The sequence below is a fragment of the Citrus clementina genome, unplaced genomic scaffold (genome assembly GCF_000493195.1).
Source record: "Citrus clementina cultivar Clemenules unplaced genomic scaffold, Citrus_clementina_v1.0 scaffold_5, whole genome shotgun sequence".
Lineage (NCBI taxonomy): Eukaryota > Viridiplantae > Streptophyta > Magnoliopsida > Sapindales > Rutaceae > Citrus > Citrus x clementina.
In genome coordinates, this window is record NW_006262201.1 from 16,405,231 (window position 1) to 16,477,319 (window position 72,089).

At 32.4% G+C, this 72,089-nt stretch overlaps 5 protein-coding genes across 7 annotated transcripts; all 5 read left to right on the forward strand.

Moving 5' to 3' along the window:
* The first annotated feature begins 20,607 nt into the window (after positions 1-20,607).
* LOC18042439 (tRNA uridine 5-carboxymethylaminomethyl modification enzyme MnmG) lies at positions 20,608-34,906 on the forward strand. 2 transcript variants are annotated; one of them, XR_002905483.1, is made up of 14 exons: positions 20,608-21,004; positions 21,104-21,240; positions 21,350-21,441; positions 22,137-22,250; positions 22,872-23,202; positions 23,767-23,946; positions 25,076-25,156; positions 26,632-26,850; positions 27,028-27,170; positions 32,224-32,390; positions 32,989-33,206; positions 33,390-33,482; positions 34,317-34,568; positions 34,653-34,906. XR_002905483.1 is itself a non-coding variant. In XM_006432074.2 (13 exons), the coding sequence occupies exons 1-13, from the start codon at positions 20,788-20,790 to the stop codon at positions 34,509-34,511; spliced, it is 2,187 nt and encodes a 728-aa protein (XP_006432137.2). In that variant the 5' UTR covers positions 20,608-20,787; the 3' UTR covers positions 34,512-34,906. The 2 variants fall into 2 exon arrangements, 1 of the variants encoding a protein (XP_006432137.2); XM_006432074.2 differs by having other exon boundaries at positions 34,317-34,906.
* Positions 34,907-36,312: 1,406 nt separating this feature from the next.
* Positions 36,313-36,777, forward strand: LOC18042693. Its single transcript, XM_006432076.1, has one exon. The coding sequence runs from the start codon at positions 36,313-36,315 to the stop codon at positions 36,775-36,777; it is 465 nt and encodes a 154-aa protein (XP_006432139.1).
* A 3,261-nt stretch (positions 36,778-40,038) lies between these two features.
* LOC18041256 (putative methyltransferase DDB_G0268948) lies at positions 40,039-49,711 on the forward strand. Its single transcript, XM_006432077.2, has 3 exons — positions 40,039-40,188; positions 42,845-43,185; positions 49,420-49,711. Exons 1-3 carry the CDS (start codon positions 40,039-40,041, stop codon positions 49,709-49,711), a joined length of 783 nt encoding a protein of 260 aa, XP_006432140.2.
* Positions 43,904-45,018, forward strand: LOC112098401. Of its 2 annotated transcripts, none has more exons than XM_024184663.1 (2): positions 43,904-44,512; positions 44,824-45,018. In XM_024184663.1, the coding sequence occupies exons 1-2, from the start codon at positions 43,957-43,959 to the stop codon at positions 44,859-44,861; spliced, it is 594 nt and encodes a 197-aa protein (XP_024040431.1). In that variant the 5' UTR covers positions 43,904-43,956; the 3' UTR covers positions 44,862-45,018. The 2 variants fall into 2 exon arrangements, with proteins under 2 accessions (XP_024040431.1, XP_024040432.1); XM_024184664.1 differs by having other exon boundaries at positions 43,904-44,503.
* Positions 49,712-68,801: 19,090 nt separating the features above from the next.
* LOC18041257 (GATA transcription factor 7) lies at positions 68,802-69,332 on the forward strand. The gene has a single exon (XM_006432078.1). It carries the CDS (start codon positions 68,802-68,804, stop codon positions 69,330-69,332), a length of 531 nt encoding a protein of 176 aa, XP_006432141.1.
* Positions 69,333-72,089: the final 2,757 nt, after the last annotated feature.

Consider the following 72,089-nt stretch of genomic DNA (forward strand, 5'->3'; position numbering starts at 1 on the left):
AAGCCCGGACACATACGACCGGAATGTTCAAATTGTTCTAATGCTTATGAAATTTGGAGAAAACTTGAAATTGTGTATGAGGAGACTACGAGCGAGGAGGAATTTCATGAAGTGCCGAATTTGGCACTTATGGCAATTGGAGATGACTCGGATGATGAACTTGAAGAGGTAAATGATCTTCCTACATATGATGAATTACATGATGCTTTTAAGGATTTGCATGATGAGTTAATGAAGATTGGTAAAAAGAATATATGTCTTAAAAAGAAGATGATGGAGCTTAAGAATGAAAATGAATCATTTAGTGCAAAGATCACATGCCTAGAATTAGAAAATAAAACATTGCATGATAGAGTTGCATTATCAAATGAGAAATCTAGCACTTCATACAAGCATCTAGAATCACATGTAAATGATTTGAAAACTGAAAAAGATGCCTTGCAAAAATCCAATGTTTCATTAAATGAAAAGATCAAAAAATTGGAATTAGATAATGAAATGTTACATGATAGAATTGCATCATTCACATGTAAACAAAGTACTTCATATGAGCATGAGAAATCATATGGTGATGAATTAATAAAAGAAAATGAAGTGCTTAGAAAGAAGAGTGATGAGTTAAATCAAATTGTATTAAAATTTACAAATGGGCAAAAGATGTTGGACAATTTGCTAAATTCACAAAAATGCGTATTTGACAAAAGTGGCATTGGTTACAAACCAAATTTGAAACAAAAATTTTACAAGAGTTATTTTGTGAAGAATACATCCATTAACAATCAAATTGTATGTCATTATTGTAATCAAGATGGTCACATGAAGAATAGATGTCCAATTAAAAGAAATGTGTATTATGGCGTCAAATGTATTTGGATTCCAAAAGGAACTAAATCTAACATTCAAGGACCCAAGAGTATTTGGGTACCAAAGGGTACAACTTGAATTTGTTTTGTAGGTACCACAATCAAGGAATGGTGGAGAAGTTCCTTGATGAAAGCTTGTGAGGATAATTATTTGAGCATGATCTAGGAGAAAAAGATGAGGCAAGATAATTTAATTGGTTTGGTAACAATTCTTGCCATATTAATTTTGTTGAATGAATCATGATAAATGAAATTGCGAAAGTATGCTTGTATGTTTACATGATGGAATTATCATTGTGTGTAATATTGAGTGATTTATCATGATGGATTTGTTTGATGTTAATGTTTATGAAGTGTTTAAGCATGATAGTTAAGTGGTGTGTTTAATTTATTCACTTTTGAATGTTTATATGTTTAATTATTGTGAAAATCTCTAGTCTGCACAAGTTGTAATAAATTGGTCACAACTCCTTCTAGAGAACTCCAAATCCATCTCTGTAAAATTTATTGGAAAGCTAACTTAATTATCTTTCCAACGGTATATAGCTTGTACATTACTTCTGGCTCAATCAATACAGTTTTTATTCCGAATTTGACCTTTCTGCATTTTATTTTTGAATGATTATAAGCACTCCAAATCAAGTCTGCACATGTTGTAATGAATTGGTCATAACTTCTTCTAGAGAACTCTAAATCAAGCTCTGTAAAATTTATTGGAAAGCTAACTTAATTATCTTTCCAACGGTATATAGCTTGCACGTTACTTTCTGCCTCAAATCGGACTACCAGTTAGCAAAACCGGAAAGCCGGATTAGCAAGGAACGCTTGCTGGACCAAACCGGATTTCCGGTTCTGTCAATTCGGAATTCCGAATTCGAGCTGCATTTTGGCAAACCGGCAAGCCGATTCTCTCTTGCTATCTTCTGGATCCAACCGGCAAGCCGGTTCGTGTTATCCGGAAAACCGGATTTGCGTGAAACATTTGCTGGAACCAACCGGATTTCCGGTTAATCTCATTCGGCAATCCGGTTTCGGATGCTATTTCAACTATTCATCTTCTCCCTCTCTTTTGGCTTTCCGTTTCTCTCTCTCTCACTAGAAGCCGATTACTCCTCACTTGATTTCATTCCAAAATCCATCATTCTTATTCGTTTTCAATCCAAATTGATTCATATAAATTATTCCCCATCCATTCTTGTGTCTAAAATCATTCTTGTGTCTAAAATCATTTTAATTGATTCAAACTTACTCATTTTACTCAATAGCTTGAAAAATTCGAATTTGTGCATTTTGAGTATTTCAAATTACCACTTCCATAGTGTGCTCTCCTTACGGATTTTACCATAGTTTTCTATTATATTATGCACCTACATTTTTATATGCATTGTTGCTTTCATTGTGGATTGATGATGATTATTATTTGATATTTGGATGCAAATGTTTTATTTTGAGCACAAAAGATAATCTTGGTAAATTTGATCCAAAATTTGATGTTGGTATTTCTCTTGGGTATTCAAACACAAGCAAAACTTATGGAGTGTATATCAAAAGAACTTTGATTGTGGAAGAATTTATACATGTTATATTTGATGAGTCTAATTCTTCCTCTATGGAGAAAGTTGTTGTTGATGATAATGTAGATGAAAAGCTACAAGAAGATTATCAAATGATAGCCAAAAGAATGCACCACTTGAAAATCAAAAGGAGCAACATGAAGAAACAAATGCGGAGTAAGATGAAGGTACTTCTCAAACACTCCCTAAAGAATGGAGGTATATTTCTTCTCACCTTAAGAATTTAATTTTGAAGATCCATCACAAGGTGTAGCTACTAGATCATCACTTAAAAATATATGTGAGCATTTGTAATAATGGATTTGATCACTTGTTCTTTAGCTCATAATGATGGTTTTTTTGGCTATGTTGATTTTGATGATCTATAATGACATATGTTGATTTTGATTATCTATATATTGCTATTATATACTTATGCTTTGATGACAAAGAATGTGCTTTGATGACAAAGAATGTGCTTTGATGATTCCATTGTATTTGATGAAATTTGATCTTATGGGATCTATGATTGATGAATGGATGCATTTTTTGTTACTTATTGATGTATTGTCGAATATGCATTACTTGCTTTAAATGATATCAAAAGGGGGAGAAATACATGATCATTGAGATCTTGGCGCATATGAGAGTGTAAGTTATATTAAAATGTCACATTAGATCTTTGATAAGTTTAATTGTCTTGATTTCTAAAATGTGATTAGTAATTATATGACTTTTGAATTGTTGACATTATGCTCTTATGACTTTTGCATTCCCTTGCTTAGCTTATTACTTGTTCTATTTTGGATAATATGCTTTTTGAACATTTTTATTGTTCAAAGGGGGAGACAAAGTAATAAATCATTTTAATGATGTAAATTGAGGGAAATAATATGCATTTTGAGCATTCTTTTAATGGTTGATATATGATTATAGAATCCTCGGATTTAATTGTTACAAATGTTTGAGGAATTCATATTGATTTTGATGATTAATGATTATATGTGCATTGCTTAATGAATTGATGGAGTTATTGGTTTGTTATAATTGTTGAAGGTTATATCTTTTTAATCATGTTATGTATTTGAGGATTTGTTCATTTTTAAGGGGAGATAAATATGATTTGTTTTTGGATAAAATCATTTTGGTTAAATTTTTAAAATTGGCCATATATTTAGGGGGAGCATATAATATGTTTTTGAATAATATGCATTTTGAGTAATTGTTTTGATAATTGATATTTGATTATGATGATGATTTTGATAATTTTGAGATATGACGATTTGATTACATGGGTGTTTTATATGATAATTTCATATTTTGAGTTGTTGATTTGGTAATTAATGGAATAATGGTTCATGATATTTTAGTGTGATAATTTGTGTATGGAGTTGACTTTTATCATGATCTATAATAATTTGGATGTGATATTACTAAACTTGTATTTGAGGTGATGCTTGTTGTTAGGGGGAGAATGTGTTGAAATTTCTATTCGGACAACATGGGTCACAAATTTACTACTTTTATTCTTTTCCTTTATGTTTTCTTTTTTATGATGAAGGGGGAGAAGAATACATGTTTTCAAATTTATAAAAATTTGCTACTTTTTTTTTTTTTTTTTGCCAATTGAGTTTTTCTTTTTGATGATGAGGGGGAGAAAAATCTATGTATTTAAATCATTAATTTAGCTAATTGGCAAATTGTAAAAGAAGACTATATTTGTGGAATCATTCTTTAAATACATGAAATGTTTGTCATCATCAAAAAGGGGGAGATTGTTAACATATATGTTTCCATAATATTGATTTTGATGATAACAAACAAGATTAAAAATGATTAATTTTTTAAGCTCAAATTATTTAATATTCTTTTTAAATAAATCATTATTTTCATATTATAAATGTTTCATATTTAATGGAAAAATGATTTTATGAAATTGGTTGTTTTTCAAAGTTTATGGTTTAATTGAAAGAATTTTGAAAACTTTGAAATAAACAAGTAGTTTTCTAAATTTCGGACTTGGACCTATTTGAAACTATTTAAATATTTTTGGGCCATTCTATAATTTCACAAAGTTTGGGCAAAGTCATAATTTCAGAAAGTTGTGGGATTGACACAGCATTATTCTAAAGTTCTGAAATTGGACCTTTTTGTAAACTTTCATAACGTTTTGGGCCACATTATAGTTTTATAAAGTTTTGGGATCAAACTGTAAATTTGAGAAAATATTCACTGTAGCAGTTACTGTAGCAAGCGGAAATCCGGTTTCTGATAAACGGAAGTCCGGATTCGAGGCAGAATCTATCCGAATTAAAAGCGGAATTCCGGATCTTGACAAACGAAAATCCGGTTGTTGAGCAGTATGCTACTGAGCGTAAGCGGAAATCCGGATGTGACAAAGCGAAAATCCGGATGTTCAGAAATTCAAATTTGTGGCTGTAACGGTAACATTAAGCGGAATTCCGGATGTCCATAACCGGTAATTCGGTTACGACCAAAATGTGAGTAACGGCTAGTTTTCGAGCTCAAACTATAAAAACTCAAATCCAACTCATTTTGAAGCTCTCCAACAATCTCCAACAAGCAAGAACAAGTGCACACAACATATATTGAGCTTCAACTTCGTGAATCATCATTCTTTAAATCATCTTTGTTCTTCAATTTGTATATCCACTCTTAAAGAGAGATTCATTGTTGTATTTATCATTTCTCATCAAATTGTGAGAGTACAAGTGTGGGAAACACTTGGGGTAAAGAGATTGGAGATATAATCTCTTGTTGAAAAGGTTTATTGACACCTCGAAGTCAATTGTAATCGTTGAAGCCTTGGAAAGGCTTGGATAGTGAAATCCTCAAGCCCGGTGTGCTTGGAGGCGTGGACGTAGGCGGGGATTGCCGAACCACGTAAAAATCCTTGAGTTTGCTTTCTCTTCCCTTGCTCATTTATTATTGTGCTTTCATTGAATTTATTGTTTTCGAATTGATTAAGGCATTAGATTACTTGTTGTGTGGATTTGCTAGGATAATTTTTAAATTTCCAATTCACCCCCCCTCTTGGGTTGCACACTTATATTTCAAATTCTAGGGAAGAATCTCTTCTCTTCTTCTTTGTTTTCAATTTTCTCATATTGTGTTTCATAAATTTGTCAAAAAAATAAGTGTTTTGCTTGTTAATATGTGTGGTTAATTTTATGAGGTTAGGTGGAGGGTGAAAGTCAAAGATTCAAATCATGGATTTAATTACTCTCTCAAGTGAATTTTAAGTTTATTATTTGTAGTTACATGTTTATCATTTGTATTTTCAACCAATTATTTTCATTCTATGTTTAATTTTAGACTAGATCTGTTTTGGATCTATGTGGGCATTAAGATATAATGTTGACACATCAATATGGTAGTTATAACATTCTAATATGGTTGTAACACATTATATACTTAATGAAATACTAACTAGGCAACCCAAGAAGGGGTGTGAATTGAGTTTCTAAAAATTTAAGCAAATAAAACTTAATGCAATTTAAACAAAGCTATGGGGTGGGCAAATCGGATTTCGGTTCGGGTTGTTTGGGTTTCGGTTTAGGATTCAACCCATTCAGTTTGAAAGATTCAACCCAATCGGGTTCAAACTACAAATCTGAACCAAACCAAACCAAATTTAATTCGGTTTGATTCGGTTAGAGTTATAAATTCGGGTTCGTTTATATGATGAAACATTAATTTTATTTCATCCAAAAACAGAAAAAATTAACTAAACATCACACAAATTTCCTATAATCTTAATTTTAAATTAACTGATTAACATATAGAATTCTATATTTAACAATTTAACAAAAAATTAATAATACTTAACAAAAAAAACTAAGAAATTAACTAATAATTAAAAAATAAATTATTAAACGATTAATTAATAGAGACTAGAAGAAGCAAAAGAAATATTTGGTAACCGAGGAAGAAAATAAGAAGAAGAAGAAAAAGAAGAGAAGAAGAAAAGAAGAAGAAGATGTTTGGCTGCGGTGTAAGAAGATGAAGAAGATGTCTGGCAACGGTGTAAGAAAAGAAGAAGAAGAAAAAACCGAAGAAGAAATGAAGAAGAAGAAAAAAAAAGAAGAGGAACAAGAAGTGGAGAAGTCAAGTGGCGGCTAAGAAAGTGAGAAGTGTATGTATCTATCTTTAAATTTCTTCAAAGTTTTAACTATATTTTTGTAAAGTTCTAAATGATTATCTCGTTCATAGAGATCTATATTTAAATTAATTCCTGTATTTATAATCATTTGTCTCTTTTGAGACATAGACCAAATTTTTTCTTCAAACATTCTTATGTATATTCCTAAACTATCTTCCCAACATAGTTACATCCTATCTAGGCTTTCACATATAAATTGTAATTTGAGATTCGTATCTTGAATCAACATCTCTATATTATTATTATTATTATCCATTGTTTTATGCTCGATTTTGTGTTTTTATTTTTGGCCTTGCACATGTCTTGGATAATTTGGAGGGTAGATAGAATTGATTAATGTTATCCTGTTTTCTTCTTCAAATGAATCGAATATTTCTGAATCATTAATTCTTTTCATTTCTTCGTACAAGCATTTGCTTGTAGTTAATCTTATTTTAATTATGGAAATTGTATAAGCAACTTAATATTCTCGACTAAAGTCTAGATGATCAATTGCGTCTAGAAATTTATTAACAGATCTTTCCATTTTTTTTTAATGAAATTTGAGTTATTTTTATCACTTCCTATCTCATAACACCTCAGAAAACAAACAAGACCCAACATACTTCCACTTGTAACTAAAATAAAAGAAGAGAGTTCAAGATTACTTACCAGTGTACTATCTCTCAGAATTTTGAGATAAATTCACTAATTGCCTATAACCATAGAGAGTTTATGGTCAGCACCGCCATAACTCCACACATTAAACATACAGCAAACTGCTCTAATGTTCTACATGGCCCAGCACAACATACAGCAAACTGCTCTAATATGATATGTCTAAGTGATTTTTTTGTAGTTGTCTCTGGAAGAGTACTTAGTAATAGAAAATCTTCTTCATTTAGCACAAGTATTGGCATGTAAGCTTCTTGGTTATTTTCTGAGGATATATAAGATATCTGGAAGATGATAATTTCACTAAAAAAAGTTTTATTTATTTCATCATTGAAATTGTTTACAGAGGATGGTTACAAAGAATATAGATGTAGGTGAAGGTTAGACATGGGATGTCCTTCCCTTCTTATATGCTTCTATTTATAAGATTAAAGAGATAAGGTTATCTCTTTTACATGACATTTGTTCAATTCTCTTGGTGGATTGTGGATTTTCCTGATAAGGTGACCCCTCTTTTTTTTTATCATTGAAGACAATGGTTGTCTTCTTTCCCGATGGCAGACAACCTTTATCTGGTTATGGTGAGCTTTATCTTTTCTAATCTTTCTTTTTGAATTATTGGTGCTTTTAGGATAACATCTTTTATCTTTTCTAATAGTTTCTGTTACATGCCAATTATCAAATCTTCATCTATCGACATGTCTTCTCCACTAGAATCCCCTTTTAATCCTTCGTAGCAGTAGTCACATGATGACTGATGCTTTAGCACCTTACATACCTCGTGGCATGTCAGTAAGCTGGATTCCATGAGATTTTCATATATTGCCTTTTTCTTTTTTTAATATGGCTTGTCTGACTAAAATGCTTTCTTTTCTACTTATAGAAAATATTATATGCTCCTTTTGTGGATTCGTGGAGCCATATTTTTTCTTTACTTATCCTCTTAAGAGATTTATAGAGGACTTTCATTACTATGACTCTTTTGCCGGTGAAAGCTTTGGGCCTGAATAATTCAAGATCATAATCATTGTAGACTTGTCTAAATCAACAGCTGGACTAACTTTTTTATTGCTAATTCCAACTTGAATCATATATTGCGTTGGATACCATTTGTTCTCATAGTATTCAGGGCAAGTAGTGAGAATCTTGATAAAAATCATTTCTTTTGTTTGGATATCCTTTTAAGGTCATTGACAACCTCTGTAATTTTTTCTAGGAGCTCTTTTATTTCCCTGCAATCATCACTGGCATAAATAAGGTTAAGAAAATCGTATTCAAACATGTCTTTTATCAATTTTGGATAAGCTTCTGGTACAAAGTTTATCCTTGGGTATAACTTTGAATGATTTGGTATAATAGTTTGGCTAGGACGAATCCCATAGGCTATTTTACGAATTCTTTTATAATCATAAGTGTAGTCGCTTCCTAATGGAATTTTAACCATAGGGACGGACTGTCCGCTTTTATCATATTGGGGCCTTAAGCTTACTGAAGACCCTTGAGATTCTTCTTTCTTCATGTATTATTCTTTAAGATCATTGATTGTGAGGAATTTCTATGGATGCGTGACCTTTGAGTTTTGTGAAGAACTCTGGGTGATCCAACCCTTAGTTTGATCCTTAAAATGGACATTTTTTAGTATATTGCTAATATATTATTATGAAGTTTGGACTTCTAGATGATTTTGCAAACTTTTATCTAGGCAAAGTTTGCTTAATTCTTCATAGGCATCATTTATCATGGCAAGCCCATCATAAATCATACCATTGCCTTTGAGAAGCAATTCTTGACCTTCAGAGCACATCATTATGCCCTTAATTATTTTGAAAAAACTCTTCTTCATTGTATTCTCGACTAAGAAAATCTACAATTTAATATATTCAATTTCAAAATCATATTCAGTAGAAAATTGTTGCTATCTAATTAATCTTTTATATTGAGGGAGATTCGGTAATTTATTAAATATAAATCCTTTGACTTGGGTGTTATCAGATCTTACCTTGAATTTCTTTGGTAACAAAAAGAAACCAAATTTAGCTATTCCGTTTTTAATAGCTAACAATTCATTTTCATTATTATGATAATTCTTCTTTGCGGGTTTGAATGTTCCGCTAGCATGTGTACAAATCTTTTCTTGATATGTTTTTAAGGCTGCACCCTAGTGATTATCTAAAGCATCTGTCTTAAGAATTAAATTATCACTAGAGGTAGGGAATCCTAACCTTGGAAGATTTTTACATTTTTCTTTTAATCTTTTTACTACTTTGGTATGGAGATCTTCCCATGATTTTGTATTATTCTTTCTTAATAATCCTTGTAAAGGTTGTCTTTCTTTAGCTAAGTTTTCTATGAAACCGTCAACATAATTAAGACATCCTAAGAATCTTTGAATATGTTCTTTAGATTCTAATTTATCTGGAAAATATTTTTTTTCAAAAATATAAGGTTGCATCTGTTATCAACCCCATAAATTCTATTATGGTTTTCATTATTTCAGCTTTCTTTTTAGAGAGTAATATTCCATGTTTTTTGCATTTTTCTACAAAAGAAATTAGATGGTTAATATGATCTATCTCATTATCTAAAAATAATAGAATATCATCTATACAAACAATGCAGAATTCATGAAATTCTTTGAAAATTTTTTTCCATATTTCTTTGAAATATTTGTCATGCATTTTTTAATCCAAAAGGCATTACAATCCATTCATACTATCCTTGAGGTGTACTAAAGGCAATAAGTGGTATACTTTCTTCTTCAAGTTTGATTTGCCAAAATTCAGATTTGCAATCAAACTTGCTAAATATCTTTTTATTAATCACAAATGTAATTAATGTATCTTTATGAGGTAAAAAGTATCCATCGAATTTGGTGTAATTATTCAATTCTTTGTAGTTAATAACCATACGAGCTTTTCCTCATTTAATTTCTGATGATTTCTAACCATAAAGGCTGGACTACTATAAGGACTTTTAGACTCTCGAATAATCTTAATTTCTAATAACTCTTTAATTTGTTTATCAAATTCTTGTCTATCTTCTTGCTCATATCTCATAGGCTTAACTCTTATGATAACATTTGGATCTTTTAATTCGATCTTAACATATATTTTATCAATTTCCCATAATTGAATTGGGTTTTCAACAAAATTTTTATCAAGTTTTTAAAAATTTTTTTCATAGTCTGACATGATTTGATTGATTTTTATACTGTAATCACCATGCTGGCTATGTCGAAAATGTAATTTTCGAGTTGTTCGTCTAATAGGGTTATAAATTCTTGGGGTAGTAATAGAATGATTACATGGTGTTTGAAGAGTAATGCCTTCGTTAGTCATTATATAAATGAATTGTCAAAGGAAATTGACTCCTAAAAATATATCTGATCCCATATGATCATAAGACCATAATATGGGGATACTTAGGATGTAATCTTCGATTTGGATTAAAGTCTTAATCCTACAAGTCCCTAAGGTGATCTGTTCACCATTTATTCCTAGTCCTTTTAAAGGTTTATAATCTTTCCAATATGATTTTGGATAAATCCTAGAATTAGCTAAATTAATTCTTGAACCAGTATCTATTAAAGCATGAAACCATTCTGCCTTGTGTTTATAATATGGTATAATCACTTTTATATGAACTATAAAAAGATTAGACATATCTTGGTATGTCTTGCTTAATTCATTCAATTGTTATGCTTATTTCTCTATCTCCTATGCAATAAGGAGAGAAATTCTCAAGAAAGTTCATCCATAATAATAAAAGACTTATTTGTGTTTCATAATCTGGTTCTATGAAAAAAGAAAAGTTGAATTCTATTCCTTTTATTTTTAATGGTATTTCACAATATTGACTTAATGTCTTTCTTTCTCCATTAAATCATACATAGGTATGAGGTTCAACAAGAAATTTTCTTTCTAAATATTTAATCATTTTGGCATATACATAAGATTTTGCATATAAATATTTAATCAACAAGAATTTTTCAAGGATAGCAAAAGTCTCATGCCATGATTTTCCATTATCATATTCGATCTTAATTTTTAGATTTTCATTATGTTTTCTAACTGTGGCTAATATTTCATGTGATGGTGGTATCACAAGATGGCTACATTTAGTCAAACTTTGGGTTCTACTTAATTATGGTACTCTTTTGGGTATACAGAGTGATCTTCTATGTCCTATAATGATTCTTTCTTCTGGAGTATATTTTATAGAATTAGTAGTATTTCCTCTAATCATAGTAGGTTGGTTACTTAGATCCATTTCTCATTCTTCTAGTAAATCTATTTCTCTTAAGATTTCAAGAGATTGTATCTTCCCTACTTTATTAAATAATTTATCTATTTCAATAAAGTCTTTATCAACAAACATTTCACTATTTGCTAAATTTGTTAAAGCATATTATATGGCATATGTTATGCTTAAAGGTGGCCAATGGGTCGGGTAGCACGTGACACGACACGTGTCCGTACAGCACGGCACGACATGAGCACGTTTTGGCAAGGCATGCGGCACGGTACGACACACACGTGGGGTAGGCCGGACTAAGATTTTTAGGCACGTGAGCCTTAAAAGCACGGCACAATTAGTAATGAACCAAAACACGGCATGCGAAAAGGCACGTAATAAGCAGCCTTTATTGGTGGGCTAGCACAAGACCCGTTGGCCATCAATAGCACGTGAGCCAAAGTGTATCAAAATAAATGTTTTTAATAAGAAGTAAAAATAAAATGTTATGATTTTACAAATATTTTAAAATTAAAATTTTTAATATATTTTATTAAATTAATTTAAGTCTTAGTTTAAAAAAATTCTAATTGTTTTATGTTTATAATTTATTAAATGAATAAATAAATATCACGATTTTATAAATGATATATCAAATTTTACGACAATTAACATTTCATTTATGAAATCGTAACTTAGTTAACGGAGATATATTTTATTTTTGATTTGTGAATAAAATATTTTTCATATTTATATACAAAAATAAAATTATGAATGAAATATTTTTTATTTTTATGATAAATTAAAAGTTGCATTTTCATTCAATGGAGTTCAAGTCCAATTATAATATTAATAGTTCAAATAAAATTAGGTGTAATTTGTCTCACTGTAGTTCAAATATTATTGTTGTGTTATAATTGAATTGATAATCGTGAAATTAAATATTTAAATATATAGTTGCAAAATTGTGATAAACTGATAATAAAATGTTAATTGTGTTTTTAATAATTAATAAAAGTTATTATTATTATTATTATTAGATGGGTTGATGGGCTTGAAAAAGCACGCTAGTCACGTGGGCTTGAAGTAAAAAAAAAAAAGAAAATTTTGATGGGCTTTTTTGGGCACCGCCCGAGCACTGCACACGTGGGCTCGTGCTGTGGGCTGTGCTGGGTTTAATAATAAAAATCTGTGGGCCCTCACGGGCCTTGGTTTTGATGGGTCGTGGTAGCACAACACGGCCCGTTGGCCACCCTTAGTGATGCTATATGGATAAGACCCATCATGCATTATATGAAAGTATTTAAAATCATGACATAAGGTTAATGTCTTATTTATATTTTTGTCCCTAAGACTTATAGAATATTTGGGATATATCTTAAATATCAATTTTTTATAACTCAAGTTTTCTTGTATTATTCCAAGTACATGTTTTCGATATTTTATTCTATTATCTAGTACTGCTAAATTTACCAGACTATCTATTACTTCTTGAAAATGAGCTTTTATCATGACCTAAATTCCTCCAATATGAATATATCCAATTTTAGGTCTATCGCTGGATTTTATTTTACTGATTTTAGCTTCTATATCAGATTTTAATAATAATGGTATATTTGTATTTTCTTTAGCATGCGTAATTTCAATAGGTTCTTCTCTCATGGAGAACCTATCTTATGTAATTGAATTTCTATCTTATTTAATTTATCTTCAATTGAATTTTTGTTTATGATATGGATGATTTTGTGTTTTAATTTATCTTGATCTTCAATTTTGAAATGTTTTATTAATTGTTTGATTGAATTAAACTCTTCACTCATGTGATCTCCCAACATTTTAAAATGTCTTATATTTTCAGCATTAAAACTTTTAACTTAAAATATTTCATTTGCAGCTTCTATATCGTTTATAGTTAAATTAGGGTTTCCTAATTTATTTAATAAATACAAAGAAATTCAGTTCAATTGATTATTTCCCCACATATCAAAATCATTCACTAAATCAAATGGTTGAAATCTTCCATAAGTAAATCTTCTATGCCTATAGTTAGAAGGTAGTAATCTATTGGTTTCAATGTTTTGAGAAATTATCAATTGTTCTGGTAATTTATTCATAATACCATCTGTATAGTATCTTATTATATTCTAACAAGTATTTATGACATATAATATTTCTTATATCCGTAGGAGTATTGTTTTCCTCTAATCCTTTATGTATACAACAAAGTTTATACATAATTAAATCTTTATATCCTATCAGCACGTTGCTAGAAGGATAGTATTTACTCCTGATCCTTTTATTATTCCAGTTATATTCATCTCTTTGTTTAATATTTAAAAATCCATTATAATCAATTACAAGTTCGTCTATGTAATCCTCAATAGAATTAATATTCCATTGTTTCCATGAAAAATTATTTCTATATACTTCTCTCCTAATCGTGAATAAGAGAATATGCTCAATGTTTAAATTTCTATTCTTTATTACTATGAGTTCTCCAATTCTAAATTCATGAGCTCTAGATAAATAAAATTGTTTTAATTGTTTATCATCTAATATATTAACTTCTGAATAATAATATTGTTTATGTCTAGTTATGTTATCCTTAATTATATTACTATCACTAGATTATATCCTCTATTATTAATAAAATAAACAATTGTTTCTTCCATTTTTATATTTTGAACTAAAAACTTGGCTCTAATACCATTTTTGCGGACAATTGGATCCGCCTATATTATCACTGTGGTAACATACCACACTTTTTGTCTCCATCCTAAACTGCCGTTGGATGTAAACTGAATGAATCTAATGGTCGAAAAAGAAAAATGGGTAAATGTCTATTGCCGGTTGTTGAAAGATATTGTATGAAATTTAATAATTAAACAAAGGAAAAAAATGTTAAATAAGCGTCCACGTATCTTTAAACAAATATTGACTCTGGTTTGAGAGGCCTTCATCAAAAGATTTTTCACACCCCAATTAAGATCATCGAAATCTTTTCCACCCCCAGAAAATCTGATAATTGAATTGTTTTTCACCCCCAGAAATCACGATCAATTTCCCCTAGAAATTGCTATTGTGAAGTTTAAAGTTTTGGTGTCTGCTGATAAAGTCAGAAATGATGCAAGTAAAATTCACGGCGGATACATGACAACGGCAACCAACTGGAAAAGATATTGGGTGGTGGTGGAAGTTTAGGAATTAGACACATTAATTTGCCTTAGAACAGAGTCAATTTCTCACGTGCACTTGATCTATTGTTGTGCCGCTGGAACAGAGGCAGCAAGTAATTAAAAAGAAAAAAATGTTTATTTTTGTTTGCAACAGTATGGCAATGGTAATTTGCTTAGGAGTGTCGGTAATGTTTATTTGTTAGAATAAGTGAAGGCGAGATTAGTAACAAGTACTGCTTGTTTAATTTGATTGCAATAAGCATTACGATTATGTAGAATGAATGATTGAGAAAAAAATTCCTTGGAGAAGATTTTGTAGAATGATTGGGCTATTATTTTGCAATAAACTGTGAAGGTACATATTTCTTTCTTTTTGTAATGGTTAAATGTAACCATATCGATGATTCAATTAACCTTGCTTGGTTATTATTTTTATTTTATTTTGTTTTTTGTGTTATCTGCTGGTGGCCAATTATGTATGGATGACATTGGGGTTATGAATTGTTAATTTAGTTTTGTGAATGGGCTGCACCTAGCTGAAGAAAAAAATGAGTTGCTTGGCTATAAAAGCAAGCATGTTCATGCGCTTTGGGAATGTACCCCCTTGAAATGCTTTGTATACTTGGTAAAATAGGCTATCTATCTGTTACAGAAAATGAATAAATTTTCATGTTGACCATGTTCTTTATGGGCCATGAGTTGATGTTCATGATTGTTTTATATTGTTGGACTGCCATGTGGGGTTCTGTTAAGAGAAGGTTAGGCTCTACCAGGTAGTCACCTTATGGCTCAACATTTTTTTCATAATGTTCCCATCACATGAGTCTGTTTGGACAAGTTCTGCCTGTTCAACATGTAGTGTCTCCGAAGTCTATCTTACTGTTTGTGTGTGAGGTGTTGCCCTCTCCATTAGTAGCAAGGAGCCAAGGACATGGCTGTTTGCAGGTGTTCTTAAATTAAGCATGCATTTGGAACATGTAAAAAAGAGTGCCTTTCTCATGGCATGCAGAGGAAAACACCCATGAGAAGAATTTAGCAGTAAACATATTATAAAGGGCATCTGATTTTATTCTTGGATGATGATATGGTTCTGAGCTGTTTTTATGATTATATTCATAATCATATTAGTTAAGCTTACTGTAAACAAATTTCAATTAAAAGGAGCCTCCGATTTAATTGAAAATTCTTCATCATTGGTTATTGGCGCTATTAATCACCGATGGATGCAAATTTTTCTTTATTCTAATAAATGGCGTTGCCTCTGTTGATTAGATGAATGCTGTCTCATATCAAAATTTTTTGTTTCTGAATGGTTGGCAGGCTGTCAAGGAGATTTATGAGATTGTTCCAGCTCGAAAATGGAGAGCAGAGGAGAAACAGATTAATAAGATAGTTTTTATAGGTAATCATCTAATGGTGTTGCTGTATTATTTTTCAGTAAAATCCTTCCCACGAAAAAAAAAAGAAAAAAAGAATTTTGTTTGAGCTCTTTCCCTCCCTGCTGCCCTCATTTAAATTTTTGTTGTAATTTCTCTGGTAGGTCATCATCTGAATGGAGACATTCTTGAAGATTCCTTCAGAAGTTGCACGTTAGCAACTATTTAACTAACAGTGAGAAGCATTCCCATGATATTTGCTATCGTGAAGATTCAATTTAGTGAAGATTGTTATTTAGTCCAATTATAAATAATTGAGCTCAAGGAGTTGGGCCATAAAGTACATACCAATTTTACCTGTTGAATAGACTTTTTCACGTAATTGGAATTTTATTAGTTTTAGTAGCAGCATGTATTTTATAAATTATCAGTGGTCACCTCTTCCACTTTAATTCAAAATTTTTTTTTCACTTATAAATGGAGAACCAGTAGATGCTTAAATCTTGATATTACTAAAAGTAGGGAATAGAAATGGTATTGCACTCGGGAGTTGCCGGCATCAAACTGCTCTGAATCTTCATAATCAAATGTTGCCCAAAGGAGACACAAGCAGAATTTATTATTTCCTACTTCCATTAGCAAACATAAAAGATAATCTTAATTTCTGTTTAAAAGATAGCACAAGAGCTCAACGGAAACAACATGAATCTCTTTCTTATTTTATACAACTGACAACTGGGAACTTTTGAATCACAGTTCAAGTGATATTTTTGTAGGCTGTTGGATTATTGAATATTATGTAGTTGTGCCCTTGATGGCCATTGTTCTGGTCATGATGAATGCAATTTCAAGAAGCTCGTGCCTGTATTATACATTGGAAGATGGTAAAATGCTTATAGCGACTTCAAGCATGATTCCATCTCATTATACTTCAAACTTGGGCGACTTGTTACTAGGTTCTTGTTAATTAATTTAATTTAGCATACATTATAATGCTGGGAACTTGTATAATGCAAAATACTACGTCAATGTTAAATAAATACATGGTTTAAACGGAAATGGTAATTGAAGTAAAAGGCCATAGGAGGATGTTAATAACATTGCCGTATAAAAAGGTAATAAATTACCTCTTGTCAGCAATGGATTGCCTTAGTCAGTAATAACAACAAACTTCAACAGCCTAGACACCAAAAAATATCGAAGATGAAGCATGCAGTTCACAGACAAAGTTAGTTTATATGTTGTTAATGCACACTGTAGTAGAGCAAACTGAATGACCATGGTGGTAGATATCAAAAGTTAATTTAAGAGATAGTCATTCTAGGAAATAATCACAATCTTCCTCCATCCGAAGACAAACAAAAGGCAATTTAAAGATCCTACATATATAACAAACCAAAGACAGTCATTTGAGGAAAGACTCAAAAGCTTCCTCTATCTGAAGACAAGCGGAAGGCCATTTAAAGATCCTACATATATAACAAACCAAAGAGACAGTCATTTGAGGAAAGAATCAAAAGCTTCCTCTATCTGAAGACAAACGGAAGGCCATTTAAAGATCCTACATATATAACAAACCAAAGAGACAGTCATTTGAGGAAAGAATCAAAAGCTTCCTCCATCCGAAAATCAACAAAAGGCCATTTATAGATCCTACATATATAACAAAACATTATAATGAAACATAGAGAGTTGAACTGCAAAAGGCTGATGTGGATTTCATCCAGCCGATCCAAATTGTTATCACATGCCTGCATAATAACACACACAAAAACAAGGCTTTTAGTATCTTTTTCTTGAAGATAAATAAGATAGCTATGTAAGGGAAAATAAATAACTTACAAATATGTTCGCTCATCCCCACAACAAAGTGGGCTTTGTCATTAATTGATGAACCAACAAAACTTTTTAACAAATTACACTATTCTTACAAAGTAATTCCATCCAATTGTATTAGTTATGGACACAATTTAGATATTCCTTAGAAGTCCCAATTGTTACAGTGCACAATCATAGTGGAAAAAATCGACATAATAGCCAACAACATTACGTTCAAGCACGCATGCAACATCGTTACTTGTACAATAAAAAAAATTGGGGAAAGACCAACAAGCCAGCACAAGGATATTAATGAATCCCTGTATAATAATAATGCTCGAGGATGGAAATAACAAAAAAATTTCCGACATAACAATGATGACAAAATCCTTTAGTGGTGGGTGCAGTGGACCGCCATGAAGATTGAATTCATGGTAGCGACATCAGAAATATGTATTGACAATGTAAAGTTGTGAATGCATATTCAGCAATTAGGAAAATAAAACTTACTTATACTACCATCGCTGGACGTGGATATCATCTGCATGCTATCCCTTTGTTCAACAGATCGAGTAACAGTTTCTTGTTGCGTATACTGCAACAAGTAAGAACTTAGTTCAGCTTTCGTGCCTAAATTAAACTTGGGAACATGTACTGTGAACAAGCACACTTAATTGAAGTAAAAGGCCATAGGACGACAAAATTGCTCCTGAGATTGTGAAGGATCCTGGCCCTGAATGTTCGTTAATTCTAGGAGTATGTATACACATCAAATCAGGAAGAAATTAAGGCTTCAAAAGATAAAACTTTCTAAGCATTTTGAAGACAAAATGGGATATTGTAATCACCCGTTTTATTTGGCAGCCTAGACAGGTAATCCAACATAAGGCTGAAAGTCGCTGACCATTCACTTAATCGATAAATCACAAGAAATAGCTAGCGGTTTCTTAATTGACCTTGGCCTAATTGCTCTAACTTCTCGGACAAAAAAACAAAAGTTTGGATTTTGAACCACTAAAAATTAATTAGTTCTCCTAACCGGGCGCATTTCGAATATGAAATTATTAATTAAGTTCACCTTGCTGATTAATTTGATTTGTTTGAAACGGTTCATATTTGAGGCAAGAAACATGCAATTGCATAGTTATATATTGACAAGCACAGGAGACATATCTCTGGTGGTCTCTGGAGACATTACGGACAGATGAGAACAAATTAAACTCATCAAACTGGAAGAAGAATACAAAAGCAATTCGTCTTTCTAACACATGAACATAACCCGTCTACTAAGCTAATCACCGGTATTAAATATTTCGATCAAAATATTAAATTTGTAGTAAGGAGTTACCTGCTGCGTCCGATTGAAAGCCTCATCACCAAATCAAACACACATCTTTCCACTCTTTTTTTTTTCAATTAATGAGATGTGCCTAATTCCTAAAGTTTCAGCTCCGCCCGATCTCTGCTGCAATTGCCTGGCACAAATCTGTTTTCGCCTTTAATTTATCTGACGTTGTTTAGAAATACTTTCTCCTAGTACCACTGCGATTCCATTCGAAAAGATTTCAACAATTCATGGTTTCTGGCTAACATTTGGTTATGGGTAGGGATGACAATTGTACCCGCAAACCCGCCCAAACCCACCCGCCAAAACCCGCCCGTTGCGGGTAATTTTATCCGTTGCGGGCTGATTTAGTATTATAAATTAAAACCCGCACATGGATGCGGGTGGGTTTGGTATTAACCTTATACCCGGTGGATACCCGCAATAATTTTTTTCAAATATTTTTAATTTAATTTAAATATAAAAATATATAAAGAAAATAATGTAATTAATCAAATTACCAAATAGCCAAAGGCTCAAAGTTGTGTATGTGTGTATATGGCTCATCTCCTATTCTAAAGTCATAACCTAAAGAAAACTAAAGACATTTCCCTTCGAATTAATATTTGAAAATATTAATCTTAATTATTATTATAGGCATTGTGTTGGATGGGTGCTTATAGTGGTGAATAAAATGAATATCTTCTTTTGGATCTTGTTTTAAATGATAATATAGAATGTAATTATGATTTTTAGATATTAGTTTGTGCTTTTTAAATAGATTTGTGTAATTTATACTTAAATTTGAGAATTTGTATTGAATTGATGTGGAAATTTTACTTTTTCATTTACATTGTTTAAATATAAAATTGAATATGTTATATGGAATTTGAGGTTATTATTATAAATTTATATATTAAAAATTTGTGATTTTAAATACGGAAACTCGCAAAAAATCCGCCGGATACCATTGCGGGTTTGGTAATTGTTAAAACCCGCTACGTGGGTTTTTTAAAAAAAATTAAAACCCGCCGCGGGTTGCGGGTGGGTTTGGTAATTTAAATTTTGTGCGGGTTTGGATTTGGTAATGGCAAACCCGCTGCGGGCGGTGCCCATTGCCATCCCTAGTTATGGGCCGTTCAAAGCAAATCAATTAAGAGAAGAACGTGCACTTGTCTAGGTCTTTATTAATTGAATAAAGTTTCCCCCAGTAACTTGAAGCAACCGGCTGCTATTATTATCCACCGGCTCTTGTCAACCGTTGGATCGACTCATTTTAAATCCAACGAAGGTACTAAAAGAGGACAAAAAGTGTGGTACGTTACCACAGTGGTAACATAGGCGGATCCCAATTTTCAACCCAAAATCCAAGTAAAGATGTAAATGACTAATCTTCAAAATTTTATGAATACTTTACAATTTTGCTTTTTCAAAACACACGGTTTTGTGCTAGATGTTGTGAAATCTTTTGTAAGAATTTCTTTTTCCTAATCGTAGCCACAGGATAGAGGCGACGTATAGTGCATCCTTTAATTCAATTATTCCATTACTATGTCGCTCGTCTTTCACTAGCCTTTCAGCACTAAACTAAAATAAGAATTTAAGAAATGGCAACACACAATCTCAATATCAATATCTCCGGCCGCCTTACCCGTCATTTCTTTACTCCACTCCTCTTCAAATGGGCCGCTCCGATCCGTGCCCGAACCCGAACCCGAACCCGAACCCGTGTGCTCCCCATCCGTTGCTATCTTCGACGTGCCTCAAACTTCTCCCGGCGTTTCTCGGTCGTACCTTCAGCTGCTTCTGCTTCCGGCTCCCCAGGTCGGTGCTTTTTGTTGTTCTGTTCTGTGAGGCATTTTGTCGAACTGGTTGTGGGAATTGTTTTGTTTAACCAATTGTCTTCTTTTTGTGGACTTGCAGAGTGGAATATTGATGAGAGATTCGATGTTATAGTCGTTGGAGGAGGGCACGCTGGGTGTGAAGCTGCCCTTGCATCTGCTCGTTTAGGTGCTAAAACCCTTCTTCTCACTCTTAACATCGATAAAATTGCGTGGCAGGTATCTCAATATCACACTACAAAAAGTTGTTCTTGTTATATGCAATTTTTTTGAATTGGTTTTTTAAAAGTTTTAGAAAGATGTTTATATTGAGAAAAGTTACTTGCAGCCCTGCAATCCAGCAGTGGGTGGACCTGCAAAATCACAGCTAGTACATGAAGTGGATGCACTTGGTGGTGAAATTGGGAAGGTTGCTGATATGTAATATCCAAAAACCTTTTATATCTTCTTGGATAGTCAATTCAGCGGCTGCAGCCATATTGTCACTGCATGTGTTGGAAATTGAATGTCAGACAAATATTTGCATTTGGACAAACTCTTTACAAATTTTTATTTTGTCTGAAAGCTCAAATACTGCATGGTATAATAAGAATATGGTTGTAGCCCAAGTTTCTGGGAATAGTAGTTGATTTTGACATGTCTTGCTAACATCAGATGATTGAGGCTTGGAAAACAAGTGAACAATCTATCTAACATTTTCATAAGCTGTCTATAACTACAACTGCAAACTTTTGAGAAGGTTCTTCATCTGCGCTAATATTTTTATGGCCCTTAGACAGCTGCAATACTTCATTATCGTTATTTTGTGTCATTCATGATATAGCTTATAGAATTTCTTTGAGCACTTCATCTGTTTTTCCTTCTGTTTTTTGCTTACTTGCGACATCAGTTTTCCGGTCACATGCCTTATTTTCAAGTTGTTGCTTATGTTAGTACTTTCTGGTATTGTTTTCTTAGTTTTTGTTGTGGTCCCTTATATTTTTCTAGAAGAAGTTGAATTAATTTATTTCAAGCAACTGACATGCATTTTTATTTTGTGTTTTTATCTTGCTAAAAATTAACATTTTTGCTTTGTATTATAACAAACGTAACAGTGATTCGTCTTTGTAATTTAGGTGCTATTTACAAAAGCGTGTCCTCAATACCTCGAGAGGTCCTGCTGTTCGGGCATTGCGTGCACAAACTGATAAAAGGGAATATGCTATGCAAATGAAGAATATCGTGGAGAGGCAAGTAATTTCTTTCATCTTCCATCTTACACGATGTTGGTAGACTAAACTTCCAAATGAAAAGGTCCTGAATTGTATGAACATGGTTGTTGGAACTTGTAGCTATTTCTTTGAATGCTTCATGATGGAAAGAGAACTAGATAATCACTTTCTGCCTCCTTCAATAGAGAGTGCAAATCCTCAATTTTATTACCACATGAATGCTTAGATCTGGGGGAAATATATCATGAAATCTCAGGGTTTCTTTAACGTAGTACAGCTGATAATTTGATTTGCACACTGAACTCTACATAACAACCTCATAATTTCTGTATTTTGACATCGATGAAGGAATTTATTGTTTGTATGGCCTAAAAAATTTTGAAAGTTTTTCTGTATTCATGTTTAGTTATCTTTCAAAACTGTCATAGTGGCACTTTATAATAGTTCGTCTTGTCAAAGACATGAGGTAATTGTCAAATGTCAACTGTTGTCTGTCTGCTGAGTGAGTTTTTTTTTTTTTTTCCCTCCAATCAACACAGATCAATGTGGTTCATCTCATTTCTCTATTTTCTGCACCCCTGCATATTGGTGGGTGGGTGTATTCTGCTTGCTAACTCTTTGTTTTCACTCTACCATCAGCACTGCAAACCTATGTATTAGAGAGGCTATGGTGACAGATATCTTATTAGGAAAGAATGACAATGTAGAAGGTGTTTGCACATTTTTCGGGATGAACTTTTATGCTCCTTCAGTTGTCCTCACGACCGGCACTTTTATGAGTGGTAAAATTTGGGTTGGTAGAACTTCTATGCCTGCTGGTAGAGCTGGTGAGTCAGCTTCTCATGGACTGACTGAGAACTTGCAACGCCTTGGATTTGAGACTGATCGGTTAAAAACTGGAACCCCATCACGCGTTGATCTTCGAACTGTAGATTTTTCAGGACTGGAACCCCAGCATGGAGATGAAGAGGTTTTTCCATTTTATCCATTGTGTAGGTTGAGTGACATAAATTCTGCATGATTCATGATTTAAATCATGTTTGTCAAGTTGCTTCATAGAGTTTATAAGCATGCATTTCATGCCATTTCATGCTGGAACATGTTACACATATTTACCCTATTAACATTTTTAAAGGTGCTCTTTTGATCACATCATCTATTACATTTATCCTATTAACATTTATAGAGATGCTAGCTTGGTGATTTCCAATGCATGGATAGCTCTATAGTTGGTCTTAGAATTAACTGCCAGGTCATTTCTACTTATAGATATTAGGAGTGCTGGACATCCTGCTCCGTTGAGCAGGTTCTTGGGCATATTTGAGCTAACTTATTTGTTTAATTGGCAGATTACCTCTTATTGAAGTAATGTTCATGATCTTATCATGTTACGGTTATTATCCTTTGGGTGAAGCCTATAATTTTGAATTGCTTGCTTTTCTGTTATATTTTCCTTTTCTTCTTAGTTTTAAGCCTTGAAGACTAATGTTTTATCATGAGAATCTTGTCTTAAATATGAGTTGATAATTTACAGGTCAGCTGGTTTAGTTTTGATCCTGACTTTCATATTGAGAGGGAACAAATGTGCTGCTATCTGACACGTACCACAAAAAGAACCCACCAGCTTATTAAAGACAACTTGCATGAAACTCCCACTTATGGTGGATGGGTAGAAGCTAAGGGGCCTAGGTACTGCCCTGCCATTGAAGATAAGGTACAGTTCCTTATTGATGTTTTGTTGAATGCTGAGAATTTCTATTTTGCCGATCATTTGTCATTTGTTATTTAAGAGAATTTTGAGTGATTAAATAATGAAAAGGCACATCATGTAGCACCTGCTGATTTATGCACCTCCTTTAATCAGACAAAGGAGATCCTCTGCTTATTATACTGTTCGTTGCTGTTATGTACTTTTTGCTCTTTGCAATTGTCATGGTGCCGAAATCTTCTTGAAGTTGTCTCCTTTGTATTTAATTTCTAGTTCCACAATCATTTATCATTGATTCAAAAGTTGGTTTGCAATTAAACTTTGCAATTAACCTTTATTCAAAAGTTGTTTATCATAACATTTTTAGACCACATGTGCCCTTTATAGGAGCTACTTTTTCTTACCAATTCTGGTTGATTAAGATCAAAATCTCTACGCTTGTGTTTCTATTGGTAATGAAGTTCAACTGAATGTCCTCATAATTCCTTTTTCAATCTTAAGGTTACGTTAATTATCATTTGCCAAAGCCACAGTGCAGCAAGTCTTCAATTGGTTGTGCAGTTTTCAGTTTTTTATGTTTAATAGAGTCAAATAAATGATTCATTAGCTTATACACCCACATTTTCTGTGAGCTGATATTTATTTCTGCACCCAGCATATTTGTTTGCCGTTTTGTTTTAAGTTTAGCTTCTTTCTCTGTTATGGTTTTGTCTTTAAGTATGCATGACTGTCCAGCACTCTTCAGAGAGAGTTATAGACAAAGTTGTTGTTGGTTTTGCAGTCAGTGTTTCAGGGAAGAGATGGCATCAATTTATTGTTTTAGTCTCGATGAATCTCCTTGCATTGATTTAATGCAGGGGAGAAAATATCCTAACTATGTTAATGCTGTTTGAAATTTTTTTCTATTATCATGAGATATCTTGATACATCTTGACCTTTTTCTTGTTCCTTTTCCTGAGATATAATATGGCTTTAACATGGATTCTGAAAGAATAAGTAGTTTATTTTTGCTGCATTACTAATTCCAACGATCTCAAATTAGTTACGAGCACAATGCTTTTCCATTTACATATTACTATTAGTAACTTCAGTGTTTATCAGTTCTATTGAGTTGTTTTTTTTTTCCTTGTTTCAGATTGTGAGATTTCAAGATAAAGAGTCTCATCAGATTTTTCTTGAACCAGAAGGCCGTAATGTGCCTGAGCTTTATGTTCAGGTTTGCTACCATATTATCTTTTCTTTTCTCTGCGACAGGTTTAGCAACAAAGAGAGCCGGAAAAATGAAAAAAATAGACTAAAAAAACATTTAAGAATGAAGAATTGATTTTTTGTATGGCAGATTGAATATTTTTGTTTTCGTGTCAGCTATCAATTGTCTTCTTCCATGACAATGCGATGATGAAGTTTGAATTGTGCTACTTGTGTCCAAATTCTACTCTCTTGGAAATATGTACTTTGTTGGGTTTTGGAGTTGAGTATAATTACCTGTACTGTAAATGCTGTTGTTGCAGTAGGATGTCTATACGATAATTTGATAATCCATCATTACATCCCTGTCTGTGCATGCGTTATACAGTCCTCCTTGAAAGTCTGCATTTGGTTCTGCATTATTAAGCTTAGAATACAAATATTAATAATAAAATAAGAAGAATTCTGTTTCAAATAATGAAAACCATGAAGAGTCTAGAGAGCAGGTATGCATAGAAAGCAAAAATATGGAGAGACAGAGCAAAGCTTTATAAAAACAACTATCATTAACAGAATGACGTTTTGAACACCAGCGAATCACCCATACCTGTACACCACTAAGCAAAATGCTATACAATTAGATTCACACAACTCCTTTGCTGAATGTAGAAGCAAAAGATGTCTTGGAACTTCTTAGAAACTGTAGTTCAAAGTGAAGCAGAATTGTGAACTTTTTCCCACAGCCCATCAGAGTTGTCCTTACCTGATTTCTTAATGATATGATTGTTTCTTTCACTCCAAATCATCTAAAAAGGCACTAAAACCACAAATCTCAAAAAAATGTAGGCTTCTTTTTCTCTTGTAAAGCTTAGAATCCAGTTAAACAATACATTTAAATTTTCCAAAAAGGAAAGCTTGATAATATACTTGTGCTTGATAGATCAGTAAAAATTGACATGGCTTCTGTTGTACTCTAATTTCAGTATATGCATCTTCAGCATAATAAAAATGTGGGGTCAGGTGACAACGGATTCAAACAAGATTTTGATGATTTAATGTTTTGTATAGTAAGTTGTATTGGTTTAAATTTTTTTTGCCTGAATCAGTTGTTTAAATTTATGATTTATTAGACATGGATGATTTGGAAATGAAAATTCTTTGTGCGGACTATAGGTTAGCTAATTTTTATAATAATACCTAGCCTGTAACTTCTAGAAGTTGAAGTGTTCTAGATATCTTTAATTTCAAGCAAACCTTTTTCGGTCTTTAATAGGCTTCATCGGTTTTCTCAGTTTTTTGACTCCTAATAATAGTAGAAGAGGGAACTGTTTCAATCAAATCAAAGTTTGATTCAAATTTTAATTGAATTTTTAAGTGTTTTGGTTATGGAATTCATGTCAGTCCTAGATTTTTCTCTTTCTCCTTATCAGCATAACTGTTATAAGTTTCATATGTAGATGCTTTGTGCTTTGTATTATATGTAATCATTTTATTTCGTCACAGGGATTCTCAACTGGTTTACCTGAGAGATTACAGTTACCACTCTTGAGAACCTTGCCTGGACTAGAAAACTGCTCGATGTTGAGGCCTGCTTATGCAGTAGAATATGATTACTTGCCTGCTCATCAATGTTATAGGTCTCTTATGACCAAGAAAGTTGAGGGACTTTTCTTCTCTGGTCAGATAAATGGAACAACTGGCTATGAAGAGGCTGCTGCTCAGGTTTTATTTTTTAGAATAATGGAAAATTTGTAATAATTGCTTTATTTTGTACTATAAGCATGCTTAAAGAATGACTACCACGAGGCCAGAAAAGAACCTTTTGCTAATTTGTTTTATTTTTATTTTTATTTTTTCAATAAGCAAGTCTGTTTTAAATATGTTTATTTTGTTTCATAGGGCATTATTTCTGGTATCAATGCTGCTAGGCATTCAGATGGCAAGTCGCTAATTGTTCTAGAGAGGGAAAGCAGTTATGTTGGGACTTTAATTGATGATCTAGTCACTAAGGACCTTCGCGAGCCTTACCGCATGTTGACAAGGTAACCGGCTGAAAGTGTTTCATTACCATGTTTAATGATTATTGATGCCTTTTGATTTGGGTATCAATTTTTATGATGGGAAATTCTATGTTTGAAAAGGCAAGTTGATTAATTGATTGAGGTTATAATCATTTTTGTTGTTTGCACCTTATAGGTGGTCGCATTTCTTCTCTTAAACAAAAAAATTGCAAAAATTTATGGTAGTTAAATAATTTTTATGCCTCCTTTATGAAAATATAATATGTTTTCAATAACCAAAGAATTTCTTCCAAGTATCGGGTGTTGTAGGAACAAAATAATAGATATAGAGAACAGAAATGGAGAAGAAAAGATTAGAAAGAGATTCAAGAAAGGGATCCAGCTATGGTACCACAGTTGAACCATATAGCCCCTTTTGACTTTTGTGACTTTACAACTAAAAATTTCATTAAGCACCTTACACTTTCTCTTATTTGCAAAATATATACAAGTACTATGGTACTTTCTACTTACTTACATGGCCAAAATTCAATTTAGCATCTTGCACTCTTTTTAATTTGCAGTTTTTTTATAAGTATTGAAGTATTTTTTGTTTACATCCAAATTACATTTATAAGCATGAAGTGCTCTATTAAAAAAGCATCTTATTCTTTCATTCTCTTATCTTAGCAATAGTTATCTATATTTTTATGGGTAAATTTGGTTGTTATTATCCAAATAAATTAATTATTATTATCCAAATCAAATATATTATTTATTACTAATCTAATTTTATTATTAGAGAAGTCATATGTCAACCCAACTATTAGTTTTTGTGATGAATTGGATGGTTGACAACAAGTTGACTTTTTGTTTAGAAAAAAAAAAGGACAATAAATTGATGGTGAAATTATTGAACCCACAAAACTGCTCAACGCAACTATTTCTCACCACACCCTTCATTAATTTTTAGAAAACCATATTTTTACTTGAATATTCAGCATAATTCCAGTTTTCTTCTTCTCCTTCCCCATTGAAACAAGTGATACCAACGAACACCATTGCCCTTAAACTAAAGTTTTAATCCTGCAACTTTAATAACAAATTGAACTCATTCACCCATGAAATCAACAGCACAAATAAACACAAATGACTTTGACAAGTTAGAATTCTTTTCATTTGCAACATATGGAGATTAGACCTATATACTACACTGCAGAAGATCCATAAATTGAGTAGAATTTTAATTCTCATTTAGATAATTGAAAACTTTGACAATAAAATTATGTTAGGATGACAAATAAAAAAAAGTAGAATTTAGGAAATAGATAAATAAGCGTTATTGAATGGTTAATTGGTTATAGAAATGGATGTAGAAAATAAAATCATTTCATTTAATAATAGAGTTTGTCTTTAATTCGTAAGTTATTCTATGGGTATTATATTAGTGATAATTTTATCTTTTTTAAAGATGGGTTTGTAGAGTATTTTGATGGGTTCAAATATCCTACTTAAAGTTTTATGTATCATTTTATAAACTCATCTTAATACCCAATATACCCTTACAAACTAATTCATGCATGATTTTTTTCAGGCAGCTGCTAAGTTTCATATGTTACATTATATGGAACTTATAGTTGACCCAAAAGTAGTGTCCTATGACCCTCTAGTTGTTGGACATGCAACAATTCAGTCATGCAAAAAAAACCTGATCTTGGGTTTATGTAAGTTAAAGATGATGTAACTTAGCAAAACTCTTTTTTAACTTTTTTTTTCTCGATTGTTTTTGCCTCTTCGTCCTCTATCTCTCCGACCCTTTCCCATCTCTCTCTCCAGTCTTTTATTTCTTCATACCCAAAGTCCAAATCCTTTATCTTCTTATGGAATTCTTTTTCTTCCCTTGTATTACGAAGGTATTATCCTAAACTGATATAAAACATATGAACATTATGCATAAATTAAATGATAATAAAATTATTGTTCTAATCATCAGAACAACTAAATTTAATGAAACTAACATTTGTCCATCATGGCCTAGCTGTATTGTCTGAACCAAGGAAAGATATTTGGTTGTTTGAATCTGAAAAAGCTTAACTAAGAGCATTTAATTCTAATGAGCTTTACCAGTGACAAAGTTTTTACCAGATGAATATGCCCGTTGACGGTAGGAGAAGAAGAACGAAAAAACAAAAAAAGAAGAGCATAAGGTGATAAATGAAATTTAACTATGTATTTAGACAAAAATTTCTTTAATACTTATGAGGAGGCTCTCAATGAAATTTTCAGTTGTTAAGTCACAAAAGACAAAAGTGAGGTTATGGTACAACTGTAGGTACCATAGCCAGATCCTCAAGAACGAAGATACAGAAGTTAGAGATTATCTTCTTGGCCAAAATAGGATAGAAATGAGTTGATGACTTTTTCTAATTCTTTTAAAGTCTTCTTGACTGACTACTCATCTCATCTTCATTTTTATTCTCTCATTCATACCTGTTAAAACCACAGTTTATGGCTATAAATCTTCTGGTAAGGAGAAAATAGTAAATGCCTCGCTGCTCAATAGTGAGAATGGTGCCAATAAATGCACTTTGGCACTTTGGTCTCAGATTTTCAATTTTGCTGCAGTTTGGATTAAGTATGTCTTATATAAGGGAGGTACCCATGGTAGCAAACTTTTAACAAAAATTGTTTCTCAGTTTTAGATCATTGGATCAATATACATTCAGCAATTGAGATTGTCTTACCTGTGTAATTAAAGCACCATAATTAATACACATCAAGATGCAATCTCAACTGTTCAAAGTGTATCAATCCAATGGTCTAAAAATTTGTGTGAAACATTGTGTGAAAATGAGTGCCCATGATTCATTCAGCCACACAGATAACAACCCTTTTCTTTTAACAGGTTTGGACTGAGTTTAAGTTTCTAGTTTTTAAACTAATTAATAAGCAGTGAACACCGCCATCAATTTTAAATTATTCCCTCCTCCCCCCACTCTTCTCCACCCCCCCAAATTGTATTATGCTACATGTTTGGTTAAAATTAAAGTATAACATGTCTTTATCATTTTCCCATGTGTGTAGCGACTTAAATAAGGGCATCTTTACTGACACTACTATTCAAAGGCATGCCTACTGAATAGAGATGCCCTTTTAGTCACCAGCTAAATAGAAGAAACTATGAAGGCATCTTATACTTTAATATTTAGCCAGACACGTATGAATGTTATCTTATCTCTTATCTTTTAAGAGTCTTAGTTAGACACATAGAAAAGATGTACGGTTTAACTCTTTACCGATAATACCAAGATGGTCTGCATAAATATAATCTCATTGAGCATTTCAATGAAGATAAAAATGGCTTAAAGTAAGAATGTAAATTGAGGATTCGATGATATGTTAGCGTAACTCTTAAGAATTTACACCAAAATTCTTTTGGATAAACATTTTTTATTTTAAAATTTTCTTCTGGATCTTTGATGGTTTTAAGACTTTGGCTTTTGGGTTTGTTTAAGCATGTGAAAGTTTAGCAGTGATGAGATTTGCACAAAAAGTTGCTCAAACGAAATGCACAAAATCACTAAAGAATATGAATATTTTTGTCTTTAGTGGTTTTGTGCAAATATCAGTGCTCAAAGTTTGGAGTTTTGATGTGAGACAGAAAAGAATAGGACAAGAAAGAAAGAGAAGATAGGAAAAAATAATTAATTATTAATGATGGGATCTACAGTTAATTAAATAATTTTTGAAAAACACAGAATTTCATGTATGTTCTAATCTTAATTATTGAATGATTTTTGATATGGTGGTTAGAAATTTGTGTCAAAAGTTGTGTAAAGGAATAGGGACTGCTGAGCTTGTTATTCTTATAATCTTATTTTATGTATATGTGTGCGCACATTCCCATTGGATTGATTTTCCATACAAATTGTAGCAAAATTATGGGCTTCCTGACTTAATTAAGTACTGTATATTTATATACTATTCTTATCTATTAGGGATATCCTTGGGATACCATAATAATGGTCAGTGGAATTTTTGTAGCTCACAATTCATTGTCTTTTGTGTGATAATAAAGCTTGCTGATGTCGACGAAAAAGTTGTCCTTTTATTACACAAAAGTGAATGAATACCCATTGGATTATCATTATGTCATGTTCTTTCTAAAAAGATATGGGAATCTTAATTAGAGAAGAAGTGTTTGTATCAAAGTAATGGAGTTTTAAATTAGCTTGTTGTGCATTTACAGTTTAGGGACAGAAAAATGCCCCACTGTGTAATGAAGCTGTGACTAGAAGGAGAATACTGTTGAAAGGTAACCATGACCACATTCTAAGAATAATGCCCCAGGAACTTAACATATAGAATGAATCCTAACAGAATGAAATTTGCATTGCATTCACTTTGAATAGTATGCATGATCTGTGGAAAGAACTATCCTAATGGGTGATGAATGCATAGATAGTGATATTATGTTGGTTCCCTACTTGAGACTATTCTGTAATATATATGATGTATAGGTAGAGACGGGTGTAGCCAGCATAGGACGCTTTAAAAAGTTTTTTTGATGGTTATCTTAAAAAAATATATTTTATTTATTATTTATAAAAATGCCCCAGGTGAATTGCAAAATTCTGAAAGTGCCACGTAATTTTAAAAAAATTTCATGCTGCCCCTAACTTAAATGTCTAATTCTAAATAATTTGATTAGCTATTATAATTTCATGAAAATTAATAAAGACAACAAGAGAACCGCCTTTATCAAATGAAATCCATTAAAATATCAATTAAAACAAATAAAATCTAAAACAAATATAAAATTTCAAAATTATATTATATTTTAAATGTGCCCCAGCCCAATTAAATTCCTGGCTACATCCCTGGGTAGAGATCCTGATAAAGCAAACTTCCTCGTTGCAGTTATTATTAATTTTACAAAAGGCGGTGCAGATGCTCTGGTTCTAGATTGTAATAGTATATTTTTAGTTACATAGTTTTATATCCTAAAGCTAATACAAGATTTATGCATACGTCAACATCTTTTAAATTAACCCATATGTTCATCTCATGTCATATTCTTGTTTTTTTCTCTTAGCCGCTCAGAACATCGATTGCTTCTTAGATCCGATAATGCTGATAGCCGTCTCACACCTTTGGGTCGTGAACTTGGGTTAATAGATGATAGACGGTGGAAAGTATACCAGGATAAGCTAGCTCGAGTTTCAGAGGAAAAAAGGCGATTGAAAACTGTGAGGATATCAGGTTTGTATTCTTCATTGCCCTCCTTGTGGATGGCAAATGATTGTGTCTTACCAGTGAGTGAGGGAGATGGAGAAAAATCTACAGAGGAGGGAATATGTATATTTTTTTTCCTCTCCTTTTACAAATAGCTGATATTGATTCCGGAAGAACTTCCTTACCGAGTATCTTGAATAAATGAATAAAAGAATTTTTGTTTTGGGGGGGGGGAACCGATTATCTTCCAGTAACTACCACCTGAGTTTTTATTTAATTAATTAATTATTTTATTTATTTTTTCAAAGATCTTTCATGATTACTAAATAAATAAAAAGACAGTAGATGGGTGAGGATTCTTTTTCTAGAGGTTTATTTATCTGTGAATAATATCCCCTCTCATCCATCATTGAATAATATTTAATTTGAGACAAAGACGGCATTTCCTGTCCTCGTGCCTGTGGATCTTGTCCTCAGGAACATCAGAAAAAGAGCTGCGTAAACTTCCAATTAACTGCACTTGTTTAAGCATGATTGCTTACTCATTGTTGTTAGCTTCAAGTTCTTCTATATACCATTCTATATTCGACTCACAACTTTAAACAGGCTCATATTTGATTTTCAGGTGGAGATTTGGCTGCTGATGTTACTCGATTGTCTGGTCAGCCAGTGAAGGACTCGTCAACTCTCGAGAGCCTACTGAAGAAACCACATATTCAATATGAAATACTTGATAAGCATGGTTTTGGAAATGGATTGCTAAGTAGAGCTGAGAAACAATGTGTAGAGATAGACATAAAGTATGAGGGCTTCATTGTGCGTCAGCAAAGCCAACTTCAACAGGTAGTAAGTTTTCATTTTATTTATTTATTTACTTTTTGGTGGATCCAAGAAGAAGTTCAATATTATCCATGCTTCATGGTATTTCATTCCTTATCTTCCATGGATGCTTATGTCAGCATCATCACGGCATGGTTTTGTCTATCTCTTAAGTTCTGTGCATTTTTTATGTATCTGTACTTGTAGATGGTCCATCAACAACATAGACCACTTCCTCCGGACTTGGATTACTATGCAATGACAACTTTATCTCTGGAATCACGTGAGAAACTATCTAAGGTGTGTAGCACAAATAATTTGGACCACTGCCTTTCTGTATTTGATACAACTTTGAGAATTAGTCACTTCCTTTCTGGACAGAGAACCAGTTCATTTTCACTTTGACAGGCATAAATTCTGAACCGATAATCCTGAGGTCACTTAGTGTTGCTGAAACAGTAGGCCTTTTCATTAAACATAAATGTTCAAATGCACCCATTTTTCACCATTAGGCATGTATTAACTGGTGACACGTATTTTAGGTTAGATTGAATGTGCATATATGCTTGCAGATTCTTTTAACTTTTTATGCATGTTGTTGCGTTGGGGACCAAGTGGGGTTGTGGATACAGGTCCTTACAAATATAATGAAGCCATGTTGAACATTTTTTAATGGAAAGATTTTGCAGGATAATGAATTATTCATAATGAGTTGAATAACCTTTGAACACATTCTGTACATCAACCTTGGCTCTTCAAAGGATGTAGCAAATCTGGTCGATACTGCGTAGTAATACCTGTCATCGAATTTTTTTTTGGAGAAAACTAACTTTTTAGCTGGTGGGTCGAATAGCTTGGAACAAAATTTACACTAATCTCAGTAGAGTTTTACTCCTGTTAAAGCTACATTTTTCTTTTGCTAAAAGAGTTGGAGAGGATGAAAGCCGGAAATTGTATAAGCTTCAAGTAAAGATGTAAGCTTCAAGTAAAAGATGCTTATGTCTTATTTGTGGAAGAAATATATCTTTTTGTTGTTATATGCTGGTGAGAAGGTAGATTTGTCTCGATTGAGATTGTGGGCTGCATCATTATTAGACCGTATAATTCTTCAAAACTATTGGTTGATGCTTTCAGGTCAGGCCACAGACGATTGGTCAAGCAAGCAGAGTGGGTGGAGTAAGTCCTGCTGACATTACTGCTCTTCTTATAATCCTTGAAGCCAACCGAAGGAAAGCTCAGGAACAGATGAGGCACCAAGTGCTGGCTTCAGTCCGGGCAGATTCAAATCAGCAATCTGAAGGCCCTTTGACAGAAACCATCAGCTCATGAAATGTTCCTCAGGGATCACTATCATTATGTTCAACTTGGGCAAGTGATATCATACATGTGAGTTTTTCAAATTTGGCATTGATGAATATCAACCAACGCGATCTGACTTTCGGCACTTTTTGGGACCTTTTTGGAAAGCAGCAAGTCATTGAAGATCCTTGTCTTATTGCCGACAAAAGTGGAAGTTGTCACAGTTAAAGCCAAGCCGGCTGTTGAAGCAATTGCAAAATATTAAGATTATGGGTATGTTGTCATCAAAGGAATTGAGCATCAGGTCCTCCCTCATGGTTTTTAAGAATGTTATTTCATGCCCCTTTTTTTTGGGAAATTTACATGGAAAGGTTAATGTAGATATTGTTCCTGTAGGAAATATAATTGTATTTATTAATGCTACTCCGCCATTCACTGATATATTTTATGTGTTATTAACTTTCTTTTGTTAGTGTAGCTCATTGATATGGTGATATTTATTTAATTTATAATAAAAATGAATAAAAATATACTTGAAAATAAGAGTAATATTATAAAATTATTTTGTTAGGGAATTATGGGTTATCATAAATAAAGTAGGAGATAAGTCATATATATTGATTTTAGTAAAGAAGAAATTAACAATCTCCCTCTTAAATAACTTAACGGTCACTAAAAAATATGGAGGACATATTCTAGACTGTTTTTTTGCATTTTTCAAGATAACTTACGATTGGATAATAATCATTTGTTTTATCCTATCTTTTCTCCAAAAGCCTGAAAGAAATGTTGTTGAAAATAAATATTTCTCTGATGACTCAAAATATTCGGCTATTCTAATGGGATCTAATAGGGTAACGGTCGGTGACGTGAGCCTCTCAGAAATGAGTTTTCTGCATTTGTGCATTTCAAAAGATATTTGCCGTCAAGATTAGCCATTTTTCTTTGTAGTCAATGAAGGATTTAAGCATAAAGCATTTGTGTTCATATCTTTTTCAATCCTAATTCTTTGGCGTTAAGGAAAAAAGCACACTTCTGTATTGCTTATTTATTTATTTTTTCGATCCCCTGTACATTTTGTAAAGAGATTTTACTAGTTGAGTCTTTAATATATTATAAACTCTCTAGTTTTTTAGTTTTTTTTTTTTTGACAAGTGTGAAGTTTTTTATCAATATGTTTTTTTGTTAACACTCTAGCATCAAAGACGAAAAGTTATTTTAAAATTTTAAGAGGGACCTAAAAAGCAAATAAAAGACCTAACTGTCAATATCTTCAAACTTATGATTTACACGTGAAAATGTTACTTAGAAATTTTGTAATTCCTCCATTAGTTGTTAGGTATTTACTCTTATAAAGATAAAATTTTGGAACACATAGCAACATATATATATATGTCTCATCTCTCTCTCCTCGTGGGTGTTAGCTAAGAGCTAGTTTGTTCACAAGCTCCATTTTTCCCGTAAACAACTTTTGAATACGTCCACCCTTCAATCCATGTATCATCGTTCAACATCATCAAAAGCAACAACGTACAGGGCGCGGTCCATCACATCATCATCATCATCATCATCATCATTCATCATCATGCATACTTTTTGATCTTTCCCTTTTGCCATTGTTACAAACTTGATTAAATTTCTGTCTTTGATCTTCAAACCAATACCCATTATCATCCCCGCCATGATTAGAATGGACCAAATGATCATAGCCCTACAGCAGAGTCGGTGTAATCTTAACATTATTGTTATTATTATTTGATGATATTCTCTCTCTCTGGGTTTTTTTTTTTTGTTTTTGGCCCCTTCAATAATATAAAATTCCAATATCCAAATGCCAGTTCTTGATCCCACGGCTGGATACGCTGCAATATGGATGGTATCTTGCTTTTTGTGTCTTTCTATTGCTGTCGGCGGCAGCTTTCTGGTAATGTACATGATTCTCCCTGAATCAGATTCAACATATTGGCTTCCAATTGCTGGGGTTACTCTTGTTTGCCTTCCTTGGTTGTTTTGGTTTTGCACGTGCTTTTATCGAATCATTTCTCGGCTTTCTGGGGTTCGGATGTCTATTGGTGGCGTTGCCGGTGGCGGCGGAGGTGGTGGCGGGTCATCAAGAGGAAGAAATATTGCGAGCTCCAACCATGGAGCTGGGAATGTCAATAATTATGGAGATTCTTCTGGGAGAGATAATAATAATAATCAAAATGCTATTGACAATAATGGGCAAGAAAGAAAAGAAGATTCCGTCCGTTCCCGTGAAAGTGAAATACCATTGACATCATCAATGGCGCCATGATATATATAGAAAAATTAGCTTAGCTAGTTAGAGCGAGAGAGAATCATATTGGAGCTGGCAATTATCAGCTTCATTTAACCATACAGGCAAGTGTTATGTTTCTATATGAACTCAGCTGATCAAGAATCAATACGGACTTATGTGATTCATGGTATAAAATTTGACGTTACAGGTCTCCATTTTATTAACTACAGAAAGCAAGATGTGAGAATCATATATATATATATATATATATATATATGTATAGAGATAGATTTTACATCCGCAGAAAGAAAGAAATTTGTTATTGAGAGAAATGCTTTGTTCAGCCAATATTGTTCTTTTTTTTTTTTTTTGTCTTAACTACGAGGTGGTTCTGAGTGGGTTTTAATTATGGGAGGTACTTTTAAGCCCGTACCACAACTCAAACTAATCCCTGCTCGGACTGGGTCGGCCTGTAAGGGGTAAAGTGCTGGCCAAAGTGGTGACTTCATACGAGAGCGGGGCTTGAACCGTTGACCTCTCTTAAGGAATGAGAGTGCCGAACCACTCACACCAACCAACTTTGGTTAGTCAATATTGTTCTTTCGTACTCCTCTTGGTGACGAGTTGTGGTTTCTGTGTAATTGTAAAGTGACGGATGCATTTATTCTTAACATTACCTGGTGAAGTCATGGTTGTTAAGTTGTTGCATATCCTTTGGCATTTTTCTTTTACATGTTTTCTTTTTTTCCTTTTTTTTTTAGTAGCTTTTGGTATTTATATATTCCATGCAAAAGTTTCTGATATTAAGTCACACAGAAAGTTAACTCTTTCTTTCTTTCTTAAGATAAATTTCATTATATGGTAGAGTGGAAGTAATATCTGGATATATAGCAGATTTGATTGATGCGTAAGGTTAATTACTCTTTCTGTTGTTTGTTTCTGGAGATAAATTTATAATCTGCTGGAAATATTATATAGATAGCAGATTTAGGGTCTATTCGGTATTACGGAGTTTTAACAAGTCACAGTTATAAATACTTATAGTCGTGCTTTTCAAGCTTTGATATGAAACTTATATTTATTAAGAGTCTCTGAACTGGTCTAAAATGTTATTCTAGTTTATATTTAATAAAGTTATATAGATAAACGAATGGGTTAAAACAATCCGGACACAAGTGGTATAATCGCCTCACAAAATATTTGTCAAAAAAATGATATATTAATAATTTTATTTTCTCATGGCTCTGGCTAAGTTACGTTTAACGTAACTTACGCCAGACACAACAACAGTGTATAGTAATGCCAAGACCCACTGCTGTTATTGTACCTGGCGTAAGTTACGTTAAACGTAACTTAACCGGCTCCTTTTCTCATTTGTATTTAGAAATTAGTCAGAATCTAGTCTTGCCATTAGTGCGGTCTATAATAATGATTAAATTTGATTGGACTCATGAAGAGCTCCAAAAAATTGTTGACTACATAAAAAGAGATTTTAAAATGAAAGATATGTAAAAAGTCAGGTATTACTTGTCTCGATCTATAGACCTAATGGTATCTTTATTCATTAAGATCCATTCTGTCCGAACTCCTAGTGATGATGAACAAACATGATGACGAACAAACACTTGCTTCTAAAGTATTGTATTTGAATGTAGTTTGTGCTTCAATGAATTTAGCACGATACACTAGACTGGACAATTTTCGTTAACCCATCACCTAAGTTTATTTAAGAACCAATTAAGCAATAATGGAATGATATTAAACATATTTTTCAGTATCCCCAAACAACACTTAGTTAATTTGAGATTATTTTATTCTTGAATTGATAAAAAATAAACTCTAAATCTTCCTGCTTATGCAACATGCAAGTTATTGGTCTAAGCCCTATAAAGTTTATTCATAGACAGAATATTTATGAAAACTTTCCCTACATCAATATGTAATTAAGAAGGTTGTTTACGGTGCCAAGATGTGTCGACTTGACAAACCATTAAGTTCATATACCTCAAGAGGAAGCGCCTATAATATTTCTTGAGAAGAACTACTGCACGTGAATTGGACACATAAGCAGTGTCTTCTTTTTCCCTTGAATAGGTTTCATCCCATTGAGTTTTTTATTAGCTAAAGTTTTCAATGAGACAATTGTAAGACATGTCCAACACCAGTTAACGATTAATGAAATTGATTTTTTTTTTCAATTTTTTTATCCCCTAGTGTTTTTCCTAAATAATTGTTACAAAGTGGTGGATATCAAAAGAAGAGTGTTATGAAAAATTGGTGTGGATCCCATCGCTTATGAATATCTCATATTCTCATGTAATATAATGTGTGTTACACACATTGAGTGTGGGGAGGAGTAATATGAAGAAACTTTTATTTTATTTTATTTTTGTTTCATAAAAGATATGAAATAAAATTCTTTTTTGACTTAAACTTTATTGAATTTTTAAAGATTTCTTTCTACCTATTTTTTAGGGGTAGCACTTTATTTATTTTTATTTATTAGCTACTAATTAACAGTTGAATTATCTGCTTGGTACATAATCTGATTGAGAGAAAATCCTAGTCTAAATAGGACGAGACAGAATTAAGATCAATTTTTTAACCTCATATCTTTTTCAGAATTCAAACTCAATTAGCCAACTAAAGAAAGTTGATTAAAAAAATTGCTTGTTCAAGCTGTTGAAAACAAGCTAAGCGCCCTTTTTCTTTTAGGCTTTTAAAGTTAGAGGAATATTTGAAGTCGGGTTTCCGGCCAAAGCAAGCAACCCATTTGATTTCTGCATATCATTTGTTTGGAAACTTGGCAAACGTTGATTGCTTAGATATTAGAATGTACTATGAACAGGCTTGAAATATGAAACCATACACACCACATTTTCTGATCATCAATAAGCTGTCGGTCGTCTCTTTACTTCGTGTCATTTTATACCATCAATGATTATATACAAATTATTGGCTTCTCCTATATCTTTCCTCTTGTTTATATTGTTGTTATAAATGTTATGAATGTTATGATACTTTCTATTTAGATCCACAACAATCTTTTTCTTTTTCTTTTTATTTTCGGCATTATAAAATCGTTATGACGGTCTCTAAGCCAATTACTATGATGGATATCTGGCACCATTCAACACAACAAATAAAAGAACAAAAGTTTACGGCTGTCATTGGACCTTGCTTTACACGCAACTTAGATAATTATTTGTTTCATTTCTCTCTCTATATAAAACCCAGAAGCAGATTAAGGAAATTAATGCGAACAATTACAGTAAGACCTTGAAAAGCAGAATAGCTATGGCAAGATTGTTTGACAAGCAAGCAAAACTATACTTAGATGCAAGACCTACTTATACAAGAGAGTGGTATTCGATGCTGGCATCTCTCACCACTCACCATCTTTTGGCTTGGGACGTTGGTACGGGCAACGGCCAAGCAGCTCTCGGTGTTAGTTCTCATCTCCACTTCCCACTCTCTCTCAATTTAACTATCCATAATTCAACTTAATTATTTTTCTAAGTAAATTTTTTTTCATTACATACTATCTGGGTGTTGATTTGATTGCGTAATCAAGGATCAAGTCAAATCAGAAGCTCTTTGAATTGGATCTAGTGCTATAACGTACGATTGAGATTTAATTACTGATATATTTTTATTTTATAACCATTAGTCGTACCTTTCTAACATAGCGGCGCAAAAATTATATTAAAACTGAATTTTCGGCCTTTGTCATAATGACTCTTTTAAGCCGGTGGTGATATTTAATTTCCAGAATAGATTATAGTTTTATTAAGAGAATCGTCATAGGTCTGATAAATGTTTTTAAGAATAAAAAATAATGATAGTTTATTTTTATTTGTATGTTCCTTCTCTAATTTTTTTTTTCTTAATGTTATGTATTGTTGGGGAAAAATTAGGTTTTTAAATTTTTATAAAACCTTTTGAAGATCGCTCTCATATAATATATAAGAATTTGTATTCTAGAAATCGTACCTTGAAAATCCGAGTTGGCTTTTTCTGCTGAAGTGTTTTAGACTCCTAGATCACGATCCGCCACCACCACTCCTGTTAGATCACGATCCGTCACCACCACGCTTGTTAGATCACGAATAGTCTCCAATGATCTTCCAGGTTATGACTCAGGTTCGATCTACACTTGACGTGTGGGCGCCTTTATCACTACCAAAGCAACTAGCACGAGAAAATTTTTCTCTCAACAATAGAGAGAAAAATCTTTTTCTCTGATCTGTATAAAGTGGCTTCTCTTTTTTTTTATAGAGAAAATAAGCCTTATATATCTCCCTTTAGTGAAAACCCTCGGCTCCAAATAATGCCCTAAATAAAACTCACGTTATTTTCTTTTTCAATAGGAGACCCACCTTGTAAAATAACATAAGGCCCCTTATACAAAAGCTAATTAAATGGAGCCTCCCACTAAATGATATATTTAGGCTTTTGACCCAAATAGCTAGTTATCTTACTTATTAGTCCAGTAGTGGTGCAGTCAATTAAATGAGCTAACCCGGGGATCATTTGGGAACATACAATAGTGGCTACAATAATTAGACCTGTAATTAAACTAGCCCAATTATTTAATTCCAAATCTACTCCACTAAAAGATTGGAACTGACTTCCATAATTGTATGCTCGAATAATAATTCGTCCCAAGCCACATTGATTTCTTTACTGCACAATCCTTTGTACCACATCGTTAATTAAATTGATATCTCAACTGTCCAATCAATTTAATAAAATCTTATTCCTTGATCCTTACTGGTTTTCTCTAATGATCATTTTCAACATACTAAATATGTTGACACACTCTGGCCAGAGAATTCTATGATCAAGTGCCGAAAACCCATCAAGAGATGTGTTGTACAAATTCTATATTGTTAATCCATAACTCCAATACTCATAATTGCTCCCACCAAGATACCGGGTAATCTTGACCACAAGGATGTGTCGTGCCCATTGGTAACTCAAATGGAATAACAATTACAATCATGAAATCATAATTAACTCAAGATTAAGATTACAGTAAAATCAACGCCTATGAGATTTAATAAGTCTGACAGTTATTACAAAGTTAATTAAATCTCATATGTGATCCTGTTCAATGTAGTCGTACTACATCAATAAATTCATACATGATTAAGACAAATCATTCAATGAATTTATTACAGTCTATACCTAAATAAAGTGCCCAACTTTATTTATCAACTGCGAACTAAATTTATTTAATCATAAGATAACTTGTATTTATGTCTTCTGTGAATTCACATGGTGATAACATAAATACATATAATATGATTAAATGGACTTTAATACAAGTATTAATGCAATTAAGATATTTGAATAAAATACCTCATTTATTTTATTAATCAGAAAAATAGTTTATTACAATTAAATAAACACATATGCTTTTAAAGAGCATATTTTCCCAACATGTATCCCATTGAATTGTAAGCAACCGTATACAATGTGATCCAGAAAATCAAATGGTAGATATATAGTTAATTTATCCTTTATGCAGGAAATAAGAATTAAGCTATAACTCTCATTATCTAAGTGTTAACTTTTAGTTATGATATTAAATAGAGGGGCATAGCTAAAAACAATGACGTCAAATTGAGTTTACTTTGAACTCTTGTACTACATATATACAAACCTTGAATATTTAAGTTATATTGACTTGGACAAATAGTAATCTGCAATCAGGATGAATAAAACTGTTTTTCTTTTGGAAAAAAAAAGAGAATTCAGTTTCGCTAATATTAAATAAAAATCACGAGTAATTAATACTACACTTTTGGGCAATATTAAAATATTTTCTACCAAGTCATGTCTAGGTCCGTTGAGGGTAATTAAATATAGAAACAATTAAAATGTAGGGATGATATCAGGAAATAAATAAATAAATAAATAAAATTTGGGGTGCCAAATAATAAAATTTTCATAGAATATTAGAAATAAAGCCAAATTTCATTTTAAGCTCTCGTCTCATTTTAAACTGTTTTGTTAACCAAGTAATTTTACAAAACTGTGAAAGAGAGGGGTTTTGATTGTATATCAAAGAAAGTATTGAACCATGTCTTTTTTCCAGGTTGTTGAGCATTATGAGCAAGTGATTGCAACCGATGTGAGCGAAGAACAGCTAAAACATGCAATGCCACATCCGCGAATTCGTTACCATCACACACCCTTATCCATCTCCGAAGAAGAATTAGTGACCTTAATTGGTGGTGAAAATTCAGTTGATCTAGTGACTGTAGCACAAGCAGTGCATTGGTATGATCTTCCGAAATTCTATTCTATTGTTACACGAATTCTACGTAAACCAGGAGGAATAATTGCTGTTTGGTGCTACAAAAGCTTTGCCGTTAGTCCTGAATTTGATCCTGTGATGAAGCAGTTTTATGACACAACTCTTCCTTATTGGAAAATGTTACGAAATCATTGTAATCCATCTCCTATGATTCCTCTTCTCTGTATATCTTAGTTCTATTTGTATACGTTATGAGCTGTACACGATAGACTAGAATATTTGTAATTAATCTTTTTACTCCTGTAATTAGTTTCCTTCCTAGATTAGAAGTCTGCACTATTTAAACCCCATGAGTTGGAATAAAAGAAACACAGTGGAGTATTCCTTTGAATCTTATTTCCTCTGTACCATTGTTTTCTACTTGGTATCAGAGCTTTGCTCTTATTATCGTATATGAATTCTCATTTGTTCATTGTACTATGGCCGAAAGTAAAATTGAATCGTCTACACCAATCATACATGTTCAATCTGAAATCTCAGGTCTCAAAGCTGGTGTTACCCTTACTGAAACTAACTATGATGTGTGGTCCCAAATCATGGGGATGCACATTGCAGGACGTGAAAAACTTGAATATATTATAGGTGAAACAAATCAACCATTGGAGAATGATGCTTTCTATACAAAGTGGTATGCAGAAAATCAAAAAGTCAAGGGATGGTTATTGACATCCATGTCACCTGAAATCATGAAGCGTTATCTCAGATTACGCACTGCAAGGGAAATATGGAATGCTTTGGCTAAAGCTTTCTACGATGGGTCAGATGAATCACAAATCTTTGCACTAAATCAACGAGCTTTCTCTACTAAACAACTTGGACGTCCCCTATCAACATATTATGGTGATCTTGTAGAGATTTTTCAAGAGCTAGATTATCGTGATAAGGTCATAATGAAAGACCCCGATGATGTCATTGCATATAAAAAATCAGTTGAACGCTTGAGAGTGCACATCTTCCTTAATGGACTAGATGCAGAATTTGAACAACTCAGAGGAGAGATTCTCAGGAAGGATCCGACACTAGACTTTGAAGAAACATATGCGTATGTGCGGCGTGATGCTATGCGCAGGACAACAGTAAATGGAGAACTTGATCATCATGAGTCATCTGCCCTGATAGCTCGTCGAAACAAACAGGGGCGTAATAACCAACAACTAAATTCTAGCTCTTCAAAGCAGATTATTGATCAACATCAATCATCTGAAACGCAAAATCGCAGCTATGAAATTGGAACATCAAAATTAGAATGTATGTGCACACATTGTGGTGGAACTGGACATACCAAGTCAAGGTGTTATGAACTGATTGGGTATCCGGAATGGTGGGATCCTACTAAAGCACCCAAACGGAACTCAAAGACAAAAAATCAAGCTTTTGCTGCTATGGTTAAATCTTCAAACAGCCCTGAGGAATCTTCATCTTTAATTGCTACTTCAGGTAATATTGGTAAGGCTCTTAATACCTCTACACCTGATAGTAATAGTGCTTGGATAATTGATTCAGGTGCTACGGATCACATGACTTTTGACACTGATCATATTTTGTCTATGAAATCATCCAAACAAACTGTAGTATCCACAGCCAATGGTACTCCCTCTCCTGTCATGGGAGAAGGTTCAATTACTTTTATAGAGAATTTGAATTTGGAATCAGTTCTTGTTGTTCCCTCTCTTAACTATAATCTATTGTATGTTGCTCAAATAACACGTGCTTTGCATTGTATTGTGATTTTTTGGCCTAACCTTTGTGTTTTTAAGGACATCCGGACTCAGAGGACAATTGGTTATGGTACTAGAAAGGGGAAGCTCTATTATCTTGATTTGACTACAGCAAGTTTGGATCAATTATCTCAAGCATTCTGAACTGAAAGATCGGGCAAAGCACAAAGTTCTGAAATTTTGTTGTGGCATAAGCGATTAGGCCATGCTTCTTTTGGATATTTAAAAAAATTATTTCCAAAGCTGTTCTCTCATTTGGCTAATTCAAATTTTAAGTGTGATATTTGTGAAATGGCTAAGAGTCACCGTGTCTCTTTTCCACCTAGTATGAATAAAAGTCCAGCACCTTTTATGATTGTTCATTCAGATGTATGGGGTCATGCAAAGGTTCCTTCTTTAAATGGTGCATGCTGGTTTGTTTCCTTTATTGATGATCACACACATATGACTTGGGTTTGTTTGATGAAATCAAAAAATGAAGTTAGTTCTTTGTTCCAGAATTTTCACAAGATGATAGCAACTCAATATCAATCTCACATACGGGTTCTTCGCACTGATAATGGTGGAGAATTTGTTAATCACGATTTGAAACAGTACCTCACTTTACATGGCATTGCTCATCAGACAACTTGCCCCTATTCTCCTCAACAAAATGGGGTTGCGGAGCGCAAGAATCATCATCTTCTTAAAGTCGTACGTGCATCATTATTTGGTGCTCACATGCCTAAGAGTTATTGGGGTGAAGCTGTTACAGTTGCAACCTACCTCATTAATCGTGTTCCGTCATGTTTATTACAATTTCAGACCCCTCTCCATTTACTTTATGAGACTATAAGTGTTCCCACCATGCCGAATATGCAACCTAGAGTATTTGGGTGTGTAGCCTTTGTACATCTTCACAAATCCTTGAGAAATAAACTGGAACCTCGGGCTGTTCGGTGTGTATTTGTCAGTTATGGTTTGTATCAAAAAGGCTATAGATGTTATCACCCTCCATCTCACAAAACGTATGCTACACTTGATGTTACCTTTCATGAGGATGAAATGTATTATTCTGTCCCTGAGTTTTCATTTCAGGGGAAGAGTAGAGTTGAATTGCAGACTCTGGATTTTTTAGAAGATTTTACAAGCGATAGCTATCGGGAGAATTGGGAAACTCAAAATGGAATAGCTGATCACACTTTAGATGGTGAAAATCCAATGGAAGTAGTAACGCCGGCCTCTACATCACCGGAAGTAATGGCTTCCTCTCCACCCGAAGTAACAGCTTCCTCTCCTCAATCTATACCATTTAACCAATTGTCTCTCCAACCCGAGTCAATCTCTGAAACTCAGGTACATTTTGAACCTCAACCCCATTTAAAAGTGTTGCCTAATCGAGTCACTAGAGGAATACCTCGACTAAATTATGAACCTACTCTTACCTCCAAAGCTAAATATCCCACGAGTAATTTCGTGTCTGATCATAGGTTGTCAAAGGAATTTGAATCGTTTGTGAATCAATTATCTGTACTATCTATTCCTAACAATGTGCAGGAGGCTTTAAAAGATCCTAAGTGGAAGGAAGCAATGAATGAAGAAATGAACTCTCTCCAAAAGAATTCTACATGGGAGGTTGTTGATTTACCCGAAGGAAAGACACCTGTAGGATGTAGATGGGTCTTCACTATTAAATACAAAGCTGATGGAATTGTTGAAAGGTTTAAGGCCAGGCTTGTCGCCAAAGGGTATACTCAAACTTATGGGGTCGATTACATGGAAACATTTGCTCCAGTTGCAAAAATCAACACTGTTCGTGTTCTATTATCTCTAACCGTGAATCTTGACTGGCCACTACACCAATTTGATGTAAAAAATGCATTTTTGCATGGAGATGTTGTGCAAATTTTAATGTACTCGCAAGCGCACGAATCTATTGTAGTATAGATTAATGGTGACGAGTGTCCATCCCACGAGGAGGTGGATTTTAATTATATATAGAATTAATTTTGTAAATGGGTGGTTGGAATTGTGGTGGAAGTGATTTAAATTATCCTAAAATTAGAATTGAAATGGCGATAATAAATTCTAAAATTGGACTTGCAATGGCGAGAATAAATTGAAGAGAAATCTATTGAAATGACGTACTTGGGTATCTGGATCCGTATCAACATGCATCATGGGCTAAATATTCCTTATTAATACCAATTAAATCATAAAGGGGGGAATCCACACCTCATGAACCACGCTCTAATCAATATGGTGCTAAGGGCTTATCGTGCCAAATAATAATAACCTTGTACTAGAGGGCCGGTGAAACCAAGGCGGTACTAGACAAGATTAGTATTATTTGTCGACGAGGAGTCAAAACATCCACAAAAACTAGAGGGGAAAAGAAAATAAATTTACCAAATAAAGCCCATGACACATGTTGAGACTTCACCTTCAACCCAAGCTTGAAAGAAAATTAGCCACTCATAATTGAACTAGGGGCAAAATGGAAATTTATTAAAATACGAAGAAAATACAAGATGGAGAGAGAATTACAGAAAACAGAGTCCAAAAATGGATTCAGAGGTATCAAATTAGGGGGGAGAGGCCCCTTTTTTATAGATACATGGAGTAAATCATGGCCATCGGATTAAAAACAGTTTGGACGCTCAGGATTGCGCCACGTCATCAGTCAACAGTACGTGGTTTGACCACGCGGATGAACAGTAACACAGTTTGACCCGAATGAACAGTAACGTGGTTTGGTTGAAAATAATCATGTGTGATGCATGTACCGTACGCGAGATTTTTCGTCCACTGATATGCTGCCACGTGACCATCAACAGTACATAAGAATTTTAGCCCAACAGGATCGTGACACCTCATCAGTCAATGCCACATCATCGGTCAATGCCATGTCATCGTCCGTCTATGTGAACAGTGTCGTGAACAGTAACGTATACAGTACCGTACATGTGAACAATGCCCTTTTTCCTTTTATGCTCCTCCTAAGGTTTTTGACCGTCCTGAGTTCAAAAGTGATGTCCGTTTTGCCATCTGATCTCTCGTTTATTATGAAATGACTATGATGCCCCTAAAATACATAAAATACTTAATTAAAATAAAACACACGGAATTAAATCAAAAGAAGGTTAAATTCATAAAAGTAAAGGTGTTAGTAAAACTTGTAGTGTAAAATGACAATTTTCTCCTTTATAAATATACATTTTCTAACACTCAACAGGAGACCTCCAAGAAGAAGTATATATGGAATTGCCTCCAGGATGTAAAATACAAGTTGAGAGAAGTAAACAGGTTTGCAAATTGCGAAAATCTCTGTATGGCTTAAAGCAATCTCCTAGAGCATGGTTTGGAAGATTTACTAGCTCTATGAAGGCTTTTGGATATCAACAAAGTAATTCAGATCATACCCTCTTCTTGAAATATAATAGAGAAAAAATCATTGTTCTTATTGTGTATGTTGATGATATGATAGTAACAGGAAATGATCCGGAAGAAAAGGCTGCACTACAAGATCATCTTGCTCAAGAATTTGAGATGAAAGATTTGGGTTCGCTGAAGTATTTGCTAGGAATTGAAGTGTCAAGATCAAAGAAAGGCATTTTCTTATCTCAGCGGAAATATGCCTTAGATTTATTAAATGAAATTGGGATGTCCGCTTGTAGCCCAATTAGCACTCCTATGGAAGAAAATTTGAAGCTAAGCACGGATCCAAATCAAGTTCCAGCTAATAAGGAACGATATCAGAGATTAGTAGGCTGACTAATGTATCTTGGGCACACCCGACCAGACTTAGCTTATGCATTAAGTGTGGTCAGCCAGTTCATGCATTCTCCAAAGGAAGAACATATGAATGCTGTTATTCGCATTTTACGGTACTTAAAATCATCTCCTGGAAAGGGTATTGTGTTTACAAAAGGCGATAACTTGGATATTAAATGGTATACGAATGCTAATTGGGCTGGATCAATTGATGACAGGTGTTCTACATCTGGTTATTTCACATTTGTGGGTGAAAATCTAGTTACATGGCGAAGCAAGAAACAAGATGTTGTAGCTAGATCGAGTGTTGAGGCTGAATATAGAGGGATGGCCAAAGAATTTAATGCAAGATTTACGTATTCAACAAGTCAGTCCCATGAAGTTATATTGTGATAATAAAGCAGCCTGTGATATTGCACATAATCCAGTTCAACATGATCGAACTAAGCATGTTGAAGTTGATAGACACTTCATCAAGGAAAAGCTGGAAGCAAAAATCATCGAGATTCCTCATGTCCGGTCGGAAGATCAACTTGCGGATGTGCTAGCCAAGGCGGTATCCATCAAAGCCTTTAATAAGTGTCTCAACAAGTTGGGCATGTGCGATATATATGCACCAACTTGAGGGGGAGTGTTACGAAATCATTGTAATCCATCTCCTATGATTCCTCTTCTCGGTATATCTTAGTTCTATTTGTATACGTTATGAGCTGTACACGATAAACTAGAATATTTGTAATTAATCTTTTTACTCCTGTAATTAGTTTCCTTCCTAGATTAGAAGTCTGCACTATTTAAACCCCATGAGCTGGAATAAAAGAAACACAGTGGAGTATTCCTTTGAATCTTATTTCCTCTGTACCATTGTTTTCTACTGAAAAGAAATGTTCAGTATTTGACGGATGATTATAAGGAGCTTCCATTTCCTTTCGAAAGTGTTGGTTTAGGATTTGAAGGCCAGCCATTGGAACTTGACATGCCAAAAGAGGTGTCATTTGAGGGGTTTTTGAGGATGTTGAGGTCTTTTTCAGCTGTGAATACAGCAGTCGAACAAGGTGTGGATTTGTTATCTGAAAAGGTGGTGAAAGAGCTCGAGACTGCTTGGGGTGGGTGTGAATTGGTTAGGACAATTATTTACAAGACATTTATGCTTGTTGGAAAAGTTAAAGCGTAATATTAATTCGTTGGGTTAGTTATTTGCTTTGAATAAAGATTCAGTGATCAACCGATTTTGTATTGATCATTGAATCTACGCTCAAGATCTGAGTATTTAAGATGTTGAAGTTCAGGATTCAAATTTTGACCGTTAATCCAGTGTTTAATACAAAATCAGCTGAGCAATTAGCTTGTTCGTTTTCTTTTCTCACACCTCTTAACGTAAAATAAGACTTCGTTATGTTATATTTACTGTCTGGAAATTCCGAATTAATACATCTAGTCAGTAATAACATGATGTGCGCACTCTTATTTAATATAATTACTCATTTGTTTAGTAGTTTCTTTATATGAATGGACAGATAAGAAGTGCTTTTGTACATCCAAAGTATCAAATCATATATCCATACTAGAAAGCCAATCACATTCAATTCATTCACGTGTGCATTTAGGTTCAAATTTTCAAAACAAGTGGGTAGTACTTTTTTTAAACAAAATACTCATATCATTTACTGTTGGATAATTATATTAATGAGCAAATAAGGATTACCCTAAGTTGGTTTGAAAAACTAAGTGAAATCCCCCTTATGTTTTAAAATAGGTTCAAACTCTTTTGTACTTAAAATGATGTTAGTTTTATACATTATTTTATTGTTCTACACCTAATCTTGATGATAATCATAAAATTTAAATATTTTGAGGATTTTTTTTAAAACAAAATGACTTATGTTCTTAATGATTATAATAATAAATTGTAAATTATGGAGAAAATTTACAAGTAGGAAAAATGTTGTAAATACCCTTAGTAGGTGTATAAACCAGCGTAGCATACCAAAACGTGCCTAAGTATATGAAATATAAGATTATAAATATACCTTTGAAAACATAAAATAAAATGGTTGAAAGAAAGATCCAAATATACATGCAAATAAAGGCCAAATAAATAACTAGATTAAAAGGGGTAAATTCACCCACAATTCATTGCGAATAAATAATATATAATAAATTAAAAAGAGAAAAAATCACTATATTAAAGGGCAATAGAAGCAATTACTAACAAAAAAATAGATCACATACACTTGCTACTGTTGATGAGAAATAATTAATTAAAATACTTAATTAGCATAAGCAAGTAAGCAAGCAACAATAACAACGGTTATAAACAAGAAAAGATGTATTTTATGGCACAAGCTATGCTTCTCCAATGAAACGAGTGATTATATGCCACATTAAGAAGCAATAAAATGTAACGAATTTGTTATATTCATTTAAATGAATATACAATTGTTAGGGTATTATGACATTTCTCCTACTTGTAATTTTTCTACATATTTTGCAATTTTTTATTAAATTAATTTAATCATTAAAGGTATACAAGTTATTTTGCTTAAAAAGTTTTGCGAAATATTTAAAATATATGGCTAATATCAAGAAAATGGGTAAAATAATAAAATGACACCATTATAACTGGGGGGATTTGAATACATATTAAAATGAGAGGGGTTTCGCTTGATTTCTCAAAACAATAGAAAAGTAATCCTCATTTCCCTTATATTAACTTAGAAATGGACTTGTCATCAGGGGCGGAGGCTCTTGTAGACTACAGGTGCTACAACACTTGTAGACCTTAAAAGAATTTTGGAGTTTCTGAATAAATATTAAAAATAAGGTATAAAAATACTGATTTGACCCCTACACAATTAATTTGTAACTCTATTTTGTGGAATAAAGTCAAAGTAGTCCAATTTATTTTTATTCTAACAAAATGAAAAATGCCTTTTTAAAAGTTCAGTAAAGTTTGGACTCAACTCTTTGATTTTTGTTTTGTTAATTTTATTTTATCCCTTTATTTGTAATAGTAGCATCAATTATCAATCAAATCCCTAAATTAAAATTGTTGCAGTTACAAATAAAATTCCTAAATTCCCATAACTACATTACAGGCTATAGATGAAAAAAGGGTCTGAAATTTAAACTTAACCCCCCCCCCCCCCTCAAGATTTACTCCAAGCTCCACCCCTGCTTGTCTTTTAACTATTGTGGTATCTCCACTAAGATGATGATACCCCTCTCTCCATATGCTTGTCTTCTAATATTCTTATTCAGCTTGGAGACATATATATGATTTGAGAATTGGAGTATTAACTACCAAGTTTTGATAAAACAAGTTTCATGATGTGGTGAATATTGTTAAGATTTGATCATGTGTAGCACATCGAATGACCATGAATTTAATTTATGTTGAGTCCTAGTTAACAGGAGTTTGTTTCTTAGTGGCTTATTGGTAATGTTAACGTCCTATTCAAAAGCACGTTGTTATGTTTTTTAGGAAAGTTTGTTTGGCACATTATGTAATGCGTAGTTTCATGCTTTATTAATTGGTGTAATTGCCTATATAATGACTACTACTTAATGAATAAAGTTATGAATTCAGCACTTCCTTTTAACTTATCTTTTATATTTTCAGCTTTATTTTAGTCTTCATAGATAAGGAGGCTCTTTTCACTATTAGTGGTATCAGAGCGAGGTTAAAAAAACAACAACGAAAGATGATGGCCTTTAACAATTTTGTGAAACCTACAATTCTATACTTTAATGGTCACTATGACCATTAAAGTATGGTGATGGAGAATTTCTTTAGGTCTAAAGAGTACTTGCAAGTTGTCTTTAAAGGCATAGTTGAACCAGCGGATGGCATGGTAGTGATGGACGCGCAAAGAACAAAGATTGAGAAGCAACAACTACTAAAAAATTTGAGGGCAAAGAATTATTTGTTCCAAGCTATTGATCGGTCAATCTTCCAAGCTATTGATCGGTCAATCTTAGACATTATTCTTTGAAAAACTTCCTCCAAAATGATATGGGATTCCATGATGAAAAAGTATCAAGGATCGACAAGAATTAAGAGGCGGCAGCTTCAAGCACTTCGTACAGAGTTTGAATTACTTCATATGAAATTAGGAAAGTCAGTCATGAAGTATTTTTTTAAGGACAATGGCAACTACAAATAAGATGCAGATTCACGGTGAGAATATGACAAGTGTTACGATAATAGAGAAAATTCTTCTATCAATGACTCCAAAATTTAATTATGTTGTTCGTTCTATTAAGCAATTGAAAGACATTGAGGAACTTTCAATTGATGAGTTACATGGATCCATGCTGGTTTATAAGTAGAAATTCTTCCAAGAAGATAAGGATGAGCAAGCTCTAAAGGCTTCAACTAATAACAATGCTGTCACACCAAATAAATCAACTGATCGGGGAAGAGGTAGAGGAAGAGGAGGAGAAGAAAATGGAGATGGAGGTAGAGGTGGATCAGGCAATTTTAGAGATGACAAAGATCAATTCGATTTTGAAACCAAAGGTAGAGGCCGCAATCAACAATATGATAAATCGAAGGTAGAATTAGATGTCATAAATTCAGTCACTATTATCCTAAATGTTATACTAAATTGCCTAACAATAAAGGAAATGGAGAAAAATCAAATTTTACAGAAAAGAAAGAAGTGGAAACACGTTGATCACCGTTCAAGTCAATAAGAGCTTGAGTCAGATGTGTGATATGTGGATACATGCTATAACAACCATATATGTGGAAGTAAATCTCCTTTTTCTTCCTTAAATGAAAACGTTTATTTTAAAGTGAGTTTTGATGATTGCTCTACTAATGAAATAATGGGAAAGGGTAATATTTATATTTGAACCAAGAATAGTTTTGTAAAAACAATTTCAATATTTTCTATATTCCTGATTTAAAAAGTAAGTTGTTAAGTATTGGTCAATTGTAAGAAAAGGTTTATGTAATAACCATTCAAAAAGGGAGCTTGTCAAATATATGACCCTTCTAGAGGAGCTATTATGGTTATTCAAATTGCTTAATGGTTGAAGTGAAAGATCCTTCATGCCTTTGGCACTTTTGCTATAGCCACTTGAATTTGGGTGGACTGAAAACTCCCTATCAAAAAAATATGGTTACAGGCCTTCTTAAAATTGTCATTCCCTTTCAGGTTTATGAAGAATTTGTTGCTAAAAAACAACATCGTTTTCAATTCCCTAAAAAAGAAGTCATAGAGAGCAAAAAAATGTCTTGGAATTAGTTCATTTCGACATTTATGGGTCGATAAAACCATCTTCTAATAGGGGTAAAAAAAATAATTACTTTCATTGATGATTATACTAAAAAAACATGGGTGTATTTGTTACAAGAAAAATTCAAAAGCTTTTAGCATATTCAAAGTTTTCAAGGCATGTGTTGAGAATGAAATAAGAAAAACTATTAAAACCCTTTGAACTAATCATAGTAGCATATATCGCTCAAAAGCATTTGAAGATTTTTGTATTAATCAAGGCATTCGAAGGGAAGTCACGATCACTCATACACTGCAGCAAAATAGTGTATCAAAGAGGAAAACTAGAACCATTCTCAACATGGTGAGAAGCTAGCTCGGAAGAGGAAAAATTCCAAAGAGCTTTTGGCTAGAAGCAGTAAATTGAAACATCCCTGTCTTGAGCAGAAGTGCGGCTTTTTCTGTTCAAAACATGACATTGGAGGAGGCTTAGAGTGATCGAAAGTCAGCTATGATCACTTTAGAATTTTTAGTTGCATCACTTGTGCACATGTTTCAGATGAGAAAAGGAAGAATCTTGGCGATAAAGGTCAAAAGTGTGTCTTCATTGGCATAAGTGAAGAATCCAAGGCATATAAATTGATCAATCTATTATAAAGAAGATAGTGGTCAGCAGATATGTCATTTTTTTTATGAGGAAAGCACTTGGAACTGGAATGGGCAGCAACCTACCGAATTAATTTTTTACAGTGACAGTGAAGAAGAAAATCAAGAGTCATTACAACAACATATTTCAGTGATTACTATATCTTTACATGAAGCTCAAAAAGTTGCTAAAAGTTCCTCAACAACAGTAGAAGCTACCAATGCAGCAGCTAAATCACACATTCGCTGTGGTTGAAAGAGGCCTATATGGATGCAAGATTATAAGGTAATTTGTGTTCAATCTAATAATGATGATACGATTTCGCAGTATTTTTTGTTCTCAAATTGTCACTCTGTTATATTCTAAGAAGTTGTCAAGGATTTAAAATGAAAAAAAGCCATAGACGAGGAGATATGTTCTATAGAGAAAAACAAAAGTTGGGAACTAGTTGACCTTCCAAAAAGGTAAAAATCTATTGAGGTTAAATAGATTTATTAAATAAAATTAAACAAGGATGGTGGAGTTGACAAGTACAATGCCTGTCTCATTGCAAAAGGGTATAAATAAGACATAATGTTGATTATAAAGAGTTGTTTGCTCTAATATCCACGGCTATGCAGAATTCCTAACCTAGATATCAATTGGTACGTGAAATCAGCATTTTTTTCATAATGAATTGTAAGAAAAGGTGAACGTTGATCAACCTTCTAGATATGTAAAGCAATGTCACAAAATCAGGTATATATACAAGTTAAAAAGAGCATTATAGATGCTTTCTTTGCTAAGGAAGATTTTCTTAAATGCCCTCATAAGCTCACACTATATACTAAATATAGAGATGATAAGAAGATATTACTTGTGTGTTTATATGTTGATGATCTCATTTATATCAGTAATGATAGAGCCATACTTAATGATTTCAAGATATCTAAGATAAATGAATTTGATATGACAAATTTGGGGTTAATGCACTATTTTCTTAGCATTGAAGAATTATAATCCTCTACTAGTGGCTTTATTTCTCAAAAAACTATGCCTTGAAAATTTTAGACAGAATTATGATGAAGGATTGCAATTCAATTTCAACTCCAACTATGGTTTGAAACTCTTAAAGAATGGAACTGGAAGAAAGTGGATATTAGTCTTTACAAACAAATTGTTGGGACTAGTCTTATGTACTTGACATTAACAACACTAGAAATTATGCATGTTGTCAGTATAATTAGCAGATACATGGAGAATCCAACTGAAGCTCATCTCTTATGTACAAAGAGAATTTTTCACTAAAAGCACCGCAGATTTTGGAATTTTATACAAAAATGGTGAAATTTTAAGCTTGATTGGGTTCTCAAACAGTAATTATACTAGAAATATTAATGAAAGAAAGAGTACATCTAGAGTAGTGCTTATATTGAATTCTGGAGCTGTTACTCGGTCATCTGAAAATCAACAAATAAGTGACTTTGTCAACAACTAAAGCTAAGTTTGTTGCTGCATCAACAAGTTCATGTGAAGCTATTTGGCTGAGAAGGTTACTTGAAACTTTACACAATAGTGGCAAGGGTCAATTGTGATTTATTATAATGTATCTCTACAATAAAACTCTCAAAAAATTCAGCCCTCCATAGAAGAAGCAAACATGTCGATGTGAGGTATTATTTCTTGCGTGATTTATGTAAATATGGTGTTATTGATTTGGTATCTTGTAGGATTGAAGATTAATTGGCATATATATTGACTAAACCCTTAGCCAGCAATTTTTGTGAAGCTTCGAAGTATGCTTGGTGTTTACTCTTTAAAAGAAGTTGAAACTGTTTAAAGGGGGCATTAGAAATTGATTTGTGTAAACTAATCTCTACAGATATTAGTTTAAGGGAGGGTGTGAAAGTTAGATCATCTGTAGCACATCACATGACCATTCTTAAATAAAATTAATTTAATTTATATTGAGTCCTAGTCAATAAGAGTTCGTTTCTTAGTAAAAATGTCCTATTCAAAAGCATGTCGTTTTGCTTTTCGAGAGAGTTTGTTTGGCACGTTATGTAGTGCCTAGTTTTCATGCTTTATTGGTTGGTGTAATTGCTTGTATAATGACTATTGATAAATGAATAAACCCATCAATTCATCACTTCCTCTTCAATTATCTTTTATATTTTCAGCTTTGCTTTAGTCATCATACAGATGCTCGTTTCACTGTCAAATATTACATCATTACTACATATATTACATTTTCAAAGAAATTAAGAAAATAAGATAAGTAACAATAATATAATATGTCCAAGCAATTTGTACAACAACTTGCACCACTAGAAAGATAGTCTTTACTAACACTTGGCCTATGACACTTTTTATTAAAATGTATCAGTATTTTCATACATATGGATTATTTTCCATGTTTAACATATAAATATCACAAATTATTGATACTATGGCGTCCATAAGTTAAACATCAGAAATCTCTGACACTAAAGTATTAGTAATAAACATAAAGTAATTCTAATCATGTTTCCGATAGAACTCAAATTGAGGACTTCCAATATTGAAGCGTTTAAGTTTAAGAAAAGACCATTGGAAATTTTATTAGTGACACTAAGGTATCAGTAAAAGAAAATAAATTCTAATCTTGTTTCAGATTGATATTCGAACTGAAGACCTTTAACACCGAAGCTTTTAAGTTTAAAATTGAACCCATTGTGACTTTTTGTTACTTACACTAATGTATCCGTAAAAAAAAATGCTTTTGTGATATAATTTTTAAAATATATTGAGAGTGGCTTAGTGAAAATTTTAACGAGTTTTGGTTGAAATTTTGAAAGTTAATTTATTATTTTCAATTAGAAACAATATCGTTTCACTTAAAAAGAAAAATAAAAGATCTTATCCCCCACCAATATTAACCCTAAGACCAAAATTGAAGCCATTTTTTTTTCTGAGTCATTCACTCATCATTCTTCACCTCTCGATTGCTCTTCTTTGTGAAAGTTAAATAAACAAAACCTTAAAATCATATCCCCCACTATTGATACTGGACATTCTAATCAAACTCCACGTCAATCCCAACCAAACCTAAAGCAAAACAATTCCTTTCTGTCAAGATTTGGTTCTCTCTCTCCCCTTCGATTAATTTGTTTCTAAAGGTACCATTTATTTGTTTTTAATTATTATGTTTCTAATCTATAATTTATATTTTGCTCATGCATGTTGTTTGGTTGTGGTTAACTGTAGAATGGGTTTTTAAATTCTTATTTTTTCTATAAACTTGATTATTTGTAATTTGGGACTTAGGAAAACATAACAGAGTGAAGACAGAAGCTGAGTTATTGTACTAGAGTTTTTAATTAAGAATGGTCTTGTAAGTGCCTGATTCAAATCAATTTTTTTCCTCTCTTTTTCATTTGTCATGTCACTCGACTTTGAATTTCATAAATGCTTTCACTAGATTTGATATATTACAATGTCAATGTAGATTTGGGTTTTTCTCTTTTTCCCTATTCATCAATATTGCATTTGAATTTTGCATGATGCTTTCAATTTTAAGCCTAACTTGATCCATTTTATTATCCATTGATAAAGACACATATGCAATTTAGGTCAATTTATCAATCCTTTCCCCATAATGCACTAGCTAGACTTAATATAAATGCAATATCTCACCAAGCAAACTCTTTAATAGCAACAAACATTGTCATTAATTTATTTATTTTATGTGATTTCCCCTCTATAGCTTTACTGATCACATAGTCATTAATAATATAATGAATCCTTCAGTCATATTTGTATTGATGGGTACAATAGCTTTAACCATTTTAGTGCCACAACCATATGCAGATTAATAATTGAATGAATAATACATGAATAATTGAACATGAATGACAGACTATAACATACATCTTTTTTTTTGCATGATCTTTAAATTAATAAATTTTTTAAAAGGACCTTTTATTTGTTGTATAGGAAACTTTTGGGTGCGTTTTAATATTGCATTATTGAATTTCGACTAGAATATTTAGTTTGTTATTATTTTTTCTTACATCTTGAATGTTTTTTTTCAATTGAGTAGTTCTAATTAATTGAATCAATATGTTCAGTTCAATCTCTCGCGCTTTTGAAGAATCACAAAAGTACACGGTATAACAATTATCTTCATTTGGTAATTCTTTCAAATCACTCACTTTCTTCTAGCTTCTATTATTGTTATGTTCTAAGTTTTACTTGCATTGAGATGTTTAAAATATTTATGTGCACGCTTTTAGTTACGTATTTGTTGCATGGACTCTTTTGGAATTAAATTGTTTGTTTATTTAATATACATATACTTTTGTTTATTCTAATATGAAAGTGAGGTGTGGAAAAATGTGTATGTGACATGTTTTGTTGGCTTGCTAAATGTGTACTTGTATGTTCTGTTGGCTTGTTTAATGTGTACATGTATGTTCTGTTAGCTTGCTGAATATGTACATGTATATTCTGTTGGTTTGCTGAATGTGTACATGTATGCTCTGTTGGCTTGTTGGATGTGTACATGTATTTAAGTAACTTTAAACAAATAGAACTTAGATTTATTTTACAATTTGTATTTTTTTATTTAAACCTCAAAGTTTGAAGTTATTTCTATAATTTAAGTAAACTTATTAAGCTAACAACATCCAAAAAATGAACAGGTAAAAATACACGTTATGGACTTGGATTTCTATGATAGATTGCCCGATGAGTATTATGATGGGTTTGATGATTTCTTGGAGTTTGTCATTCTTAATTCTAAAAATAGAATGTCGATAAGATGACCTTGTACCTCTTATTGTAATATAGAGTTTTTGACTCCTGAATAAGCGAGACTAAAACTGTTTAAAAAAGGTTTTCTAAAAATTTTTTTTGTTTGGAATTAGCATGGTGAGGTGGAACCAAAACCTACCTTTGCAAAGTGCCAAGAGTAGCCACAAAATCAGTGTTTTAAATGTCTGGATTATAGTAACTTAGGTGACATGGTTCATGATGCTTACGTGTATTGTGATAAAGATCCTAACTCTTTTAAGGATATGTTTAAAGATGCTGAAAAAACCTTATATCCAGGTTCAAAACATTCAAAACTATTGGGCTATTGGGTTTGATGAAACTGGGTATGATAGTGAGTTTTAAGCTTTATTAGAAGTGGTAAATTAGATATTGCTAAATGATAATAGTATGCCTAAGTTCATATATGAGGCCAAGAAAACAATAAAGCATATTAAGCTTAGATTATGAGACAATACATGCATGTCCAAATAATTGAATTCTTTATAGGAATGAATTCAAAAATCTTAGTGAATGTCCAAGCTGTAGAGCATCTAAATGACAAATAAGAAAAAAGATATCCCAAAAAATTAGAAAGGGGGTCCTAAAAAGGTGTTACAGTATTTTCTTATAATTTCTAAGTCCGAAAGAATGATTCAATTACTACAAACTACTGAGAACTTAACATAGCAGAAAATAAAAAAAAATTAGAGATAGCAAGCTTCACCAGCCAGCAAATTCACTGGCTTGGCAGCTAATTGACAAGAAATGACCTGATTTTGCCCAAGAGCTAAGAAATCTTCGGTTGGCTTTATCATATGATGAAATTAACTCACATAGCATATTTAGCATGACTTATAGTTGTTGGCTTGTTACATTGATAACATTTAATCTTCTTCTATGGTTGTGTATACAGAGGAAGTTAATGATATTGTCTCTATTGATATCTAGCCCTAAACAGCCTGGAATTAATATAGATGTGTACCTAGCACCATTGATTGAGGACTTCCCTATGGGATGTAGATGCTGATATGTTTGATGTATATAGGAAACAAACTTTTAATTTACAGGCTGTGTTGATGTGGACGATTAATGACTTCTCAGCATAAGGGAACATATCTGGATGTATTGTTAAGGGATACTATGGTTGTTGGTTGTCTAATTTGTGGGATAAACACATGTATATATTTGCTGAAAATGTCATATATGGCCCCTATGTCGTTACTTGAAAACTTAGTGGCTGACATTGACATTAAGTTTGGAAAAAAAATCCAAAAAAAATGAAACATGGTGAGGGTGATAGTGACGATGAGGGTGGGGGTGAGGATGACGATGACGGTAAGGGTGAAGATAAGGGTGAAGGCAAGGGTAATGGAGATATAGCTTAGTTGTTGTACAAAAAGAAATCAACCTCTTTGACTTAGAATATTGAAAACATTGGTTAGTTTGCCATTAACTAGATGCGATGCGTACTGAGAAAAAAATGCATGTGAGAGCATCTATGACACATTACTCCATCAACTGGGGAAGACAAAAGATGGAATTAATGTTAGAAAAGATCTTACACATCCAAAGCTTACAGAGAAAATTTACAAAGCATTTATTACATTAGCCCATGATAACAAAACAAAATGCTGCCCCTTGCCACATACACTTTAAGTAAGAAAGAAAAAAAAATATTTTGCGAAACCTTGCAAGGTGTCAAAGTTCTTGATAGTTATTGTTCTAACTTTATCAATCTTGTTTCAATAGATGATTGTTGTCTTCATGGGCTTAAGTCTTATGATTATCATACCTTGATGCAATAACTACTACCATTGGCAATTCGAAATTGTTTACCTCAAAATGCCAGATTTGTCATAATCATGTTGTGCTTTTTTTTTTAATTCTTTGTGTTTTAAGGTAGTAGAGCCTACTCCTCTAAACCAATTGTAAAAAGAACTTAAAACCACCTTATACAATTTAGAATAATATTTTCTACCTACCTTCATCGATATAATGGTCCATTTAACAGTTTATCTAATGGAAGAAGCGAAGTTATGTAGCCTGATTTATCTTCGATGGATATATCTATACGAGAAAGAAATGAAACCTATAAAGGGTTATGCTCATAACTAAAACCGTCCTGAACGTTGCATTGCAAAGTGTTATATTGCTGAGGAAGCACTTGAATTTTGTATTGAATATCTTTCAAATTGTGAATCAATCGGACTGCTTACAGGTTGTCTAATTGGTTTTACAATCAAAAGGTCATTTAGAGGTGCAAATATTAAGGTGGTTGATGCCCTTATATTTGCACAAGCACACCTATGTATTTTGGTGAACACCCCCAAGATTCAACGATACATAAAGTATGTGACTAAAAATTTTTCTTAATTCATGTTAAATTTTTTTATCAAATATTTTTAATTCCTTTGGTATGAGCATTTGGCTTTATTGCAATCAAAACTTCCTAGTCAATTAAAAAAGCATTTATGGTTGCCAACTAAACAATCTCGTATTTTTTCTAATTGGCTAAAACAAAAGGGTATATTAGCTTTATTAGGTCTAATAAAAGTATCCAAATAAGGATAAACAAACTTTTCTCATTTAACTAATTGATGTGGTTCATGAATTGAAACAATAGGTAACTATTGATAAAGCAAATAATGTAGCGGTTGAGGAAATAGTATGGTGGCTGGCAAATAAATTGCACTTAAGCGTGGTTACATATGAAGGCTACTGTATTAATGATTTTAATTTAGCTACGGGTTAACGGAACAACAACCATGTAACACAAAATTGTGGTGTTCATATTGTTGCTAAAAATTTACATATTTCGAGCTTAAAAGACAAAAATACATTCTAGGATATGCTTTTTTATGGGGTTGTCGATAAGATCTAACAACTTGATTATCTAGGGGTTAAGAAGGTACTTTTCAAGCGTGATTGGCTAAATGATAAAGGGTTAACGTTGATAAGTTAAGGTTCAGTGTAGTAATTTAGATCAAATAGGTTATAAATCTAATTTAGCTAGTCACGCAAAGTAAGTGTTTTATATGAAAGGTCAATTAGATGATAATAAATCAGTTGTTAGTTCAGTGAGTGAAAAATGTAATATTCAAATAGGGTTGGGTGTGATGACATGGATGTGTATGCACCATTATCCAACAATTTTTGATAATGTAAGTTAGATATGGGCAATGAGGAATTTGTGTAAGATCAGATGTTGATGCTTTTCAGGTAAATATTGATGCGGAAAATGAATAATTCAACTATTGCTCCTTGTTAACACTATTTCCCATCAGTAAACAACTGATTTGTCTTTTTTATTTTATTATTATATTAGAATATTGTATTGATATCTAATGCTCTCATCCACTCTATGATTTGCATGTCTGTTGGAGACATGACAAAAAATAAGGAGTCGACATATGATTCAGATCTTAAAAGAAGACCAAGACGAAACCTTACAAAAAAGAAAAAAAAACTTACAGAAAAGCGTTAGTGACGAGATTGAGGTAATTTATAATTCATAGGGAATTTCGGTTTGAAAAAAGATAAATAAGTTGAGGAACTACATTAGAGTGATTGTACGAGAAAGAGTTCTAATCATATATGATGATTGGAGGAAAATGTCACTGGACATCAAAGAGACAATGTCGACTCATTTTCAGGAAAAGTTCAAGTAGATTCATAATGACAAAACCCAAATGTTCAAATGGAGGGAGTTGCATTAATGAGCTTTAGATTTAAATTGGCAAATGAATATATTTTACCCAATACAAACAACTTGAATTCATTGAAAAAGGCTCCTTTCAAGTATAAGGGCATTAGAAAAGAAGACTGGAAGAGCTTTGTTGATAAGGTTCTATCCAAAGATTTTCAGGTATGTTTAAAATTATGTTAGTTGGATAATGGTATTGAGTGCTTCGAACCATTTTAATCAATATCCACTTTGTGCAGGAAAAAAGTAAGGCAACAAAGGATAAAAGAGCGAAGAATATGCACAATCATCATTTAGGCAGCATAGGATATGCTAGGTTGTTGCATAAAAGAGTAAGTACAATAACCATTTTACACAAACTTAGGATATGCTAGGTTGTTGCATAAAGTGATTCATGATAGTTTTAATTTACTTTTTATCTAATTATTGCAAAAGTTAGACTATGGAGTTTTTTAGCGCAAAATTGACCGCAGTAAAGCCTGATTATTGGCTCAAAAGAGAAAAGATAGAAGTTATACCCCTGAAGTGCAACAAGTGGCTAAGAGAATTATGAGTTTCCACCTTAACTGAAAAGTGTACACCAATGCAAATTGCCCCAAAACTAAAAGTTGCCTGAATTATATTATAATTTGTCATTGTAAGATGAATCTGTATAATTTTTTATTGCATAAACCATAATGAACAGATATCTCATTTTTATTAAATTGAAACTATCGCATATACCACTAGAAGTTGTGTATAATAATAAATCAGATGTTGATTCAAGGCCTCAATTAATTCTAGTTTTCTTTTTATTATTGATGAATGTTATTAAATAATAATCAAAGTGTATGTAAATTAACAAATCGGGTTGCTTTGTTTCTTCCAAAAAATGCTAGTAATAAGATGTACGTTTTGGTTGTCATCATTTAACTTTTTTTTTATTCTTAATCTTGATTAATTCTTTTTGTATTTATTTTTTAGAGTGAGCTAAGAAGCCATGTTGAGCGGGGAACATTCCAATCCCAAAGACCAAATGATATCCTAGGTGAAGCCCTTTAGAAAAAGCTTAATGGAAGTTTGGTCACTTCATCACCCCATCCATGTATTTGAATATTCATGATCCTATTGAGTTAGTATGAGAACAAAGGATGTATCAAGAGAGTTTTCAGTTTATGTAAGCTCAATTAGATTTAATGAATGCAAAGATAAATGCCTGCAACATTATTGAAGTTGGCAGTTCCAACTTTCCTAACTCCAAAGGTGATTGTAGTGTTAAGATGGAGATTGATCGTCGATCGCCCACCAAAGTTACTCCAAAATCAGTAACCAATAAAACCATAGCTAATCCAAAATCAGTGACCAATGACCCACTATTTGTCCAAAATTTGACAAAAACATCAATACACTTCCCCTACCAGCTCCTGAACAGAATCCACCCTAAGTAAATTGTGAAGCCATTTCAAAAATCAACCCTGGAAGATCTTCAACATTAACTCCCTCAATAAAAAAGTTGACGGATGAGTCTTCTGTAAATGGTGTGGTATATTTGTATGAACAGAAAGGAACAATAAAGGAACATGTTGTTGTAAAACCAATGACAGTAAGGAAACTTGTTCTAAAAAAGAATACCTATCAAGCTGTGAACGTAAGAAAAGAGAACAAGAGTTCACAAATGAACATCTTTTCTTTGATGATTGAGAGCTTCCTGCCACGTTTGATTATAATTGCACACGATCTGAAAACTTTTTATGTCTACTGAGAGAGAAGATTGGACAAACAAATTTGCAGTGAATTCATTGAGTTTGCAGAGCTCTCAAATTCTGTTATTAAAATATGGATCAAGTAAGAGAAAAAAACTTGATTTATGTTTTTATTATGTTTTCTGATTTTACAAATTGTCATTAATTTAATTGTTATATTTATATGTCATACAAGTTTCTTTTTTTAGTAGACACTTATATGAGGAGATGGATAATGGTAGTGATGTGATTCCAATTCAATTTGGATGTATAGTTAAGTCATATTCAACTTAAGCAAGTTACCCAAATAGGTGTTCCTATATTTCAAACCTTTTGGACAAGATACAAATAACTTAAATAATTGTATTCCTATAGAACCCAAGGTATAGTTTATTTATTTTTTGTTCATTTTCTTTTTTCTATATGAATGATTTAAATTCATCTTGTAATCTATTTGTTATTTTTCTAATTGTTTGTTTAGTGGCTATTGGGGTTGCTAGTAACAATTGATACGGTGAGGTGAAAAATATATTATCTTGATCCATTAGGCGATAATCCTAATGATGAGTTGAGGCAGATTTGAATGAGTAAGTTGATTGATTTACTTAAATGTTGACATTCGTTATTTATTGCTTATAGTGGGATAACAATGCATCGAGTGAAGACTAACAAAAAGACAGTTGTGCAATGGGTCTCTGTGAAGTTTTTATTAAAACAAGTTATAACTTTCATTGTTACTTTTACTATTTTATTTGAAATTAATTTTTATTTCTTTAGTGTCTGAAACAACTTGGAAACCTTGAATGTGGTTATTATGTGATGAAGTACATCCAAGATATTATTTGAGATTTATACATTCTTGAAAACAATATAAGTTCTTCTATAACTTTTTTTTAATATTTTGTTGAAGAATGCATTGTGAGATGAATTTTCTTAAGAACAGTGTTTAATCAATCAATTGCTACTATTTATGAAATATTATTTGTTAATTATGTGAATTGTGAAGATGTTTAATGGGTGAATTGTTTGCTGCTTGATGCTTAAAAATAACAATATAATAATATATTGTGTTAGGGGTGAGATGGAGTACTTTGTATGTTTAGGATAATCATATATACTTTATTTGGCATATTTATTATGGGTAAAAGTTACAATACTATATATATCTAGATTTGATCATACTGTATTTTAAATGGAGTGGGTAGATTCATTAGTTGAAAATAATCGATCAATATTTTGCTGAATGCATTCAGGATGTTGTTTGGCAAAATTGATACTAATTGTTAGTGTGTTCTACTATTCAGTTAAGACACTTTAGTGCAGACCAGAATGACTAGAGTTGTTGCATGTAGAAGTGGAAGGCATATGAAGCCCAATGTTAGTGCTAAAGTAATATTGAGTGAAGCAAAATGATTATTGTAAATTATCAACTTTTTAGGCAGCTTTGGTAATTATTGTTTACAATGGTGATACAATTTATTTGCATGTTCTTTATTTTTTTATGTTATTCATAAAAGATTAAAAAATATATGAATTTATTTTGTCGTTTTATTTTAGTATAGATTTTAAAATATATGTATACATTTTGTTGCTTTATTTTTTAAGTTCAATGGTTGTGATGAGTACATTACAAAACGATCTTTCACAACTTTGTGATAAGTGGGTCATGTATGTTGCAAAGTTAATTGTAACATATGATAATCAAGTATATCATAAGTATATTTTTGCTTGTAAATATCAAAGAATTGATTTGTGTAGCATACTAGCTAATTGGTTCCATATATTGCACTTGTAGGTGGGAAAGGTGAAGGAAAGGCGAAGGTCAAGGAATAGATATACAGAGGATGATTGATAGATTTATGCAAACTGTCATTATGTTGTTTCCAAACTATATTTGAGATATTTATATTAGTATTTCATTTTATACTTATTTAAATTTTATTAGGAATATTATAAACTTATATTTAATTGTTTGGTTTAGTACTTTAGTTTAATTTAAAATTTTCTTTGAATACCATGATTTGATTGGCAAAACTAAAAGAACAATGAAAATAGTAGAGTAACAATAGAAATGCCAAAATACAAATTCAACTAAAGGTCATTGACACTAAAAAATATATCATGAAGTAAGATCTCAATTGTGTCATAATACTAGTGATACTATAATAATACTAATTACTGACACTAAAATATTAGAATCTATTCATTCTATCATGTCATATTCGTGGTGTAAAACAAACTATTGACATGTAATAAATGTTAGTAAACACTATCATTGTAGTGTCATAATATTCGTGATACTATACTGAAACGAACTATTGACACGCAATCATTATTAGTAATTACTAATACTATAATGTCATAAAGCTTGTAAAATTGTAGTAATAGTAATCATTGACACCAAATAAGTGACACTATTTTTCTGACTGTCAAATTACTGATACAATTAACAAGTATCATTGAAAGTAATTATTGACACTATTCTAACGTCAGTAAATATCATTTTTTTCAATAGCGTTGTGATATAGAATAGGCTATAATTTGTGCAGTTTTAAGTTTTTCTTGATGTGGCCTTAACTTTTTATTTGAAATAAACTCAAATTCTTTTGACATAATAAAATTTTAAAGACAACATTTTAAAAGAAATTAAAGTAAAGAAAATTTAAAACTACCCAAGTTATGACTTGTTCTAGGTCAACTAGTATATGCATCAATTTTTTATTCACGCAAAGTGTGAATAAGTGATGAAAGTAGGGAGGGCAGAAATCCCCATGGGGACAAGGCTCCTCAGGAGTTTCCCTTGTTTTGGGAGGGTATATGGACGATTTTATACCCAATTTCTTATTCGGAGAAGGGACGAGAATAGTTTTTTACCCAATTTCGTTTTCGAGGAAAGGATAGGGATGAGCCAAAATCCTCATTCCCTCCCAATTCCCCATTCCCTATTTTAATTTTTAATTTTATTTTTATTTTTTAGAATTTTTAATAAAAAAGTTTGAATTATAAAATATTAAATATTAGTATAAATAACAAATATCAAAATATTTATACAAATATATTATGAAACTTTCAGACCTAGTTAACTAATTATAGTTTTAAATTACTATTCGATCATGTCTTATTTAAAAGGCCTTATCTCAAAATTTTTATTTCAAACTTTTACCTAATAAAGCCAAAAACTAAAGCAAAAGTTAAAGATATAACATCCAAACTTTTTGTTAAGATATATGGTGAAACTTTACTTTTATTTAAACTTTTTTATTTTAATATGATTAAATCAAATTCAAAAACTAAAAACGTATCAGTTATTCGGAGGTTATTTGGGGATTGGGGACCTTCGGAGATTTCTTATTATTATTCAAGGAGGAGACATGAACCCTAGTAAGCAATTCTAACAGAGACAATGAGGAGATGGAGACATATGCGAAATATCGGAGATGGATATGGGGTTGTCAATCCCCTCCCCTCCTCTCCCCTCCCCTCCCCATTGCCATCCCTAGAAGAAAGTTTAAGCTTATTAATCTCTAACGTTGGCAGATATCACTTGCACCTTTCTAGTCTTTTGAAATTACCTTTTTTTTTAATTCAATTTTTTTAAACTCAGCCTTTTATATATGGAACATTCTTACTAAATTAAAATTCAAACGGGCATGTGCCCCAACTGGTGTATGACTCCGCCATTAATATCAAACGTTTAATTTAGAAATAAATCAAATACATGTATGTATTATCTCTCTCTCTCTCTATATATATATATATGTATATCTTTAATTTGTCACCGCGTAGTATGACTCCACCATTAATATCAAACGTTTAATTTAGAAATAAATCAAATACATGTATGTATTATCTCTCTCTCTCTCTATATATATATTCTTTAATTTGTCACCGCGTAATTATAACCATCTGATTAAATTTCCCGCGTTAGTCTCTCCAATTGTTAGACGCCACTGTGTGAGATTTGTCATAAAAACCGAGTAAATCCAAATTCTTTCTCTTATATTTCGCCAGAATCAATGTCGGTTACGTGTCATGATCACGACTAATGTTCTAAACGGATATATCATTTGCAGCTTTCAGACGCCGGTTTCGTAGAGAGACTTACTCATTAAGTAAAATAAAACTTCTTCTTTATATATACACACGCAAAGGAAGTGGAAGGAAATTAATTAATGTGTTAATTTATCTTTTTTATAATGGCTGAAAATATATTTACGTTTGATGATGAAGGCGATTTTAGCTACAGTGACTCTTGTAGCTACACGTCATCTCCTCTTTGTGTTCCACAGGACCCAATTGATGAAATAGAATTATATCCTAATTTCCTCAACGATTCAATCTCAATAAGTAATCTAGACGTTTCTAATTTCTCATCGGAATTCGAAACGCCAATGATGAAGAAACAGGCGGCGGCGGCGGCACAGGGGTGCAATGGTTTCTTGGGTAACAAGAAACCGAGGGGTAAAAGAGAAGGGAGGCGGGGGATGTGGTCGATGAGTATGAATGAGGAGCTTTGGCAGCGAAAGTGCAGTCATTGCGAAACGAGGCACACTCCGCAGTGGAGAGTCGGGCCATTGGGGCCGAAGACGCTTTGCAATGCTTGCGGGGTACGGTACAAGTCGGGGCGGCTTTTGCCTGAGTATAGGCCAGCGGCTAGTCCCACATTTGATGTTCATATACATTCTAATTTTCATAGAAAAATATTGAAAAAGAAGAAGGGTATTTAGCTAGGTTGTTAATATGTAACTTAGACTTACATTATTTATTTATTTATTATTCATTTATTTTTTAAAAAAATTATTTTATTTTCATTGGTGGTTTTTCTTCGTTCATCAATTTGTATGTTGAGCTAGATTTAGTAGTGAATATAAAGACATTCATTTCTTTTTGTTTTTTTAATTTGTGTTCTGTGTGATATATAGTTTTCTTTTTAAATTCTGTGTCTTTTTAGTTTTTTAATACTTCAATTATTCACATACTGGTTTATAAAATTGGGACAAAATAAATTATATTTAAATGATGCAGGTCTGGTGTAAAATAAATTATATTTTAAATCAATGAATTAACCAATAAATATTAGTATGAAAGAATTAGTATTTTTTTTTGTACACATTCAAAACTCTTGCTGATAATTTATTTATAAATAAATTAATATCAGCTAGCTAAAGACAATATTTAATATCCTCGTATCAATTTTACTAATAGTTATTTTATAAAAAAAATAATTTACTAAAATAATCCTAAAAGTAAAATAGTAACATGAAATTTTGTGAAAATTTTTATATTACTTGAAAGGCTAATTTGTTCTTTTAATTAATATTCTCAAGAAGGCAAAAACATTGTTGAAAGAGTATTATTGAAAAAGAAAAGAACAACAGTTAGACTAAATAGATACTTAAGTCAAAATATAGTGACTAAATAAGCATTTACCCTAGTTTGTATGTATCAGATTTTGACAAATAAATATTTGATAAATGAATAAAATCGTTTAAATAATATAAAATCATTAGAATCCAAATTTGAAAATTATAATTGTAACATAAAAACGCATATAATATATACAAGTAAATAATAGAGAGCCGTTTCTGTTTCGGTATCTAATACGTGGGAATCATATGCAAAAGCCCTAATGCAATGTAAGGCATTATTATTATTAGAAAACAAAAATCTTATGAAAATTATACTTGTAACATACAAACGCATATAATACACACTACTAAATAACGGAGAGCCGTTTCTGTTTCGCTATCTAACACGTGGGAATCATATGAAAAATCCCTAATGCAATGTAAGGCATTATTATTACTAGAAAACAAAAATCTTATGAAAATTATACTTGTAACGTACAAACGCATATAAACAAACAGTGCAATGGGTGCACATTTTGTTTTCAATTTTTTCAAGCCTGTAAATAAAACTGGAAGGAAATTGACTTTATTTGAACTAATGTTCGCATTAGAAGCATATGTAAGACATGCTTGTTAACATCACAAAAGAAAAGACTACAAGTTGAAATTTCTTGAAATTCAAATTAATTAACAGCAGAAATGATTTGGAAGCTCTCGGAATTGATCTCTGATTTGTTGGCTAGTTAATTAAGCGCTGCCAGCGACACAAAGCCATTGACCAACGAAGACGGCGTCGCAGTCGATATTGGGGTTGATGGCAAGAAATAACTCATTGCTCAAGTTGAACTTCTGCGAAACATCAAAGCAGGTATCACCTTCTTGGGCACCATACACCGAATCACAAGTTGGGGGGGCCTTTACGAGCCCAACTGCACGTACATTTTTACTATAAACAATTAATTACAATATATAATTAAGCACATTATCAAGTTAATTATAAAATCGCTTCAAGGGACTTTGCTGAATTGTTTTCAAGTAATTTTATTTGGCTGACCACCACTGTACTTCGAATTCTACGGAGACTATTGGAATATTTACCGGCAAAATTGCGGCTTTCAGCCACAGAGACAATGAGGAGAAGAGCAACGAACAAAGCCAAATTGCAGAACACAGAAGTTTTGTAGCTGGCCATTTCCTAATTAATTTCTGTATTTTCTTCGGTTAATAAAAGAACTAAATCTGTCTTTGTGGTCTTTATTATATATGAATTGATTAAAGCCTCTTCTATTTATAGTAAAAGCTCCAGGGCAGAGATAGAAGAAACCGTCTGCTTACTTTCTGAATCCACACAGTTAATAGCCGGCTTTAAAATTAAAAATGAATCGGCGGAGAACGCTAAACAAAAAATAATAATAAAACTATCATCATCATTCATCAACAAGGGATTTGTATTTACATTCATGAATTGCTGGCTACCGTTATAATGAAAATAAAAAAAGGAAATTAAAGATAGTTGTAGAATTTCGCTTTCTTATTGTGCCTTGTAGTTTTGTGCACCATTCGGTAATGATCAGCCGCCATGAAAACCTCTTCTTAGATGCATATAGATCATTGCCTTTGCTCACCCAGGGAGGGAAAAAGCCACCCACATCTTAAAAGTTGTCTTAAATGTCACACAGACCCCTTTACTTTTATAAATAATTACACAAGCTCCCTTAATTTCATAAATGACTATTATATTCTTTGATTACAACAACCCAAATAAATATAAATATAGTAATAAGATAAAAATAATAAATAAATATAATATAATACAATAAAATATTACAATAAGTATAATTAATAAAATAACATATATTGAAAATTAATTTTAATATTAAGTTATTATTAGTCTATCCTGACAGATTTTATTAATATTAAAATCTCTTCATCCAAAAATTGACTTTAAGATGCATGCTAATATAGACATAATTAAAAAAAAGGATATTGTAAATAAAATAATATGAATTTTGTAAATTATTGTGAATGTTAGGTATGATACTTACATATTATTAATAAGTCAAATAGTTTTATCATCATTAAAACAATATGACAGATTAATAATGTTAAAATAACTTTTTAATTTCAAAATATTTT

Excerpts from the sequence above, each read along its gene's own strand:
- LOC18042439 (XM_006432074.2), top strand. The coding sequence starts at position 20,788 with ATGGCAACACACAATCTCAATATCAATATCTCCGGCCGCCTTACCCGT. Across the intron at positions 32,391-32,988 it reads GAAAACTGTGAGGATATCAG|GTGGAGATTTGGCTGCTGAT; the intron begins GTTTGTATTCTT and ends TTTGATTTTCAG. Across the intron at positions 33,483-34,316 it reads CACGTGAGAAACTATCTAAG|GTCAGGCCACAGACGATTGG; the intron begins GTGTGTAGCACA and ends TGATGCTTTCAG.
- LOC18042693 (XM_006432076.1), top strand. The coding sequence starts at position 36,313 with ATGCCAGTTCTTGATCCCACGGCTGGATACGCTGCAATATGGATGGTA.
- LOC18041256 (XM_006432077.2), top strand. The coding sequence starts at position 40,039 with ATGGCAAGATTGTTTGACAAGCAAGCAAAACTATACTTAGATGCAAGA. Across the intron at positions 40,189-42,844 it reads ACGGCCAAGCAGCTCTCGGT|GTTGTTGAGCATTATGAGCA; the intron begins GTTAGTTCTCAT and ends TCTTTTTTCCAG. Across the intron at positions 43,186-49,419 it reads ACTCTTCCTTATTGGAAAAT|AAATGTTCAGTATTTGACGG; the intron begins GTTACGAAATCA and ends TCTACTGAAAAG.
- LOC112098401 (XM_024184663.1), top strand. The coding sequence starts at position 43,957 with ATGAAAGACCCCGATGATGTCATTGCATATAAAAAATCAGTTGAACGC. Across the intron at positions 44,513-44,823 it reads TGCTACTTCAGGTAATATTG|GACATCCGGACTCAGAGGAC; the intron begins GTAAGGCTCTTA and ends TGTGTTTTTAAG.
- LOC18041257 (XM_006432078.1), top strand. The coding sequence starts at position 68,802 with ATGGCTGAAAATATATTTACGTTTGATGATGAAGGCGATTTTAGCTAC.